General features: G+C 41.1%; 1 protein-coding gene and 1 long non-coding RNA gene across 3 annotated transcripts; one reads left to right on the top strand and one right to left on the bottom strand.

Annotated features, from left to right (window-relative positions):
- Positions 1-23,936: 23,936 nt before the first annotated feature.
- Positions 23,937-38,372, bottom strand: LOC124252052 (zinc finger protein 564-like). The gene is made up of 4 exons (XM_046685149.1): positions 38,266-38,372; positions 26,479-26,605; positions 26,213-26,273; positions 23,937-25,822 (listed from the first exon to the last, which is right to left on the bottom strand). The coding sequence occupies exons 1-4, from the start codon at positions 38,266-38,268 to the stop codon at positions 24,790-24,792; spliced, it is 1,224 nt and encodes a 407-aa protein (XP_046541105.1). The 5' UTR covers positions 38,269-38,372; the 3' UTR covers positions 23,937-24,789.
- Positions 38,373-55,772: 17,400 nt separating this feature from the next.
- Positions 55,773-60,901, top strand: LOC124252053 (uncharacterized). 2 transcript variants are annotated; one of them, XR_006891900.1, is made up of 4 exons: positions 55,773-55,888; positions 56,021-56,096; positions 58,099-58,166; positions 60,723-60,901. It is a non-coding gene; the product is annotated as an uncharacterized LOC124252053 (long non-coding RNA). The 2 variants fall into 2 exon arrangements; XR_006891901.1 differs by lacking the exon at positions 58,099-58,166.
- Positions 60,902-72,089: the final 11,188 nt, after the last annotated feature.

Here is a 72,089-nt window from a genome sequence, read left to right as displayed (position 1 = left end):
CCAGTGCCCTGTGGCCATCACACATACATGGTTCTCTATATGTGCACTTTCCCTTCCCTCAACTTCCAATGTGTTTGCCTCCTAGCTGGCCCCCAGGAGTCCTGTCTGTTCACACCATTCTCCTTTAGTCTCCCTGGGACTGCCCTGACAGATCACTGAGTAGGACCACTAATCTCTCTCTCTCTCTGCCCCCTCACATCAAAAGCATGCAGGGTTCATCCCCATTGTGTTGGGAGTAGGTCTGCTACTCTCTCTCACCCAGACTGGGCTAGGTGCAGCCGCACTGGGCTCACAACAGCACATTATGAAGGCAAACACCAGCCTGTCACCACCTGGCTGATCACATTGGGCCATTACACCAAAGCCGGGCCTTAATGCAAAACACAGGATTCTTTAGTGCAGATGGTTTCCATACCGTTTGGCTTTAGATTACTTATTGGCCAAGGAAGCAGGGGTATGTGCTGTAAAGGGCACCACCTGCTGCATGTGTGTTAATAATTCTGGACAAATTCAGATAAACTTACAAAAGATGACCCAACAAGTACAAAGATTCCATAATCTCCCCCAAGGTTTTAATCAAATGTCTACCTTAACTTTATCAAAGGGTTTTGATTTATTTATTGGCCAGACCCTAACAAGTAGGGGGAGGGTTGCTAACAGGATTTGAAACTATCATTCATCTTCTGATATTGTTCCATTTTTGCTTTGTTCAAATATTTCATGCACTGGGTGACCAAAACCCAGCCAGTGGCTTTTACTGTCTCCACCATCCAGACAGTGCCCTTGATTCTCCCTAAAGACTAATGCCTAGGCAACATGGGGTCAATTTTGATGAGAAAAACAACTATTTTGAGTTACTGCCTAGGAGTTTTACAGTATGATACTCTGCTCACACCGAAAGTCTGGATATTTAGACAAGGACCTGGGCTTGGGATTCCCGCCATGAGTCCTCAGTTTGCTTTCCTGGGGCACCTTTTAAAATAAGCACTTACAGTTGAGCCTGTGAAAAGTTAGTGACCTCCGCCCCAACCCCCTAATAAGTACCGGGTGCTTGCTCCCTGCTCTCTGTCTCCTGCTCGCTCATGACCTGGAACAGAAGACGGCCCTTCCCCCGGCTCACTGCACCCCCACCTTTCTGTGATCTATAAGTAAATTTTTTTAAAAATTTTTTTTCAAAGATTTTATTTTTCCTTTTTCTCCCCAAAGCCCCCCGGTACACAGTTGTGTATTTTTAGTTGTGGGCCCCTCTAGTTGTGGCATGTGGGACGCCACCCCAGCATGACCTGATGAGCGGTGCCATGTCCATGCTCAGGATCTAAATGGGTGAAACCCTGGGCCGCCGAATCAGAGCACGTGAACTTAACCCCTCGGCCACGGGAACGGCCCCTATAAGTAATAAATTTTGTGACTGTTTCCTTTGGGTGGGTGTACTGAAACTGCATCTTCAATCCAATGACTCATGGTTTTCACTTCTGAGGGAGCTCCCTACCGACCCCACCTGGGTGGCTTCTACCTCTCCATTCAGCAGGTCAGAATCCAGCGTCTCAATGCAACGTATTATACCGTGCATTCCTTTAAAGTGTACAATTCAGGGGTTCAGTACATTCACAGTTGTGTGCAATCATCCCCACAGTCAACTTTTGCACATTTTCATCACCTCAAAAAGTAACTCGTCTACCCTTTAGCTATCACTCCCAATATTCCCATCTTCCTCCTCCAATCCCCAGCCTTAGGGACCTCTGATCTACTTTCTGTCTCTCCAGATTTCCCTATTTGGGCTCTCAAATGAATGGAATCATATATGATCTGTGTGATGATTTCATTCACTCAGCATAATTTTCTCAAGAAACCACCACGCTGTAGCATGTATCAATGCTCCATCCATTTTTATGGCCAAATAATATTTCACTGTATGGATGAAATACACTGTGTTTATCTATTCATCCATTCATGGGCATTTGGTTTATTTCCACCTATGGCTACAATGAATGACATTGCTATAAAATTCACGTACAAATTTTTGTTGGAATATAGGTTTTCATTATTCTTGGACATACACATAGCGGAGGAATGGATGGGTCATATGGTAATTCTAGGTTTAATAATTGAGGAACTGCCAGACTGTTTTCCAAAGTAGCTGCACCACTAGCATAAGAGGGCTCAAATTTCTCGATATATCCTAGAAAAATTTATCTCACTTTTTCATTCTAGCCATCCTAGTGGTTGCAAAGAGGTATCACACTGAAGTTTTCATTTGCGTGTTCTTAATAAGTAGTGATAAGCACCATCTTCTCTTGTGGTTTTGGCCATTTGCACTTCTTCCTGGGAAAAATGTATCTTGATATCCTTTGCCATTTTTAAATTGAGTTATTTAACTTTTTTATAATTAAGTTATAAGAGGTCTTTACATATTTTCGATAAACTTTCTTATCAGATATATGATTTGCATAATTCTCTTTCATCTGTGAGTTGTGTTTCTAAACTATTCTTTACAATTTTTACCTTTTAAATTTTTTTATTTGAGCTCATAATAGTTTACATCATTGTGAGATTTCAGTTGTACATATTTCTTGTCTGTCACCACATAAGTGCTCCCCTTCACCCCCTGTGCCACCCCACACCCCCTTTCCCCTGGTAACCAGTGAACTGCTTTCTTTGTCCATGTGTTTGTTTATATTCCACATATGAGTGAAATCATCTGGTGTTTGTCTTTCTCACTCTGGTTTACTTCGCTCAGCATAATTCCCTCCAGGTCTTTCCATGTTACTGCAAACGGGATGAATTTGTCCTTTTTTATGGCTGAGTAGTATTCCATTGTGTATATATACCACATCTTTATCCACTCATCGGTAGATGGGCACTTGGATTGTTTGCACGTCTTGGCTATTGTGAATCCTGCTGCAATGAACATGGGGGTATCTTTACAGTTATTAAGGATGAGAATTAAAATAGTCTTTTATATATAAAAAATGTTATGTTTACACTATCCGGTAGTCTTATTTAAGTCTGTGATAACATGTCTAAAAAAACAATGTACATTCCTTAATTAAAAAATACTTTATTGCTAAAAAAAGCTAACAGTCATCTGAACCTTCAGCGAGTCACAACCTTTTTGCTGGTGGAGGGTCTTGTAAAAAATGAAATGCCTGCAAAGTGCAGTAAGGCAAAGTGCAATAAGACAAGGCACGCCTGTGAAGGTGAGTCATGTCCCCTCAGAGGGGAAGGCCAAGTGCAGCTGAGAGGCTGTGGACACAGGACTGGACAGAACAGACTTAGCTGAGTCTGTGCGAGCAGAATGTTTACCAGTTGCTGACTGAATGGAGTCAGTGATTTCCATGATGTTGCAGACTGGGTACAGGGCTGTGTTTGGTGTGATTGCAGCCTCCAAGTTGCAGTAACCCACTGTGAGGTGTCGTTCATTCTTTCCAGACTGAAGAACAGGCCAAATTCAGCTGTTCAAGGTAGAAACCCTGGGGATAATCACTTCTCCCTAAGCAGGTTTCTTACAACAGTGTTCAGTCCTTGAAGGCTCAGTTTAATTTGTACCAGGCCATATTATCTAATTTAACAAAAGGGTAAGGACTAAGGAGTCCCATTTGGGGAAGCCAATTTGGAAGGATTGAATAAACTAAGTGAATTTTAATTTATGAATTATTGATTCAGAGCTTTCCTGCTCACTGTGGGATATTTTGGGACAATGGGTCCTGGCTGTGAGGCCTGGCAAAGAGTTCTGATGGTTAAGGCAAATATTATCAATTTGGTCTCTGCACTATACTCAGTAACTTCCCCAAGATCGTGGGTCCTTTGCTTAAATTTACTGAGATCCCAGCAAGGTGTAACTGTAACTTGAGACCCAGCTTTGAGAAATTGCATGAAGGGCCGTGAATTATTGCATCACAGGAGATGGGAACATGAACTCAAAAGCTATGTTTTAGAGGCTCAGAAGGCAAAGAGCACCCTTTTATCTTGGTTGCTGTGTAAATTCTTTTAGTATATTTTGGATTTCCAGTTGGGTCACATTGTGGACCTTCTTTCAGTAGCTTTTTCCTCTTGCTCCCTCTCTGCTGTCCTTCCCTGTCCTGTATTTCAGGTCACTGGATATGCTTTGGGGGATGGGGTGTCCTCTGTACCCTGGTATTTATACATTGTTCTTCCAGAGGGCCTCACGTCAGTGCCATCAGTTAGGAGCCTCCAGCATAACAACCAGTTGGCTCAGAGTTTAAGGACTCCAGTCTTAGATCTGGTTTGACTACTCCCTTGGCTGTGCCACACAGGTGCCGTGGCTGCTATCCCCTATAACCCTGAAGGCCAGGGCCTTTGTTGCAGTAGAGGCAGGGGCAGCAGAGGTACTGAAGGGTCCTGGTGAGCCCTCTGCTAGCAGGAGTGTGGACTCCACGCTCCATCTGGAAATGTCTTTATGAATTACTTACACTGGTGTTTTAGTTTCTCTATATTGACAGGAATTGCCACCTGGCATCACTTGCTTTCAGCTTGAAGAACTCCTTCACTCATTCTTGCATCGCAATTGGCTATCAATACAGTCTCAATTTTGTTTATCTGGAAATGTGTTTATTTCACCTTCCTTTTTTACAAGGTAGTTTTGCTGAATATAGGATTCTTGGTTAACAGGTTTGTTCTTTGGGCACTTTGAATATGCTATGCCTTTGCCTTCCGACCTCACTTTTTCTGCTGAGACACCAGCTGTTAATTTTACCGGGACTTCCTTGTAAGAGTTGGGTCATTTTTTCAACTGCTGTGTTTTCCCAGTGTCTGGTTCCCACTTTCCTGTATCTGTGCATTTCTTTTAATTTTGTTGCAAAGACATTGTAAGTAATATATGGTAGTAACTCTAGGTACTGGTCTCTCTGCTTCTAGGGGTTTTACTCTAATTGGATTATTTGTTCACTGACTAGCTGGATTTCAGTCTATGTCTCTCATACAGCGTGGAATCTCTGACACAGCTCCTAGAATGGGACATGGCTTTGAGAATGCTTGCTCTCTTGGAACAGTGATATTGGGAGGGCCCTCTTTCTCTTTCATGAACCACAGCCAGTGGGTAAACTCCACTAACTTCTGGCTGATTGCTCTATTGTTTTCACCAACATCCTGGGGCATAATCTGCTCAATCAATACATTCAATAAAATTCTGGCTTCTTTATAGAAATTTTTTCTGAAGTCACTAGGTGGTATTTGTTCTGAGCCTTGGAAGCCTCCTTTCAGCAGTTTAATTCCCTGGGTTTTTTTTTAAGAGTTGGTCTAGACTCTAAACTGTATCTTCAGTAAATATACCAATCTGCTAATTGCCTTTCCTCACTTTCTTGATAGTGTCCTTTGCCTTGAACTTCTCATGATCTTAGGCCAACCACGTTAACTGTTTGGAAAGTGATTGAGAACATTGTGTTCTGTGGCTCAGCTCACCTCCGTGTTCAGGAAACAACTCTATGACAGGACCCTGGAGCTCTTTTGAGGACAATGGAAAGCCTCTCTCCGAGTGACAATCCCATTTTGGGAGCTGAGGGCTCAGTGCAGTAAAGAGACAGCAGCCAGAGGCGCTCTCAATTGTGTCGACTGGCCTCTCACAAATGACTTACGTTACATTCACCTCATGAGACGGAACAAGGGTGATTAGTGCCCAAATATTGTCAGCTCAACACTCCAAAGGCATCACCTCAGTTCCACGGTAGGGACTGAAACAATGGTGCCCAACTTTTCAAGCACACTCCCCCAGCACTTATTTACCCTCAGCAACAGGTAGCTGGGCACAAGGTTTGAAATGTTGATACCCTGTTTTCTCAGGAAGACAGCCCTGTGAGTGGGGGCTGAGTTGACAAGGTGCCATGTGTTCTAGATTACAGGAGTCTGGAGCAGAGTCTCCACCAATGTGAGCTGAGAGGAGATAGGAAGGCAGTGCTCTTTGTTCCAACACCACAGACTCTCATGTTTCTTTCAAAACTTCAGATTTTCCTGAATAAATGTTCATTTCATCTTTGCTTTTAGGACCATTTCCAGTGCCTTTAAATGTTTATTAATATAATTTTCACCAGTCTTACTGGGAAGTAGGTCAGCAGAGCTCCTCTCACGGCTATGCCACCCTAACACATTTAGAGTGAAGCCCCTTCCTCTCAATACTCACCAGTGTGAAATAGGACGGAGGAAGCTCTAATATCACTTGTCATTGTATATGGGAACAAAACAGAAAATTTATTTCTTATGGTTTGCAAAAAGGCATTGAACACTTCAAAAAACTATTGTTTAGAGAATTACACAAACAAAATGACTTCTCATTTTAAATGAATCATGCATTCAACTTACAAAATATTAAAAATAAAATATGGTCTTAGTGCTCACCAGGGAAACAGAACCAATATGATGTGTGTAGGTAAGTGTGTGTTTATACATATATATCATTTGTTCTTGTCTTTCCTTGTTTTAAAAAAGTGACTCATGTGAACATAAAGACTTGGTTAAATCAAAAATCTGTAGTCTAGATGAGTAAGCTGGGAACCCAGGAGAATTGTAGTTCCAGTACAAATGCAGTTTACTAACAGAATTCCTCCCTGTTCTGGGAAGGGCAGTCTGTGCTCTATTAGGAATTAGAATTGATTGGATGAGGCACATCCCCATGGGGGCTGATTTACTCAAACTCCACCCATTGAAATGTAATCTCTTGAAAGAAATCCCTGCAGAGAAACATCCAGTGGAATGTTTGAACCAGTATCTGGGCACTGTGGTGGAGACGGGTTGACACAGAGCTAGTGGCTTGTAGTTTTCCTATATTCTAGTGTCTGCCTGGCTTTGATATCAGGGAGATGCTGGCCTCTAAAATGAGTTTCGAAGTATCTTCCCCACTTCCAGTTTTGGAAGAGTTTAACAAGGATTGGTGCCAATTCTCTGAACATGGTGGTGTTTGGTAGTGGCATTGGGATTGGCAATGGTTAATTCTTTCTTGGTAGTTTACATGTTTCTAGGAATTTATCCATTACTTTTAGTTATCTGTTTCCATACAAACGTACATAATAGTCCTTTTTTATCCTTCTTATTCTTGAGGCGCCATTGTAATATGTCCTCCTTGATTTCTGATTTAATGTACTTGAATCTTCTCTCTTCATTGTTAGTCTACCTAAGGGTTTAATTTTATTTTTGTAAAAATTGAAACTGTTTGGGCTTTAACACTTCGTATTCCCTACCATTAGCTAACTTTGGGTTTACTTTGTTGTTCCTTTTCTAGTTCCCTAAGGCATAAATTTAGGTTGTTAACTTGCTATCTTTTTTCTTAATATAGGTATTTTTCACTACAAACTTCCCTTTTACTACTCCTTATGCCTCATCCTACAAGTTTTCTTAAGTTGTCTTTTCATATTTGTTTGTCTCAAGATATTTTTAAAATTTCCTTTATCTTGCTTCAACAGCACCTATAATAAACTCTCCTTTGATTTTGTCTTTGACTTAATGGTTTTTCCAAAAGTGTGTTATTTAATTTCCAGATGTTCTTGAATTTTCACAGTAAGGTTTGAGATAAATAGGCCCTTGGTGTGAGGCATTATGATTTCTTGAATAGGAGTCAGACTGTTTAGTGTTTGCTGCAGCTGGAGGGGTCAGGGGCTTCATGGTCTGCAGTGTCCTTGTACTTATCTCTGAATTTGGATTTCTTTTCTTCCATCTTATAAAAATTCCCTACTGAATACTTGTGCATCAGTCAACAAGTTTCCAGTGGGTTACCTTCTGTTGTATCATTGCCCTTTTGGGGACATGATTGACACCTTACCGAAAATGGGATTGGATTACAAGACTGATGTTGCCATGTGCAGCAAGTGAATAAAAATATATTTGTAACTCACAGGACTTTCTAACAAGAGTAGGGTAAGGATAAGCAGGTTGAGGTGGCTTGTGCAAAGGACAATGGGTAGGCACTTTAAGGAGTGTGGGGTAGAGGCTGCAGGTTTTAATGTCTGGCCCTCCTACCCACTGACATAAAGAAAAGGGGCGTGTGAACCTTCCTAACTTTTTCACCATTCTGGACCAGGCAGGGTGAGCAGGTATCTAAAGCTGACTAACAGGCAAATATCAAAGATGAAGTCAGTGTCTTCAGTCAAGTTCACTTCTGAGGTTTGTTGACTGAATAATGGCACAGCTCCTTTAAATGAATTTGATTTGAATATCAATTTAAAAGCCATGTGAAAAACACAAGGAATATAACTAAGATGACAAACACAGGTTCAGAGTGAAGGGAGGGAAGATGATACTCCAAGCTAATGGCAAACAAAAGAAAGCAGGTGTTGCCATAATTGTATCAAAGTAGACTTCAAGATAGAACAGGTAATGAGAGACAGTGACAGTATATAATGATAAAAGGGAACTCAACCAAGAAGACATAACACTTATAAATATCTATGAACCCAAAACAGGAACACCAAAGTGCATAAAGCAACTATTAACAAACCTAAAAGGATATATTAACAACAACTCAATAATAGTAGGGGACCTCAACACTTCACTCACATCAATGGATAGATCATCCAGACAAAAAGTCAATAAGGAAACAGAGGAATTTAATGATAAACTAGATCAGATGGACTTAATAGATATATTTAGAGAGAGAAACTCCATCCAAAACCAGCAGAATACACCTTCTCAAGTGTACATGGAACATTCTCAAGGGTAGAGCATATGTTGGGACACAAGGCAAGCCTCTATAAATTTAAGAAGATTGAAATAATAACAAGCAACCTTTCCAACCACAATACTATGAAACTAGAAACCAACTACAATAAAAAGCTGAGAAAGGGACAAAGATGTGGAGACTAAACAAAATGCTACTGAACAACCAATGGATCATTGAAAAAACCTAAGGAGAAATAAGAAAATATCTGGGGACAAATGAAAATGAAAACATACCATATCAACTCATATGGGATGCAGCAAAATATGGTTCTAAGAAGGAAATTCATAGCAATAGAGGCTCACCTTAACAAACAAGAAAAATCCCAAATAAGCCATCTCAAACTACACCTAACAGAATTAGAGAAAGAAGAATAAACAAAGCCCAAATTCAGCAGAAGGAAGGAAATAATAAAAATCAGAGCAGAAATAAATGCAATTGAAACAAAAATAACACTAGAAAGGATCAATGAAACAAAGGGCTGGTTCTTGGAGAAGATAAAATTGAGAAAAGCCTTAGCCAGACTCACAAAGGAAAAAAGAGAGAAAATAAATAAATAAAATTAGAAATGAAAGGGGAGAAATTACAACAATACCACAGAAATACAAAGGATTATATGAGAATACTATGAAAAATATATGCCAACAAATTGGACAATCGAGAAGAAATGGATAATTCTTAGTCTCTTACAACCTCACAAAGCTGAACCATGAATAAATAGATAAATTGAATAGAACAATCACAAGTAAAGAGATTGAAACAGTGATCAAAAACCTCACCACATTAAGAAAATGAGGGATAAAAACCAGATGATCATCCCAATAAATGCAGAGAAAGCATTTGACAAGATCAAACATCCATTTATGATAAAAACTCAACAAAATGGGGATATAAGGGAAGAACCTCACCATAATAAAGGCCGTATGTGACAAACCCACAGCCAACACCATACTCACTGGGGAAAAAGTGAAAGCCATCCCTTTGAGAACAGGAATAAGTCAAGGGTGCCCACTCTCATTGCTCTTATTCAACACAGTACTGGAGGTTTTGGCCAGAGAAATTAGGCAAGAAAAAGGAATAAACAGAATCCAAATAGGAAATGAAGAAGTAAAATTCTCGCTGTTTGCAAATGACATGATTTTATATATAGAAAACTCTAAAAGAATCCATCACACAACTATTTTAAATAATCAACAACTACAGCACAGTTGCAGGGTACAAAGTCAACTTACAAAAATCAGTTGCATTTCTGTACTCTAATAATGAACAGAAAGAGAACTCAAGAATTCAATCCCATTTACAATCACAACAAAAAGAATAAAATATCTAAGGATAAACTTAACCAAGGAAGTGAAAGACCTATACAATGAAAACTCTAAGACATTACTGAAAGAAATGGAAAGATATTCCATGCACATAGATCAGAAAAATAGACATAGTTAAAATGTTCATACCACCCAAAGCAATCTACAGATTCAGTGCAATCCCAATCAGAATCCCAATGACATTCTTCACAGAAATAGAACAAAGAATTCTAAAATTCATTTGGGGCAACAAAAGACCCAGAATAGCTAAAGCAATCCTGAGAAAAAAGAACAAAGCTGGAGGCATCATAACCCCTGACCTCAAAATGTACTAATATAGTAATCAAAACAGCATGGTACTAGTACAGAAACACGCACAGAGATCAATGGAACAGAATTGAGAGCCCAGAAATAAAAGACACATCTACAGACAGCTAATCCTTGACAAAGGTACTAAGAACATACAATGGAGAAAGGAAAGTCTCTTCAATAAATAGTGTTGGGAAAACTGGACAGTCACATGCAAAAGAATGCAAGTAGACCACTATCTTTCACCATACACAAAAGAAACTCAAAATGGATCAAAGATTTGAAGGTAAGACCTGAAATCATAAAATTTCTAGAAGAAAATGTAGGTAGTACACTCTTTAACATCAGTCTTAAAAGGATCTTTTTGAATAACATGTCTTCCTGGACAAGAGAAACAAAAGAAAAAATAAACAAGTGGGACTTCATCAGACTAAAGAGCTTCTGCAAGGCAAAGGAAAGCAGAAACAAAATGAAAAGACAACCCATCAAGTGGGCAAAAATATTTGCTAATTATATATCTGACAAGGGGTTAATCTCCATCATATATAAAGAACTCACACAAGTGCACTCCAAAAATAACCCAACCTGATCAAAAAATGGGCAGAGGATCTGACCAGACATTTCTCCTAAGAAGATATATAGATGGCCAACATGCACATGAAAAGATGCTCGACATCACTAATCATAAGGGAAATGCAAATCAAAACTACACTAAGATATCACCTTACACCTGTTAGAATGGCTGTAATCACCAAGACAAAAAATAACAAATGTTGGAGAGGGTGTGTAGAGAAGGGAACCCTCACACACTGCTGGTGGGAATGCAAACTGGTGCAGTCACTATGGAAAACAGTATGGAGATTCCTCAAAAAATTAAAAATAGAAATATCATACGACCCAGATATCCCACTACTGGGTATTTATCCAAAGAACTTGAAATAAACAATTCAAAGTGACTTATGCACCCCTATGTTCGTTGCAGCATTACTCACAATAGCCAAGATGAGGCAGTAACCCAAGAGTTCATCAACTGAGAACTGGATAAAGAAGATGTGGCATACATATACAACGGAATCCTACTCACCGTAAAAAAAAAGACAAACTGTCCCATTCGCAACAATATGGATGCACCTTGAGGATATTATGTTAAGCGAAATTAGCCAGGCAGAGAAACCATATGATTTCACTCATATGTGGAAGACAAACAGATGGACAAAGAGAACAGTTCAGTGGTTACCAGGGGTAAGGGGATTGGGTGGTGGGCACAAAAGGTGAAGGGGAACAAATATATGGTGACAGGCGAATAATAATGTACAAGTGAGTTTTCACAATGTTGTAAACTATTATGACCTCAGAAAAAAAATACCTATTGGGGCCGGCCCCGTGGCCAAGTGGTTAACTTCGTGTGCTCTGCTTCAGCAGCCCAGGATTTCGCTGGTTCGGATCCTACGCGCAGACATGGCACCGCTCCTCAGGCCACGTTGAGGCGGCGTCCCACATGCCACAACTGGAAGGACCCACAACTAAAATATACAACTATGTACTGGGGGGATTTGGGGAGAAAAAGCAGGGAAAAAAACCAGAAGATGGGCAACAGTTCTTAGCTCAAGTGCCAATAAAAAAAAAAAAACAATACCGAAAAACCATATTTTTCCAAAACAATAAAAAAATTTAGTGGGAAAAAATAGTCCAAACTCATGTAGTCATCAGCTACCATGGCTGCCATGGAGTTTTCCATTAGGGAAAATATCTCAAGCATTAGCTGTCTGCTATTACTATTTTGAGTGTTTTGGATATTTCCTGACTGGCATTAATAATGTGCTTGTTGAATAACATTATGTGTGCCAAGGTCAAGACGAATGACTCCTATGACAATGAGCACATGTATGCATATGGCAGGAAAGCAGTGCATTTGTGTTGACTGGGCTAGAAGAGTTTGGAAGGAGCATGACCAAAATGATATATTGACACACCCAGTACACAGACCAAAGGTGATGGAGGAGGAAGACCCAGGAGTGGGATGTAAGAGTGGTGGCCAGGATGCACAACTATAATAAACCAAAGACCTGCAGGAGTGCCCATTCTGACAGGAATGTCTGGTATAGAAAGGCTCTACTTAGAGGTGCCAGTGAGCCTGATGATCAGAACAAAGTACTAGGCCCCAAAGACTGGGCATGAATCTAACTGATGACTCAAACAGCAGGAAGGCCTATTAAGAGGAAAGCAAGGCTTGTCTCAGTGAGCCATTGGTCAGCCTATGAGGGGGTAGCCCAGGGTTGTAAGAGAGGTTACAAGGTCCACCAAAAACCTTTTTCAAGAGCCCAGTGTTTTGTATTTTGATTTATCAATAATTTCTAGAGTGTTTTCGCAAGTCCTTCCCTTTTGGTTTCAGGAGGTGATGTTTGATAGTATGACTAACATTTCTATATAAGTTTCTGCCATGGTCTGAGCATAGCAAGTGCCCCAGCAGAGGGGGTGAGGGGCCCTACAATGTCTACTTGCCATCAGATGTAGGGACCCCTTCCTTGGCTTTGAAGGTATGGCCTTCAATTATATTACCAGTGACTTGTTTTTTCACATTGGCTGCTTTGGTCTGTCACTAAGGTATCCACAGCAGGGGAGGGAATTCTCTTCAATTTTGCCTAAACCTCTAGGTTAGAGGCCTCCAAATGGTTTTGTATCATGTTGGATCAAACAGCCAAGGTTACTAACATCAGATCTGAGGTCTCAGAAATTTGGGTCATTTTATCACCCTGTGCAATGACATGAGCCTCTGCAGATTGATGTTTAATATATGCAGAGAAAGACTGAGCTGATCTGTACGTGGCTAATTGTGAGGCAAGATATTCCCAGAGTCCTTAGGGATTCCCTAGGGGCAACCTTTGATAAGGAGTTGTTAGTGATGGGATGAGACAGCTGGATCATAGGCAATGGCCAAAGGGTCTGTAAAAATGTGCAGGTGAGTTCAATTCTTGGCCATGGGATTTTCACTGCTAGCATGACTGTCTGGAGTTTGACTAATTGTTCTCGCACTTGGGTCCAATCTTTGATTAAAGATGGCCTATTTGATCTGGAAAAGAATGCAGCATCTCTGCACTGGACTCCATTAGGAGTGGTGGCAGCACACTGTCTATAAAGTATATGAACAACCTGGTTACATAAGTGCTGCCAAGTGACTCCCCAAGTAGCCATTGTGCCTGAAAAGGAAATGACCTCTTCCACATGGATTATATCAACCAGAGAAGAAGAGAACACACTTCCTACTGTAAAGTAGGATATGCCAGAAGTGCCATTTTGGGCTCTATCTTGTAAGTACCCATATTGTTTTAGTGAAAAGGCTTCTGATTAGCAAGCACGAGGGGCCTGCATTCATGACCCAAGGCAAAATGGGAAACTGCGTGTGGAAGACCATCAACTCAGGCCCTGAGAGGGCCTCCACTTACAAAAAGATTTTGTCGGTTACCAGGAGTGCTGTCTCTAATTGTGTGTACTTCCGCACAAGAGTAATTTCAGCACAAGAATGCCTGGGGCAACTTATGTTCACTGTGAGAGATTTAGAGACTCTTGGACGCATAATGGGAGGCTGCTAAAGCCTTTATGGTAAAGGGGTGTGTGAAGGGAGAAGCTAACGGAGGGACGGCTATTTCAAAAAATCCTAGAGCCACGTTTCCAATTCAAAGTCAGTCAATTCCTCAGTGCTGTATGAATAAGTAAGCCAGTAGATCTGATATATATGTGATGTGTGTGGTCACTGAGGCTGACAGAATGTGCCCACGACATGGGCTCTACCACTGCTTCTTTCAACCTCTCAGCTCACAGCCCCTGGGTGTTGCCTCAAAGAAATTTCAGACTGGGACACGTGTGGATTTCTAAAGTTGTTTCCAAGTAAGCAGGTGCAAAGTAGTCAAGATTTGGGACATGAAGAGCTGGAAGTTGTCTGTGGGTGGCAATGAAAAGAAATGGTGCTGATACACACGAATGAGGATGTCCCCAGGCAGATCCTGCTTGGGATGTATTTTTATGTTTTAAAACCACAATGTTTCTAAAGATCTGTCCAGAGAACCTGATTTTAACTCAAAGACAGATTCCAGGAGCCCTTTCACTTCACTCCTGTTATGAGTATGAGATGAGGTTCAACCCTAGAGAGTGTTTTTTCAATTAAGACAAGGTTGCGAGAAAGCCTTGTTTAGGACTGTGTCCTTCTTGCCCAGTCCTCCAGTTCTGTCGAGAAGGATCCCACAATGGTGGAAAGAAGAGTTAAACAAATAAAAATTAAGGTTCAACAAAGATTAACATTCTCCTAGCATAGGAAAGCAATTATATTATTCATTTCCTAATACAGAGAACACATACAAACATATATAAAATATTTCAAGTGCACTCATGAGTTTTCTCAAATGTACAGAAATACCACCATCAAAAGATGAAAAGCACACTATCACTCCAAAAGATCATTCCTATGGTGCCCATCTGAACGAAACCCCTCCAAAACATAAGTTAACATTAAAAAAACATGGAGGGGCCAGCCCCATGGCCGAGTGGTTAAGCTCACTCACTCTGCTTCGGTGGCCGAGGGTTTCGCCAGTTTGCATCCTGGGCACGGACATGGCACCACTCAACAAGCCACGCTGAGGCAGCATCCCACATGCCACAACTAGAAGGACCCACCACTAAAAACACACAACTATGTACCCAGGGGCCTTTGGGGAGAAAGAGGAAAAATAAAATCTTTTAGAAAAAAAAAAATGGAAAACCTTCCATTTTCTTTACTCTTTTGAATCTCAGAGCTGCTACTGCTGTTTCCCACGTTTTCACACCATGTGCTGGACATCTAAGCATATGGAAATGAAACGCATGAAGAGCTAAATGGGTGACGGGTCTTTACAGATCTTTGACAAAAGAGACTTCAGCCACTCCTGTGATGAAAAGACACCAAAAACTTCCCATTTGTCCTCATATACTCAATTAAGATATTACTCAAAACGATACCATCTCTCACAGCTCACCTCAATTATTCCTTGGCTGGTTGCCTCTAAACACTCAGAGCTCTTTGTGGTGTTTCCACGAGGAGATCACAGCGGACTCAGAGAGATGTCACTCTACTCAGAATACACTCAGGATGAGCTAGAACAGTGCAGATGAAGGCAACTGTCTCTCTAAGTGGCAGGAACTCCATGGTTTACCGGGGTGTATGTTGCACACTCCAGTCTGTAGAGCAGCAAAATGAAAATGCCAAATACGCTAACATGTTAAATATTTAATGGTAATATAAAAACCCTCTCAAATGACATTGAAAACAAAAGACAATACAAACATCTGTGGCTTAGATCAATAGGAAATCTCAAGTCCCAGATAATAACAATGGTATCCTCGCTCACTCCTACCCTCATAGAAAAGATACATACAAACCTCAGCCACCCTATTAGCTCACACTGCATTTTACTTTTCTTTAAAACTCTTATTTCCATCTTATAAAACAAAGCTTTACTCTTCATTAATCATCTCGCTTTTCCCACAAACATATAAGCACCAGGACTGCAAGAACTTGTTTGTTTCATGATGCTATAACCAAATCCTACCTGCCTTATTTCTGCTAAATCAGGTACATGGTCTCTACAGTGCATGACACATGAGAGATGCTGAAACATTATCATCAAGAGCACAGTCTCTGAGAAACAAAGGCTTGATTGGCACAGTGATCCTGTCTCTCTCCCTTGTTAGGTTTGTACTGTCTCACATTTTACCTAAATTTAAAGGCTTCAATTGAGTCATATAGGATATTAGAAATATTGCACAGTATACTAAGAAGTGAACTTACATCTTTTACTTAAGGTACTTCACGGTAAACAGTATCTGATACACTGTACTAAATATTTCAGTGTTTTGTTAATGAACAGGAAAGGCAAAAGCTGTTCCAGAGGACCAGGAGCTGGCCTGCATTCACTGCAAGGCCAAGTCTTCTCCTGCTGAAGAGAAAAATGTCACACACTTCCTTCATCAAAAGTGCACAGGTACCAAGACAAATCTAAGAGTATTATATAACCATACCAATAAAAATGGTAAAAGATAAAATCCCAAATCATAAAAATGGCTGTTTGCCTTCTTCTAACTAAAAATGACTTTCTGGAACTTCGTATAAATTCACTTTAGCTCCAATATGTTATTTTTGGTTTCTTCAACAAACACAGGCCAAAATCTTCTAAGCAGTCCTTTTGGGCACCCTGTGACTGCTGCACCTCACAGTCCTCCAGGGTCTGTGGTCGCTCTGATTAGAATCCATTATACCTCTCTCTCTCTGACTCCAGGCGCAGTCCTGCAGGTAGCTAACAAGAGGGCACTGAGAAAACCATGTTTTTAAGTTTTGGGTTAACAATGAATGAGAAATTAGTTTCATGACAAGAAATGTAACTATAAAATAATAAAAAGTACAGTTTCTTAGAGAAAAATACTTGCATTTCTATGTACATAATAAAATTGACTCATAATGCATACTAATTAAATGAAGAAAATTGCAATGTATATCTGAAAATCTGTAATTAATATGGATTTTAATATACTATCTGAGGAAGTGAAAAGAAAAATATTTATTAGCATATGATGGATTAGAACAGTTGATAAAATATGTCAATGAAACAGCTACAGGAGCATTCATTTCAGAAGGAAATGCACCATAGTTTTAATCACATGGAGGCTAACATTATTGAAAACATATTGAGGGAATATACTCAGCTACAAGTAACAGGAAACACACACAGTCTTCCCGACATGAGAAAGGTGATTGATCTCATGAGGAAGAACTGGGTCAAGGCAGCAAGTGCACAATGCAGCAGAGAAACAAACTCCCATGTCCTTCTTTTTATGCCCCATTGCAGACGTCATGGTGAAACAAGAAAACATGCTCATTAGCACTATTAACAGCATAAGGTGTATCCCATACATATTAAATATTATACAGATATCATCTAGAGAAGAGGAGAATCAGAGAATGATCCCAAGCACAAATGTCTGTATTAGTTTCCAGGTGGGCACAAGAGGCTTTACAGAAAAATCCTCGCTCTAATGGATCTTTGATGTGAAAACTGTGATAATATCAGTGGAAACCTAAATCTCTAAGAAAACGGAACTCAAACCATTGTAGGTGGTGTTCAAGATACTCTTGACTAGAAAGACAAAGAATCCAGAAAATAGGCCGAAAGATGGTGTCCTCATAGCTCCTAGGTAACTTTTTCTCTCCCTGTATAGTGGCTCCAAAAAGCCTTGTTTGCTTCCGCCTTCCTTCCAAATGTCATGCAAGTGAGGCTATTGGTGAATTTCAACATGGAACCATAAAGGGGATAGATTCTTCAAGATCTAGTTCTTAATATTACCCTCACAGACATAAGACAATACAGGGGTGAAATGTCCAGCTCTAGATTTTGCTGCCCTGCCAGAGGCCTCTAATTAATTCACAGTTTATTCACCAAACACCAGTCAGGAGGAAGGACAAAGATCAAAGGCCAAAATAAGAAAACATTAATTCATAAGAATATGCTTTTTGATAAACTTGCAATATATAAAAGTTTATTTCAACTGTTTAATAGTATGGAAAATAGAAACAGGCTCCTATACGCACCACCACCAAAAAAGAGCTTTCGCTAAGAAAGGTACAATATTTACAACGGATTAGGCATACACAGGAACTGTTAACACATGACCAGTAAGAAAATCACAACAGAAGAGAGGAGGGGGCGGAGCAAAATGGTGGGGTGAGTTGACCCGGGATTCTCTCCCCTCCAAAATACAACCAAACATTGGAAGAACTGAATTTCAGAGAATAAACATAATGCCAGCTCGTTAGAGACCTACAATACCAAGAAGCCGGAGATCATAAACCTTGCTTATACCCTTGGAGGCGCTGGAACGGTAGGAGAGAACATCACTCCCTCCCCTAGAGTCTGCAATTGCTGCGGCGCGGGTTGGGAAGGAGCAGGGGAGGGGCCGCGTGACCGGGGGATCATCCAGGACTCCTGCCGCTGATTCAGTGGAGACCCGCTGACAGGGGGAAAGCTTCCGTCCACGGGGACCCCATAAATCAAGGGCCTTGGGAGACCAGAGAACAGAACTGATCTGAACACAGACCGGCACATGTGAGTAACAGCCCCTCCCCCGCCCCGGCAAAGCCACTAGGTGCAGCCAACTTGCCCCAAGGCGGAGAGCTCATAACACGCGGCTCTTGACCCCCGTCTAGTGGCGACAGGCTGTAACTGCAACTGAATTCTACCACCAGCAAAAAAACCGCTCCTCTACCATCCAGCAATTTATAAAAGCCCCAGACCAGAAGAAAAACAATAAAAACATAGAATTAAGTCATGAGGACTTGGAATTAGGTAAACTAAGTGATAATGAGTTCAGAGCAGCTATAATCAAAAAACTCAATGAGGTAGAGAGAAAGAGAAACAAGCCAAGTTCTGGAATTACTTCACAAAAGAGATTGAAATCATAAAGAAGAATCAAACAATTACTTGAGATGAAAAATAAAGATAAATATTTTTCATATTTATCAGATAAAACAGAATACAGATTCCCTGAATGCCCGTGTAGACAACATAGAGGAGGAAATTAGCATAATCGAAGATAGACAGGCTGAATGGCGCCAGAGGAAGAAAGAGAACTAAGAATTTAAAAAAATGAGGATAATCTCCGAGAGATAATGGATTCAATGAGGAGTAAGAACATAAGGATCATAGGAATTCCCGAGAATATGGAAAAGGAAAATGGAGCAGAAAGTATGCTTAACGAAATTATTGAAGAGAACTTCCCAAATCTAGGGATCGGCGGAGAAATGTGTGTAGAGGAGGGTTTTAGATCTCCTAGATTTGTCAATGTAAAAAGAGCCACCCCACAGCACATAGTAGTAAAGTTGGCAAAAAGGAAAGATAAGGAAAGAATACTCAGGGAAGTAAGAAAAAAAAAGAGAATAACCTATAAAGGAGTCCCTATCAGACTGTCAGCGGATTTCTCTACAGAAACCCTACAAGCTAGGAAAGAATGGAATGACATATTCAAAGCTTTAAAGGATAAAAATCTTCAGCCAAGAATACTCTATCCAGCAAGAATTTCCTTCAGATATGAGGGAGAAATTAAATCTTTTCCAGACAAACAAAAGTTAAGGGAATTTGTAACTAAAAGCCCTCCACTACAAGAAATCCTCAAGAAGGCTCTCCTACCTGAAAAAAGAAAAAAGGGAGAAAGGGGACACAATCCACAGACTACGGACACCGATGGATAGAACCAGAACAGGATAGCAAATATTCAATTATAGCATTAGGGTAAAGTTAAGGAAACTACCAAAACAAGGACGATCTTAGCACTCTAACTACAAATTCATAACACGAGTTGGAATAAGAAATGAAAATAATTATTTAGGAGGGGAAGAGCAAAGGGTCTAAATCAGTATTGGTCAAGTAGGTAAGAGACCACCAGAGAATAGACTATATTATACACGAGATTCTAAATACAAACTTCAGGGTAGACACTAAAATAAAGTACAGAACAGAGTCACAAGTCATAAATAAGGAAAAATCTAAGAAACTCAGCATAAGAAATTGCAGTATTAAATGGGTAGTGTAAGGCAAACAGGAAAAGAAACACAGGAAAACAACATAATGAGAGACAGATTAACAGCACTAAGTCCACATGCATCAATAATCACTCTCAATGTGAACAGACTGAACTCTCCAATAAAAAGACACAGAGTGGCAAAATGGATTCAAGAACAAGATCCAACAATTTGTTGCCTGCAGGAAACACACCTCAGCCCCAAGGACAAACACAGACTCAGGGTGAAGGGGTGGAGGACAATACTTCAAGCAAATAGCAAGGAAAAAAAGGCAGGTGTTGCAATTCTCATATCAGACCAAGTGGATTTCAAAGTAAGACAGGTAAAGAGAGACACAGAGGGACAATATATAATGATCAAAGGGACACTTCATCAAGAAAAAATAACGCTTATAAATATCTATGCACCCAACACAGGAGCACCAAGATTCATGAAGCAACTATTAACAGACCTGAAGGAAGATGTTAAAAACAACACAATAATAGTAGGGGACCTCAACACCCAACTCACATCAATGGACAGATCATCCAGACAGAAAATCAACAAGGAAATAGTGCAGCTAAATGAAACACTAAAACAATTGGACTTAATAGACATATATAGATCACTTCACCCTGAAAGAGCTGAATACACATTCTTCTCAAGTGCACATGGAACATTCTCTAGTATCAACCATATGTTGGGAAACAAGGCAAGCCTCTATAAATTTAAAAAAATTGAAATAATAAGAAGCATCTTCTCAGATCATAACTCTATAAGGCTAGATATTAATTACAAGAAAAAAGCTGAGAAAGGCACAAAGATGTGGAGACTAAACAACACACTACTGAACAAGCAATGGATCATTGAAGAAATTAAAGAAGAAATAAAAAAACACCTGGAAACAAATGAAAACGATAGCATGCCATACTAACTCATATGGGATACAGCAAAAGCTGTATTAAGAGGAAAATTCATTGCAATACAGGCACATCTTAACAAACAAGAAAAATCCCAAATAAGCAACCTTAAAGCACACCTAACTGAACTAGAGAAAAAAGAACAAATGAAGCCCAAAGTCAGCAGAAGGAGAGAAATAATAAAAATCAGAGCAGAAATAAATACTATTGAAACGAGAAAGGCAGTAGAAAGGATCAATGAGACAAAGAGCTGGTTTTTTGAGAAGATAAATAAAATTGACAAACCACTAGCCAGACTTACAAAGAAAAAAAGGGAGAAAGCTCAAATAAACAAAATCAGAAATGAGCGAGGAGAAATAACAACAGACTATGCAGAAATACAACGGATTATAAGAGAATACTACAAAAAACTATATGCCAACAGAATGGATAACCTAGAGGAAATGGATAAATTCTTGGACTCCTACAATCTCCCAAAGCTCACTCAAGAAGAGGCAGACAATTTGAACAGACCAACCACAAGGAAAGAGATTGAAACAGCAATCAAAAACATCCCAAAGAATAAAACCCCAGGACCAGATGGCTTTCCTGGGGAATTCTACCAAACTTTCACAGAGGAGTTAATACCTATCCTTTTCAAGCTATTCCAAAAAATTAGGGAAGATGGAACACTTCCTAACACATTCTATGAGGCCAACATCACGCTGATACCAAAACCTGACAAGGACACCACGAAAAAAGAGAACTACAGGCCAATATCACTCATGAACATAGATGCAAAACTTCTAAACAAAATTTTGGCAACCAGAATTCAGCAATTCATCAAAAGGATCATACATCATGATCAGGTGGGATTCATACCAGGGACACAGGGATGCTTCAACATCCGCAAATCAATCGTGATACACCACATCAACAAACTGAGGAATAAAAACCACATGATCATCTCAATAGATGCAGAGAAAGCATTTGACAAGATCCAACAGCCATTTATGATGAAAACTCTGAACAAAATGGGCATAGAAGGAAACTACCTCAACATAATAAAGGCCATATACGACAAACCCATAGCCAACATCATACTCAATGGGCAAACACTGAACGCCATCCCCCTGAAAACAGGAACGAGACAAGGATGCCCTCTATCACCACTCTTATTTAACATAGTACTGGAGGTCCTGGCCAGAGCAATCAGGCAAGAAAAAGGAATAAAAGGAATCCAAATAGGGAGGGAAAAAGTGAAACTCTTGCTGGTTGCAGACATGATCTTATATACAGAAAACCCCAAAGAAGCCATTGGAAAACTGTTAGAAGTAATTAACAACTACAGCAAAGTTGCAGGGTATAAAATCAATTTGCATAAATCGGTAGCATTTCTATACTCCAGTAATGAACCAACAGAAAAAGAACTCAAGAATACAATACCATTCACAATCGCAACAAAAAGAATAATATACCTTGGGGTAAATTTAACTAAGGAAGTGAAGGACCTACATATTGAAAATTACAAGGCCTTTCTGAGAGAATTGGATGACAACACAAGGCAATGGAAAGACATTCCATGTACATGGATTGGAAGAATAAACATAGTTAACATGTCCGTTCTACCTAAAGCAAGCTACAGATTCAATGCCATCCCAATCAGAATCCCAATGACATTCTTTACAGAATTAGAACAAAGAATCCTAAAATTCATATGGGGCAACAAAAGACCCCGAATTGTTAAAGCAATCCTGAGAAAAAAGAACAAAACGGGAGGCATCACAATCCCTGACTTTAAAACATACTACAAAGCTACAGTGATCAAAACAGCATGGTACTAGTACAAAAACAGGTGCACAGATCAATGGAACAGAATTGAAAGGCCAGGAATAAAACCACACGTCTATGGACAGCTTATCTTTGACAAAGGAGCTGAGGGCATACAATGGAGAAAAGAAAGTCTTTTCAACAAATGGTGCTGGGAAAACTGGAAAGCCACATGTAGAAGAATGAAAATTGACCATTCTTTTTCACCATTCACCAAAATAAGCTAAGAATGGATCAAAGACCTAAAGGTGAGACCTGAAACCATAAGGCTTCTGGAAGAAAACGTAGGCAGTACACTTTTTGACATCAGTATTAAAAGGATCTTTTCGGACACCATGCCTTCTCAGAGAAGGGAAACAATAGAAAGAATAAACAAATGGGACTTCATCAGATTAAATAGCTTCTTCAAGGCAAATGAAAACAGGATTGAAACAAAAAAACAACCCACTAACTGGGAAAAAATATTTGCAAGGCATATATCTGACAAAGGCTTAATATCCATAATATATAAAGAACTCTCACAACTCAACCACAAAACATCAAAGAACCCAATCAAAAAATGGGCTGAAGACATGAACAGACATTTCTCCAAAGAAGATATACTGATGGCCAATAGGCACATGAAAAGATGCTCATCATCACTGATCATCAGGGAAATGCAAATCAAAACTACACTAAGATATCACCTTACACCCGTTAGAATGACAAAAATATCTAAAACTAATAGCAACAAACGTTGGAGAGGTTGCGGAGAAAAAGGAACCCTCATACACTGCTGGTGGGAATGCAAACTGGTGCAGCCACTATGGAAAGTATGGCGATTCCTCAAAAAACTAAAAATAGAACTACCATACGATCCAGCCATCCCACTACTGGGTATTTATCCAAAGAGCTTGAAGTTAGCAATCCCAAAAGTCCTATGCACCCCAATGTTTATTGCAGCACTGTTTACAATAGCCAAGACATGGAAGAAACCTAAGTGTCCAGCAACAGACGAATGGATAAAAAAGATGTGGTACATACATACAATGGAGTACTACTCAGCTGCAAAACAGAACAAAATCATTCCATTTGCAATAACATGGATGGACCTTGAGAGAATTATTTAAGTGAAATAAGCCAGCGAGAGGAGGATAATCTGTGTATGACTCCACTCATATCAGGAATTTAAAATTATGGACTAAGAACAGTTTAGTGGATACCAGGGGAAAGGTGGGGTGGGGGGGTGGGCAAAAAGGGTGAAGTGGTGCACCTACAACATGACTGACAAACATTAATGTACAACTGAAATTTCACAAGATTGTAACCTATCAATAACTCAATTAAAAAAAAATACTGTTAAGAGAATTAAAGGATGAGCCAAAAATTAAGAGGAAATATATTTACAAAACACACATATAATAAAGGAATTGTATTCATAAAAAAAAAAATCACAACAAATACAACGTCATTTTTCAATGGCCCCTTAACTCAGGACAATTAAAACATTATTAAAAAATTAAAAAGAAAATATTTTAAATGATGTGAGGGAAAAGCACTGCCTCTTATTCTTACGTAGTACTGATGAAGGATGACTTACAGAATGACCTCACCTCAATATTCAGTTTTGAAAGTAATTAATAGAAATCCACAATCCAATGTTGAACTTTAAGACCCATGATAAATGCAGTACAGTTAAAATTTTTATAACTCTTTCATATTGAAATTTTTCTAGAGCATTATATAAAATTTAATTTCCATCAAGCTTTCTCATATTACTTATATTTATATTTCTTATTGGTGGAGTTTCACATAGAAGGATATGGGCCAATTGAAGTCCTTCCCATGCTGTTTACATTCAAGAGGTTTTTATTAAGTGAGTCCTTTCACGCCTTCAGGAAGAACTGGAATGACAAAAGGCTTTCCCACATTCGTTATATTTACACACTTTTTCCTCTAGTGTGCATTCTTATGTATCCTTTAAAATTTTCATCAGGAATAAAGGATTTCCCACCTTCCTTGCATTCATACAGTTTCTCTCCAGTGTGACATTTTCCATGTTTTCGTAGTGATCTGAGATAAGCGAATGCTTTCTCACATTCCTTACATTCATAGGGTTTCTCTCCAGTATGAATTCTTTCATATATTCGAAGAGAACTGGAAGAAGTAAATGCTTTAGTGCATTTTTTTACATTCATAAGGTTTCTCTCCAGTGTGACTTCTTTCATGTACTCAAAGAGAACTGGAAGAAGTGAATGCTTTACCACATTTTTTACATTCGTAGAGTTTCTCTCCAGTATGACTTCTTCCATGTCTTTGAAGAGAAGTGGAAAAAGTAATTGCTTTAGTGCATTTTTTACATTCATAGGGTTTCTCTCCAGTATGAGTTCTTTCATGTTCATGAACATGACTGGAAAACCTGAAGGCCTTACCACATATTTTACATTCATACGGTCTCTCTCCAGTATGAATTCTTTCATGTCCTCGAAGAGAACTAACAGAAATGAATGCTTTTCTGCATTTTTCACATTGATAAGGTTTCTCTCTACTATGAGTTCTTTCATGTTTTTGAAGAAAACTGGGAAAAGTGAAGGCTTTCCCACATTCCTCACATTTATAAGGTCCATCCCCAGTGTGAAAGATCATGTGTGATCGAAGGCTTGAGAGATTCATATATGCTTTCCCACAATCCTTACATTCATAGGGTTTCTCTCCAGTGTGAATCCTTTCATGTATTTGAAATGAACTGGGAGAAATGAATACTTTCTCACATTCCTTACACTTATAAGGTCCATCTCCAGTGTGAAAGATCATGAGTGACCGAAGTCTTGAGGGACTTACAAAGGCTTTCCCACATTCCTTGCATTCGTACGGTTTCTCTCCAGTATGATTTCTTTCATGGACTTGAAGAGACCTGGAAGAAATGAATGTTTTACTGCATTTTTTACATTCACAGGGTTTCTCTCCAGTATGAGTTCTTTCATGTATTTGAAGAAAACTGGGAAAAGTAAAGGCTTTCCCACATTCTTTATGTTTATATGGCTTCTCTTCATATTTTTGATAGTCATATGGTTTGTGCTCAGTGTGACATCTAACATGCCTAGTAAGGGATGAATGATGCATGAAGATTCTTCCACATGCACTGCGTTCCCATGGTTTAGCTCCTGTAGGTTTCTTGTTCAGACTGAGATTTGGAATAAGGCTGAAGTTTTCTCCACATTGACTACCCTCTTCACTTTCACAGAGTCTCATTATCATAAGATTTCTGTAAAAAAAAGAGAAGCAAATTATTAATGATTTCTTTATTGATGATTTTATTTGTTATATCTTAAGACTTACAGGAAAAGTTTAGGTTTTCTGCCTTTTCTGAATTCTTGGAAATTGAATACACTGAATCTTCTGCAAGAGGACTTCACCCTTGCTATTACTGAAACAGTGATATTCATATATAGGGTTTATTAATACTGTTCCCAAGTGAACTATTTTGCAGAAGTGCAACCTCTATACCACATTTCAGAAAGTATATTTGATGAAAATTTTCTAAGAATAGCTGAATTTGAAGCAAGGGTTATTTGTTTTAGTTGCTTCCTCTTAAATTTCATAAGATGCCAGGATTCTCATGTGAAGATGATGCTTTCTATTGTGTGTCACTCACGTTTGCTTTCTCCCCTGCTTTTTGTACTGATTTTCAATATCATGATCTTCCCATGTTTTTCCTGAAATGCAGACCCAGAAAGTTGATTCTAAAGTATCATCAGTTACAGAAAAATTTTTAGATTCAAACTCCATGATGAGGTATGACCATTTCTAGTTTATTTAGCAACATCTGCCTTTTTCACATTGTATATTTTAGAACCATGTTGACGGGCAAGAAACACATGTTCTCTTATTGATGCAGTGAAAGAATGTCCTCACTCTTACCTATGGAGGCCAGGATCCTGAAGGTTTCCCACATCACATCTCTGTAGAGTTTCTTCTGTGTAGAATCCAGTAAAGCCCACTCCTCCAGGGTGAAGTTCACAGCCACGTCATCAATGGCCACTGAGTCCTAAAACACCACAAATATTTGTAGAGTAGGATACATGAGCCTGACAGCACTGGGGATCTATACTCCAATTGTAGGAAGTTTATGTATGATTCTCTCATCTCCAAACGTTTATTCTATGCCATGATCATCAAAAACTCACTGTTTTTCTGTAGACTTCCTCATCAAGTTAACAGCAGTATGAACATGGAAATTACTTACACAGTTTTACTGTGATCACATTACATCATATTTTACTCTACTGGCAGGGTCTAAAGCATCTTGAGAAATGACAGAAATGCTATACAAATCAAACAATATTATCATTTTAAGACTGATGATTCATTACGGGAAAAATTCTTTCATCTTCTTCCTTATTAGCCACCATTTACAGCACTTCATGAGACAGAGTCAAATCTGCATGAGGTTTCAATGAATAAAAACACAGTACAGTATTGGAAGCCTTTTTGTCTAGTCCCATCATCACACAGAGAGTCCAGGAGGCCTGCAGAAATCAAAATTATAATAAAGCCCATCTGGCCACACTGTCCTAAAGTACTTCAGGCTATTACAAGTAAGCAGATGCAGCTAGCTGAATGTAAATATTCTTGTGGGGAACCATTGCTTTAATTTGTGTAATATTTATCATAGACTCAGTTCTTCTTTTCTCTCTCTGTATGATTTGACAGGCTCAAAAATTCTTTGGAACTTAGAGCTCAGACACAAGGAAGAAGGCATGAGAACTTAGACCACAAAATCCCTATTCTCATGTGCATCAAGGCTACTTCCTACCAATTTTTAGAACACATAGCAAGAGAATTATGTGTCATAAGAGCAGTTTCTGGTTAAATGCTAATGTGTGCCTGAGTCTTGCTGGCCTTGAGGAGCAGGTTAAGAACTGCAGATTGCAAGGGAGCTCACTGAAATTCAAAATGGTTCGATGGCAAATTTGCCCATGATTATAAATTAGGTGAAGGACTTAACAGTGGTTTCCTCCAAAATAACATAAAATCTCCATTCTCCAACATCAAGAAGAAGTGTTTCCCAACCAACCACTCCAGATGAGGCATTGCCACCTTCTGATCCTGCACTTAAGGAACTTGGAAGCTGTTATTTTTGATCTCACAACAAGAAAATGAACAAACTTGAAAGGAACGACTCTTTTGAGATCCTTGAGAGCCTTTAAGTCATAAGGCAAAGTGGTGTATCCAAAATTGGGAAAGAGGAAGAAAGGATAGCTTTTTAACATATGCTAGATATTCTCTTCTTACGAAGGCCTGTACTAAACAAAAAATCTATTTCACCAGAGTCTAATGCAAGAACAAAAATAACAAAAAAGACAGAACACAATACCCATGAAGCCGAGGAAAACCCTCTTTAACAGAGCTTTTTATTTTAAAGATTGGCACCTGAGCTAACAACTGTTGTCAATCTTCTTTTTTATTTTCCCCTTCTTCTTCCCTCCCAAAGCCCCCCAGTACATAGTTGTATATTCTAGTTCTGAGTGCCTCTGGTTGTGCTATGTGGGACGTCGTCTCAGGATGGCCTGATGAGCGGTGCCATGTCTGCACCCAGGATTGGAACTGGTGAAACCCTGGGCTGCCAAAGTGGAGTGCATGAACTTAACCACTCGGCCACGGGGCTGCCCCCTAACAGAAGCTTTTAATTATACATAATAGGGATATCTGAAGGAAAACAAAGAAACAGAAGAAACAAGTGAAGTAATAATCACTAAAATATCCTAAAATTAATGATAGCCAGAAAACTCTATATCCAGGAAGCTCAGAGAACACTAAACGATAAGTTACAAAAGTGCACACCAAGGGGTATCATGTTCAAACTGGAGAAAAATCAAAGACACAGAATGTACTGAGAAATGCCAGAGAAGAAACACACTGTAGGTACAAAGGAAAAAGATGTGAATTAAATTGGACTTCTTTTCAAAAATCTTTTAAGCCAGAATAGAGTGAAATATTTAATGTTCTGAAAATTAAAAAAACACTACTAGAACTCTCTGTCAAGCAAAATTGTCCTTTAACAATAAAGGATAAATAAGAACTTTCTGAGAAAGTTGAAAAATTGAGGAAATTTGTCATGAGTATACCTACCTTGAAAAAAATGTTTACAAATTTATCAGAAAGAATGTAAAAGATAAGGGTAGAGGATTAGAAAAAGAAAAAATGAAGGTAAAAGATATTTATATTTCTTATAATTAATATAACAGGTGATGCTTTGTTTAAAATAATATTAGCAACAATGTATGGGGCTGGCCTGGTCACATAGTAGTTAAGTTCACATGCTCCACTTTGGCAGCCCAGGGTTCGCAGGTTCAGATCCCGGGTGCAGACCTACACACTCCCCGTCAAGCCATGCTGTGGTGGCATCCCACAAAAAAAATAGAGGAAGATTGGCACACATGTTAGCTCAGGGACAATCTTCCTCACCAAAAATAAATAAATAAATAGATAAATAAAATACAATAATATTAGCAACAATATATTTGGTAATGAGAGGCTTATGGACAAGAGAAATAAATGACAGCAATGCGACATGTGACAGGGAAGGGGAAATTGGGAACAGTGTGCTAACAGGTACCTGCACACCAGGGAAGTGGTACAGAGTTATCTGCAGAGGAGGTGGGTTAGTTGTAAACATATGCTGAAAATTCAAGGGCAACCACTAAAGAATGGTTTTTCAAGACTGTGTAGCTGTTATGATGAGAGGAGAAAAAATGCATCAGAGTAAATGCTCAACTTCAGCCAGAGAAGGCAGAAAAATGGGGAAAGACAAAAAGAAATAAGCAGCAAGGGTAAAAAATGGAAAACTGTAAAACTTTTTAAATTAATCCAGCTGTATCAATAACCACTTTAATCGTCAATGCTCTCAATACAACTGAAAGGCACAGTAACATCAGATTTCAAAGAACACAATTATATGTTGTCTACAAGAAACCCATTTTAAGTTTAAAGACTGACAGATGAAGTGCAAAGGGATGGAGAATAAAAGAGCATGCCAACAGTAATCAAAAGAAAGCTGCCATGAATTATAGACAATGCAGATTTCAAACCAAGGAAAGCTGAGAGATAGAGAGGAGCATTAGATACTGTAAAAGGGTCTGTTCTTCAAGAAGGCACACCAATGCTTCTTGTGGACCTGTATAACAACAGAGGGACAAAATACATGAGGCAAGAACTGATAGAATGCAAGGAGGAAGAGATGAATCCAGTGTTATAGCTGCAAAATTCAACACTTTATATCACAAATTATACATTTCAGTAGGCAGGAAACGAGCAAGGACAGAGGTGAACTGAACAGCACTGTGCAACAGCTGGATTTCATTGTAATCTGTGGAATACTTCATACACAACAGCAGAATATACATTCTTCTCAAGTTCACGTGGAACATTCACCAAGGCAAACCACATTCTGGGACATAAAGCACACCTTAACAAATTTGAAACAACAGAAATCACACAAAACATGCTCTCACACCACACAGCCATTCCTCTAGAAGTCAAGAGCAATAAGATAGTTAGAAAAGGCCCCAATACATAAAGACTCAATACTTTACATCTAAATAAGCCATAGGATCAATGAAGAAGCCCTAAGAGAAATAAAAAACTATTTTGAACTAAATAAAATAAAAATATAACATATGAAAGGTTCTTGGATACAACAAAAGCAGTGCCTAGAGGGAAATTTATACACTGGAAAAACCAGAGATCTCTAATCAATAATGTAAGCTTCTATCTTAGGAAACAAGAAAAGGAAGAGCAAATTAAATCCATTCTATACACAGTAAAAGAAATAATAAAAATTAGAAAAGAAATCAATTCACTGTGGGAAATCAGAGAAAATTAAAACAAAAAAAGCTGGTTCTATGATAAGACTAATAAATTAATAAACATCTAGTGAAGGTAACAAAAGAGCGAAGACAGAAATTACTAGTATCAAAAAGGTAAGGAGAGGGAAATGAAAATAAAAAAAGATTTGATGAAATACAACATCCATTTATGAGAAGAAACTAGTAATAGATGGGAACTTCTGCTTCTCGAGAAAGAACATCTTCACAAAACTGTAGCTAAATATACATTTGTTCCATATGAAATGACTGTCTTTGTGAAACCTCTGAAAGAATTCACAGCAACAGAAATAACTCCTGAATTTATAAGAGAGTATAGCAAGGTTGAAGAATACAGGACTCAAGTGCTTTCCTTATATAACCAAACAATGTCAACTGATCTTTGAGAAAGAAGGGAAGGGAAATGGAAAAGAAAGTCTTTTAAACATCCACTAGTGGAAATAATGGAAACACACATGTAAACAGACACAGAAAAAAGGAATGTAGGCACAGCCCTTACACCTTTCACAAAAAATAATTCAAAACACGTCACAGATCTAAATGTAAAATGCCAAAGGAATAAACTAAAAGATAACAAAGGAGAAAATCTAGATGACTTTGGGTTTGGAGATGAATTTTTAGCAGAAAACCAAAAAGCAAGGTCTACAAAAAAAAAATTTACTTCATTAAAATGAAAATCTACTGCTCTGAGAAAGACAGTGTTAAGAGAATAACAGCATAATTCACAGAATAAGAAAAAATCTTTGTAACAGACTTATTGGATAAATGACTGGTATGTGAAATACCCAAAGAATTCTTAAAACAGTCAGAAGTCAACCCCAATTAAACAGTGAACAGAAATTCTGAATAGGCTTCTCACTGAAGAAGATGTATAGATGGGATATAAGCAATATGAAAACATGCTTACATCAGATGTCATTAAGAAATTGCAAATAAAACAATGATGTGTCACTAAACACTTGTTAAATAAGTAAAATTCAAAACACTCAGAACACCAAATACTGGTGAAGATGCAAAGCTACAGGTAAGCCTCATTCATTGCTGGTGGAAATGGAATTAGGTCCACCTACAGTGAAGGACAGGAACTTTCTCTCAAATCAAAATATACTGCTACCACATAGAGTGAGATCCAGCAATCACACTCGTTGGTATATTTTGAAATGAGCTGAAAACACACAAAACCTACACATGAATGTTTGTTGGCACTTTATTCATATTTGGCAAGAGTTAGCATTTAAAGTAAGATTTCCTTCAAGAGTCGAATAGAAAAAACAAACGGGTGCATCCACACAATGAAATACTGCTCAGTGGTAAAAAGAAACGAGGTATCAAGCCATGAAAACACATGGAGGAAGCTTAAAAGCATACTGCTAAGGGAAAGAAGGCAATGTGACAAGGCTATGTAGTGTGTGATTCCAAGTACAAGACATTCTGGAAAAGACAAACCATGACCAGTAGAAAGATCTTTGGCTGTGAAGGATTTGGGGGTTGGAGGGAGGCATGAGTCAATAGGTGGAGCACAGACGAGTTTTAGGGAAGTGAAACTACACTCTATGATACAGAAATGATGGACACATGTCATTAGACATTTGCCAAAACCTACACAGTGTGTAACACACAGAGTCAATGCTAATGTACACTGTGCACTATAATGCATCAACATGGGCTTGGAAATTGTAACAAATGTGCCACAGTGATACAAAATGTGAAAAAGAGTGCAAACTATGTGGATACAGAGAGAAGGGTTATGTGGAACCTTTGTAAATTTTGATCAATTTTTCTGTAAACTTAAAACTGCTCTAAAAAAACTTGAAATCTTTCCAAAAAACATGAAGACAGAGTCCTTATAATTCACCCTTGATGACTGAAACAAGACATCTCTCATTCAATGAATTTCAACATATTTCAATAAGCCAGAATGGTGCTCTATGAGCCTGAGACCCAGAGGGGAGGGGAAACTTCCATCAAACACCTTGTTGGAGAGCACAGCACTGTATCCTCTGAGAAGCGCCATGGTCACTATCAGTAGTGTCAGAACTCCAAGGTGGATGGAGTGTCCTGGTGGGTTCTTGTGTTGTACAGACAAGGGTTACCTTCATTCCTATTTTGAGTATCTCTGAGTCAAGAGATTCCTAGAGTTCTTTTAGCACAAAGGGGAATCTCTTAGACAATCATCCAAGAGTTTGTAAGCATATGCAGATGAGACTAATTTTTGGCCAGTAGAAAAATGACTGCCTGAAGTTTGGTTAGCCCTGGTGACCCTTGGGTTTGATGTTTCATCAGAGACATCCCAGTTAAGGGATGAAGAGCAGCAACTCTCCACTGAGCTCCATCATGTATGAAGGTCTATTATTGTCCTTAAAGACTATGCACTCCCCAGTGCTTTGCGTTCAGTTAATTCCAAGGAACCACCAAGGGAACCAAGGTGTCTTGGAAAAGGGTGACCTCCTCCATCACCTGAACATCTTTCAAGGAACTGAAGAAGGAAATGCCATTCTCCCCCTGCAGGTGGCATAAGCTGCAGGGCCAAGGTTAGGCTCCATCATATCACAGGTAGGTGCCAGTCACTGGACTGAGCTGGCAGGGTGCTGTCTCCTGGACCAAAGGCATAACAGGCTCCCGGGTAGAGGGTCACATGCTCAGTGCTTGTGAGAACCTCTATTTGCAAGAGGTCTCAGTTCCTGGAGATAACAGCAGCTCTAACGGCATGTAGTATGGGACATGGGGCAGTTTCTTGCATCAGAAGCCTGTGGACAACTTAAGGCCCTCCTCCAGAGAGCCTCACATCACTGCCATCAGGGTCAGAGGCCTCCTCCATGACCACTGGTTGCTTTATACAAATTGAGGAACGCAGGCTTAGGTCAGGTTTAAACTAATCCCTTTGCCATGCCAAACTCAGACTGTGGGTGTGGTCCACTATAAGCCAGAGGGTCAGGATCTTTGTTGCAACAGATGCAGGGGTGGCAGCAGTTGTAGAGTTACTTAGGGATCCTCATGAAGCCTCTGTGATCTTGCTACCTACTGGCTGCATTTTCCTGTCTCTTTTTCTCTGAAATAATTGCTCTTTAACCAGTAACCGTCAGGGGGGCTCAGCTCATTCACAGGTATGATCATCCATTTAACCCCAGGTCTCAGCTAATGTCAAGGAAACAAAAGCCTCAGTCTCACCTTCACTCTAAACACACAGATTCCACTAAAGACACTGACAGAGGCCACATTCCCACATTGCCAAGGATAAGGAAAAAACTGCCAAAAATTCCCAAACTGCCTACTTGGAGTCCTCTGTATATAGAACAGAGGCTTGCTGGGGTCAACAGTGCAACACAGGGCAGCACAGCGCCCGGGAGAAGCTGCCCAGCAAGCAGCAGCCCACAGTGCAGGAGCCTCCAGGCTTTCTCATCAGCCTGTCCAGGTAGGAAGGCCCAGGGGAAAGGGAGGGTGAGGCTTAAGTGTTCAGAAGTCAAAGAGCAAATATGTGGATCTTGGCAACTGGATACAAGAACAAGCATGGGTAAGAAAAATACACATTCACACTGGCTTGTTTTTATATAAAGAAGCACTAACAGGATGGTGAAGCAGTGATCAAAACTGGTCATGTAGGGAGGCTGGAGTCAGAGCAGAGGAGTGGGGCAGGACGTGCAGGCAGGGAGTCTCCTTAAGTGAGTTTCCTATCTTGGGAAATTTTTAAACCTTCCTATGCATTATTTATTTAAAACCAGGAGAGAAATTTATATACACCATATTTCCTATGCTTGATCATTATTTTAAAATAACTTTTACTTAAAAATTAATTTTGGAGGCCGGCCTGGTGGCCCAGCGGTTAAGTGTGCACGTTCGGTTTCCGCAGCCTGGGGTTCGCCAGTTCGGATCCTGGGTACGGACATGGCACTGCTTGGCAAGCCATGCTGTGGTAGGCGTCCCACATATAAAGTAGAGGAAGATGGGCACGAGTGTTAGCTCAGGGCCAGTCTTTCTCAGCAAAAAGAGGAGGATTGGCAGCAGTTAGCTCAGGGCTAATCTTCCTCTAAAAAAAAAAAAAATTACTTTCATTTTAATGTTTCTAAATAGGAAACCACTCCAAGGTTTAATCCATTAAACGCTCATGGCGATAAAGCTGCAAACCATAAAAAATTTACAAATCCCTTTCCAAAAAAAAGGACAAAGGGCCTCACAGTTTGTCCCTCCAGTATATTTACACTGTGGATATTATCAGCATGGAGTAGCATATTGTAATCCATTAGGGGTTTGCAATTAAGCCCAGAAATAAACTAGGAATTCCAAAGATTTTCATAAACTTTGACCTGTTTCCTCAAATGAAAAACAGGAACTCAAGGGGTTTTTCCTCACATCCATTAAAACAGGAATTCACCCGCCTTAGTAATAGTACAGCCTTTTAAATGTCAAAGTCCTCTAGGGACATGGCCACACAGAAACTGACCTAAAAATAAAATACAGACTTGGAGCTTAAATACACACATCTCACATCTTGAGGTTCTCTTGCCTAAATGGAACACAAATTCTATTTGGTTCCACAATTTTCTTCCCTTACTCACATAATAACTCTCCATCAACTTAGATTTTAAAACTCCAAGAGCAAACAAATCTAGAATAAGAGGGCTGCAGCCTTCAATTGATAAACGGATCCAAGGAGACACAAATATGCAGATCAGCTCATAGAAGCTTCCTGCTTGCCTACAGTTCAAAAGGAAAACCCACACTCAGAAAGTTAACCATATTCCCCAACTTGCAGTTTAGACTCTCTTGGCTGAGATGTAACCCCTGGAGGGGGTCGGTCCCTGGTGAAGGAGGGTGGGGACCTGAGCAGCCACAGGAATGAACTCCGGGAGCTCCCAGAGGACAAGTAGGTTTAATAGGACAAATTGGGCTGTTAAAAGCACTGGAATAATCAACACTTCACTAACTAGGCTTCCTCTACAGTTTCCAATCCTACAAGGCCCTGGGTGAATTATATTGGGCCATGTTAACTACTTTATCTGGGGGTAAGGTCCCTGGGGTCCCAATTTGTCAAGCCAATTTGTAAGTGACAAAGACTTCATTTAATTTTAACTCTTGCTCATTGGATCAGAGCTTCGCAGCTCACTATGGGATATTTTAGGACAAAGGGTGTTATGACCATGGAGAATTTAGGCAAGACCACAGTTCTGATGGCTAAAGATGAAACACTTGTCCTATTTGTCCTCCGTATTATATTCATTAACACCACTAAGATCATCAGGGGCACGTTCCTTAAATTTAGTGGGATCCCAGGTGTAACTGTAAAATGACACCTAGTGCCACCAGAGTTGGGAGCCTCCCCTATAACAGCTGGTTGCTTTATAAGGTTTAAACCCTGGGCTTAAGTCAGGTTTGAACTAATCCCTTGTGTCACAGGGGTGCCATGGGTGTGTCCCCTGCAACCCAGAAGGTCAGGATCCTTGTGGCAGTAGAGGAAGGGGCAGCAGCAGAGGTACTGAAGGGGCCTGGGGAGCCCTCTGGTGTTAGGAGTGTGGACTCAGCCTGTCACCTGCTGCCTGCCTTTCCCTATCTTTTCTCTTTTTCTTTTAAATGACAGCTCTTTCAAGAGTGACCAACCATCTGACTGACCCACCTCTGGCAAAGGGTATAGTCCCTGTCTACCCCCCCATCCCTGGGGTATGTCAGGCCAACACAGCTTCTGTCACAGCTTCACTCTAATACATGGAAAAATCCCACCAAATCACTGACCCAGGACTCATTTAAGGAGGCCCCAATCTCATATTCCTGTTTCCAAATGCCTATGAATTCTTTAAACTGCCAACACTGGTCAGCTGAACCTAGAACTGAGGTTGGTGGGTCAACAATGCAACACAGGGCAGCACAGCTCACAGCCCAGCTCCCCAGCAAGCAGCAGCCCACAGTGCATGTCACCATCAGGCGGCAGAGCAGCAGAGCAAGTCAGAGCAAGACAAGACAGATCCAGGGGTGGGGTCATGTCTGGACATGCTGCTCAGGGGGCCAAGTGTTATGGTCACCTGCAGAGGGGTGGTTCCCTTATTGAGACTGACGCCAGGGGCCAGGGTGGCACACACACACCGTAGGAAAAGGCTTAGGACTCACATAAGGTCTGAGGGGAGGGCAGGGCCAGCCTCTCAAGCAGCTCTGACAGGGCTCAGAAAGCAAGGAATGGAGCCCGGCCTGGGGCTTCACTGGGCCTGGGGGTGGGGCCGGGGCAAGAGCTCTGCACACAGGCCAGGGGCTGGGGTGGTGGGAATCTCCTGCCTGCTCTAGAGGAGAGAATACCCAGGCTTCCTCCTCAGCTTGTCCAGGTGGGGGCACAAGGGGAAGAGGGTGGGTGAGGCTTAAGCTGTGAGCAGTCACCTAAAAATGTGGAGTCTGACTGCTCACTACAAGGACAAAGTGGGTAAGAAAAATATGCATTCCCATTGATTTATATAAAGAAACACTAACAGGAGTCTCAAAAAATGATCAAAACTGTATTGGGGGTGGCTGGAGTAACAGTGCTGGAGGGGACCAGGATATGGCAGTGAGTCTTCTAGAGTTCCACTTCGCTGTCTTACAGATTTATTTCAAATAAACAAAGAAATTTATGTGTGCTATATTTTACTATTTAACAGTCTTTAATTTTAACTTTTGCACATAGGAAACCATTCTAAGATTTAAATCCTTTAAACACTATTGGTTACAAAAAATGAAACCATTCAAAATGAAAATTTTCAAATCTCTTTTTTTCCCCTGCTTTTTCTCCACAGATCCCCCCAGTACACAGTTCCATATGCCAGTTGTGGGTCCTTCTAGTTGTGCTACATGGGACGCGGCCTCAGCGTTGGCCTGACCAGCGGTGCCATGTCCAGGCCCAGGATCCGAAAAGGTGAAACCCCGGGCCACTGAAGCGGAGCGCACGAACTTAACCACTCGGCCACAGGGCCGGCCCCTGATTAAATAACTTTTTAATCATTGAAAAACTGAGACTAAACGAAACTGAACCTATCTTTTAAAGCTGACAAACCCAGGGAGGGGCAGTGCTGACTGGACAGATCACTTGGAAAAGTTTGCCCAGAGGAACCTCCAACCAAAGGACATAGGATTGAAGGTCTGTGCCCAGGACACAGCCTGGGAGGAGAGGCCGAAGGAGTTCACACAACGCGCTTCCAGGCGGGGATTCGCTACTTTCCTGTCATGTAAAACATCCACAACAGGGAACAAACCCTTTTAAAATGGCCGCCCACTGACTGTGGGAAAATTATAAACAATTAAAATATCGCGTCTGTTTGTAGTTGATGACGATGCTGTGAATCGTAGACGGGAAGTTGGGGTCCGGGAATGCGAGGAGCGATCTAGAAATTTGGGGATTTATTGGTTCTAGAACGAGCTGTGGGGACAGGGTCGTGGATTTGAGACCCTGGTCGCCAAACATTTAAAAAACTTGGGAGGAAACGAGTCCCCTCCGAGGAGAAAGGAGGCCCTGGGGACCCACAGACCGCAGGCCCTCCGCGCACGGACCCCGCAGACCGAGGCCCGACTGTCCTGCGGGCCCTCCCGCGGGCCCCGCACCGTCTGGGACACGCGGGGCTGCGGGCGCACAGCGGCCCAGAGACGCTCCGGCCCAAGTCGCCGCGCGCAGGGACCACAGGACGCCCGGGGCCCGGCTGCCGGCCCCGCCACCACGCTGCGGCCGGAGGGGCCTGAGGGCCGAGCGGAGCCACGGCGGACTCGGGGCCGCAGACCCCGGAGGGGACCGCGGGAGGCCGGGCCCGCCCCGCCGCTTCCCACCAGCCCCTCGTGCCCAAAACCGTGTCTCCGAACCCCCGGCCAGAACCCTCACCATCGTTGAGTTTCCTGGGCCCCCTGAGTCCTTCCTATGATTCAGGTCTGGTCACGGCGCGACAGACTCTGCCACACAGCAACGTGGAGCCTTTAAGAGCAGGCAACCTGTGACCGGAAGGACTGTGGAGCGACAGGAAGTCGGAAGTGGTTGCGGACCGTCACCCCGCCCACCTGCCCCGAAGCCGACCCTGATTGGACAGTTCAAAAGGCTTCAGTCCTGAATGACAGCGGGATGGAGATGACGTGTCTGAGCCAACCCAGAGTTGGAAATTGTCCTCTCTCCGGGATATTTCCAATGAAATGCAATGCTACGAGGCCCCTCGGGGGAACTGTGACCTTTCGCTGCAAACACACTTAAAATCACCTCCCTGTATATAATAATTAGTCTGTCTGTACTCTGATCTTTGATCTTCCACCCAATGCTTCCCCACCTTCTCACAAATCATACTTTAAAAAATCCTATGACAACATGCTACTGAACAACCAATGGATCTGTTACCAAAAGTTCGGTCTTTGATCCCAATGTCAATCCAAATAACGAGAACCGAGTCTTGGGAGAAAAAGGGAAGCTTTACTTTGCCAGGCAGAGGGAGAAAAGCAAGGGCTAGTGCCCCAAAAGTTGCTTGCTCCTAGTTAAGAAATGGGTAGTAGTTTTTATTTAGGGTTTTAGGTGGGGAGGGGGGCGTGGACTTCTTGGTCAGCATTTTCCCATCAGCCTGTGTCTGGAGCTGCTCTCTGTGGAAGAGATAGAGGATTTCTCAGATGAGTCATTGGCTGTTAATCTCCATGGTGGAAGGTAGACTCTGACGTCAGGAAGCTGAGGAGTTGGGCCTGGGAAGCTTCAGTTTCTTGATATTCTTTGGACATTAGTTTCTCTGTAAAAGAACTTCAAGGTCCTGGGATTAGCTACAACATCAGTGGGAGCCCAGGTTGAGGCCATCTGGGCTTTAACAATTGGTAACTTCTATTTTGCTGTAAAGCTCAGGGAGTTAGAGGTTAAAGAAACAAACGTTTACATATAAGTGTAATGAAAGACCCTGGGAACTAGGAATGCAGGTTTTTAGTTTTAATCCCATACATGCCAGGTTCACTATAGGCGAACGAATACCAGGCCTGATATTAACTAAGAGCCAGTAACAGATCCTTGACGAAATAAAGGGAGAAATCAAAAAATATTTGGAGACAAACGAGAATGAAAACACACCATACCAACTCTTATGGGATGCAGCAAAACCTGTCCTGAGAGGGAAATTGATAGCAATACAGGTCCATGTTAACAAACAAGAAAAAGCTCAAATAAACAATCTTAAGCTACTCCTAAGAGAATTAGAAAAGGAAGAACAAACAAAGCTCAAACTCAGCAGGAGAGAAGTAATAAAAATTAGAGCAGAAATAAATGAAATTGAAACAAAAAAGACTGTAAAAAGGATCAATGAAACAAGAAGCTGCTTCTTTGACAGGATAAACAAAATTGACAAACCCTTAGCTAGACTCACTAAGAAAAAAAGAGAAGTCTCAAATAAATAAAATTAGAAATGAAAGAGTTGAAATTACAACAGACACCACAGAAATACAAAAGATTATAAGAGAATATTATGAAAAACTATATGCCAACAAACTGGACAATCTAGAAGAAATGGATAAATTCCTAGACTCTTACAATCTCCCAAAACTGAATTGAGAAGAAATAGAGAATCTGAATAGACCAATCACAAGGAAAGAGATTGAAACAGTAATCAAAAACCTCCCCAAAAATAAAAGCCCAGGACAAGACAGTTTCTTGGGAGAATTATACCAAATATTCAAAGACAATTTATTACCTATCCTTCTCAAACTATTCCAAAAAATTGAGGAAGATAGATGTGTTCCTAAGACATTCTAAGAGGCTAACATCACTGTGATCCCAAAACCAGATGAGAACAACACTATGAAGGAAAATTACAGGCCAATATCTCTGATGAACACATATGCAAAAATCCTCAACAAAATATTGGCAAACCGAATACAGCAATACATTAAAAAGATCATACAGGGGCGGGCCCGGTGGTTCACCGGTTCAGATCCTGGGTGTGGACATGGCACCACTTGGCACACCATGCTGTGGTAGGCGTCCCACGTATAAAGTAGAGGAAGATGGGCATGGATGTTAGCTCAGGGCCGGTCTTCCTCAGCAAAAAGAGGAGGATTGGCAGTCGCTGGTTCAGGGCTAATCTTCCTAAAAAAAAAAATCATACACCATGATCAAGTGAGATTCATATCAGGCACACAGGGGTGGTTCAACATCCACAAATCAGTCAATGTGGTACACCATATCAACAAAAAGAGGAACAAAAACCACATGATCTCCAAAGATGCAGAGAAAGCATTTGACAAGATCCAACATCCGTTCATGATAAAAACTCTTAATAAAATGGGGATAGAAGGAAAATACCTCAACATAACAAAGGTTACATATGAGAAACCCACTGCCAACATCATGCTCAATGGGGAAAAACTGAAAGCTATCCTGCTGAGAACAGGAACAAGACAAGGGTGCCCACTCCCACCAGTCTTATTCAACATAGTACTGGAGGTTTTGGCTAGAGAAATTAAGCAGGAAAAAGAAATAAAAGGAATCCAAATAGGCACTGAAGAAGTGAAGCTCTCACTCTTTACAGACAACAGGATTACATATATAGAAAACCCTAAAGAATCCATCAGAAAACTATTAGAAATAATCAACAACTACAGCAAAGTTGCAAGATACAAAGTCAATGTACAAAAATCAGTGGCATTTCTATACTCTAAAAATGAATCAACAGAGCAAGAACTCAAGCATACAACCCCATTTGCAATCGCAGCAAAAGAATAAAATATTTTAATAAATTTAACCAAGGAGGTGAAAGACCTATACAAGGAAAACTCTAAGACATTACTGAAAGAAATCGAGAATGACATAAAGAAATGGAAAGATATTCCATGTACATGGATTGGAAGAATAAACATAGCTAAAATAGCATACTACCTAAAGCAATCTACAGATTCAATGCAATCCCAATGACATTCTTCACAGCAATAGAACAAAGAATCTTAAAATTCGTATGGGACAACAAAGACCTTGAATAGCCAAAGCAATCCTGAGAAACAAGAACAAAGCTAGTGTCATCGGAATCCCTGACTTCAAAATATACTACAAAGCTACAGTAATCGAAACAGCATGGTACTGGTACAAAAACAGGCACACAGATCAAAAGAACAAAATTGAAAGCCCAGAAATAAAACCACACATATACGGACAACTAATCTTCAACAAAGGAGCGAAGAGCATATAATGGAGAAATGAAATCGTCTTCAGTAAGTGATACTGTGAAAACTGGACAGCCACATGCAAAAGAATGAAAGTAGATCACTCTCTTTCTCCATACACAAAAATAGACTGAAAATGGATCAAAGGTGACTCAAAGGTAAGACCGGAAACCATAAAACTTCTGGAAGAAAATATAGGCAGTACACTCTTTGACATCAGACTTAAAAGGATCTTTACAAATACGATGTCTACCAAGACAAGGGAAACGAAAGAAAAAATAAACAAGTGGGACTTCCTCAGACTAAAGAGCTTCTGGAAGGCAAAGGAAACCAAGATCAAAATGAAAAACCAACCCACCAAGTGGGAAGAAATATTTGCAGATCATATATCCAATAAGGAGTTAATCTCCATCATATATAAAGAACTCACCCAACTGAACTACAAAAATATAAACAACCCAATCAAAAAGTGGGCAGAGGATATGAACAGACATTTTTCCAAAGAAGATTACAAATGGCCAATAGGTACATGAAAAGATGCTCAAAATCACTAATCATCAGGGAAATGCAAATCAAAACTATACTTAGATATCATCTTACACCCATTAGAATGGCTGTAATCACCAAGACAAAAAGTAGTAAAAGTTGGAGAGGTTGTGGAGAAAGGGAACCCTCATACACTGCTGGTGGGAATGCAAACTGGTGCAGCCACTGTGGAAAACAGTACCGAGATTTCTCAAAAAACTAAAAATAGAAATATCATATGACCCAGCTATCCCACTACTGGGTATTTATCCAAAGAACTCGAAATCAACAATACAAAGAGACTTATGCACCCCTATGTCCACTGCAGCATTACTCACAATAGCCAAGTTGTGGAAGCAACCCAAGTGCCCAATGACTAGTGATTGGATAAAGAAGATGTGGTGTATATATAATGGAATACTACTCACCTGTAAAAAAGACATAATCTTCCCTTTTACAACCACAAGGATGGATCTTGAGGGCATCATGTTAGGTGAAATAAGCCAGACAGAGAAAGACAAACACCATATGATTTCACTCATATGTGGAATGCAAACAAACTTACAGACAAAGAGAACAATTTAGTGGTTACCAGGGGTCAGATGGGGGTGGGTTGGCACAAAGGGGTGCAGGGGCACATTTATATGGTGTTTGACAAACATTAATGCACAACTGAAATTTCACAATGTTATAAACTATTTAGACCACAATAAAAAATTTGTTTAAAGAAAAAATCCTGACTTCCCAAGCTGTTAGCTCCGCTGGGATATTGGAACCTGTAGCCCCAACTGGGCGCAAGGTCTCTTCTCAGTCTAACCACATGGTATGAGATGTGTTCATTCAATACTCAGGTGTACGTTTTACACTGGAGGGAAATTTATTTTAGATCATTTTTTGAATGTATCCTGAGAGAAATTTGAAATATAAAAGTCTATAATATGCCTAAAGTAATTCAATTCCTATTTGGACTGATAGAACAAAAAAAACAAGAAAAGGTCATGTAAATGTGGGATGTACTGGAAAGTATTCATATGCTTAAGAGATTGGAATGCAAAACTCTTCATGCATTATTTTTTTTTTTTAAGATTGGCACCTGAGCTAACATCTGTTGCCAATCTTTTTTTCTTCTTCTTCTTCTTCTTCTTCTTCTCCCCAAAGGCCCCCAGTACATAGCTGTATACTCTAGTTGTGAGTGTCTCTGGTTGTCTGGTTGTGCTATGTGGGGCACCACGTCAGCATGGCCTGATGAGCGGTGCCATGTCTGCGCCCAGGATCTGAAACAGCAAAACCCTGGGCCACCGAAGCGGAGCCTGCGAACTTAACCACTTGGCCACTGGCAGGCCCCCTCTTAATGCATTTATCCACTTATTTGAACAAGTTTTTTTTTCTTGAGAAAAAATATACATACAATAGAGCACTTTACTGTCTACAACTCACTGGTCTTCAGTATATTCACAGATACTGTGCAATCATCACCGCAGTCAATTTCAGGACATTTCCATCACCTAAAAAGAAACCCCTATACCCTGAACCTCTCACTGCCCTGTCTTCCCACCTAGCTCCTCCAAGTGCCAGCCCTAGACAGCCACTAATCTATTTTCTGTGTCTATAAATTTCTGTATTTTCTGAGTTTTGCATGAATGAAATTGTATAATATGTGGTCTTTGTGTTTGACTTCATTCACTTGGTATAATTTTTTCATGGAATTCCATGTTGTAGCATGTATCCATACTTCATTCGTTTTGTTAAAAATTGAGATACAATTGACAAGGAACATGATATTCATTTCAGGTGTACCACAATACGTCTAGTTAACATCCACCACCACAGAGTTATAATTTTTTTTACTTGTGTTGAGAACTTTTAAGATCTACTCTCTTAGCAACTTTTAAACATACAATTCAGTAGTATTAACTAGAGTCACTATGCAGCACATTATATCTCCATGACGTTTATTTTATAACACAGAGTGTGTACCTTTTGATTACCTTCTATATTGACTCCGTAACAGTTACATCTTATCCATGTTTAAGTGTATAGTTCATAGTGTGAAGTACACTGACATTGAAACCAATCTCCAGAACGCTTCATCCTGCAAAACTGCAACTCTCTGTGTATCAAACAACAATGCCCACTTGTCCCTGACCCCCAGGCCCTGACAACCACTGTCCTGATGTCTCTATGAAGTTGACTACTCTAGATACCTCCTATCAATGGAGTTGTACAGTTTTTGTCCTTTTTTGACTGCCTCGTTTCACTTAGCATCATGTCCACAAGGTTCACGCATGTTGTAACAAGTGTCAGAATTTCATGTCTTTTTAAAGCTGAATAATATTCAGTCGTATGTGTGTACCACACTTGGTTGATCCATTCGTCTCTTGATGAACACTTGGGTTGCTTCCACTTTTTGGCTACTGTGAATAATGCTCCTATGAACACAGGTGTGCATATATCTGTTTGACTTCATGTTTTGAATTCTTCTGGGTATCTACTCAAAAATGGAATTGCTAGATCATATTGTAACACTTGCTGTAATATTTGAAAAAATGCCATACTGTTTTTCACAGTGGCATCATGGTTTGCATTCCCACCAGGGGTTCCCATGGGTGTTTTCACTGTCCTAATGGTGTGCTTTGAAGCAAAAAAGTGATTAATTTTGATGGAGTTAAATTATCTATATGTTTTTATTTTTGGTGTTATAACTCGTAATTCTTTGCCAAATCCAAGGTCATATTTACGTCTTTGTTTTTTCTAAGAGTATTTTGTTTTACCTTTGGTTTTGGTCTTTGATCCATTTGGGTAAAATTATTGTGTGTGGGGTAACATAAGGTCCAACTTCATTCTTCTGCATGTCGCTATCTAGTTGTACAGCACCAATTTTGAGAAGAATATTCCTTCCTCATTCTTGGTACCTTTTTCAAAAATCAGTTGACCATAGGTGAATGGGTTTATATCTGGAATCTCAATGAAATCCATTGATCTGTGTCTGTCCTTGTGTCACTATCATATTACCTGGATTACCTTGCTGAGTAGTCAGATTTCAAATAAGGAAATGTTAGTCTTATTCCTTTGTCTTACTTTTGCAAGATTGATTTAGTGATTCTGATTTGCTTGTAATTCCGTATAATTTATGAAAAGCTTGCCAATTTCTGTAAAGAAGTCAACTGAGATTCTGACAGGGATTCTGTTGAAAATCTAGATCATTCTAGGAAGTACTGTCATCTCAACAGCGTTAAATCAAAGGATCCATGAACATGGGCTATTTTCCCGTTTATTTATTTATCTTTAGGGTTCACTTTTTTTTTTTTTTTTTGCTTCTATTGGTTAGGAAGTAATAAAGAACAAGAGAAAAGATGTCATCACTCCAAGATCTTTGCTCATTTTATTAAAGATCTGCAATGTCTGAATATCCAGTCCCCTCCCAACCTCACCCAATTCCTTTTAATTTCCAAAAATGCAAATCACATGTTTGGCAATAAAAATAGTTTAATGGTTATTATTACTAGAAATTAGTTTCAGGGAAAATATGACTAGAGGAGGATGTTTCTACACATACCCTCAGAGTGATTGCAGTTCTGTAACTGGTACCTCTTTGCATGTGTGTACATTCAGTAATGACTTTCCAATAGCAGTAGTGCATAGGTTGTAAATTTAAAATATATAAAAGTGTATAATCATTTATCTCACACTATGTGGTTATCAAATATGCATTTTTTGATACAGCTCCCTTTTTTTTCATTTTACCTGTGACCTTCTTCACCCATTTATGCCACCCTCCACCCCATGCCTCTGGCAACCACCACTCTCTTATCTGTATCCATGAGCTTGGTGTTTTTGTTTGTTTGTTTTAGATTCCACACATAAGAGAGATCATACAATTATTGTCTTTAACTATCTGACATATTTCACTTAGTGTAATGCCATCAAGATCCATCCACATTGTCACAAATGGAAAGATTTCACTCTTGTTTATGGCTGAATCATTTCCATTGTATATTTATGCCACAATTTCTTTACCCATTTATTTATTGGTGGACAGAGGTCATTTCCGTATCTTGGCTATTGTAGATAATGGTGCAATGAATATGGGGTGCATACGTCCTTTTTACTTAGCATTTTTCCTTTCTTTGGATAAATCCACAGAAGTTGGGGGGCCAGCCCCGTGGCTGAATGGTTAGGTTCACGCACTCCACTTCGGTGGCCCAGGGTTTTGCTGGTTTGGATCCTGGGTGCAGACCTAGCACTACTCATCAGGCCACGCTGAGATGGCGTCCCACATAACAAAACCAGAAGGACCTACAACTAGAATATACAACTATGTACTGGGGGGCTTTAAGGAGAAGAGGAAGGAAAAAAAAAAGAATATTGGCAATAGATGTTAGCTCAGGTGCCACTCTTTAGATAAAAAATCCACAGAAGTGGAATTGCTGAATCATATGGTAGGTCTATTTTAATTTTTTGAAGAACTTGCATACTGTTTCCATAGTCACTGCACCAATTTACAGTCCCATCAACAGTAGACAAGAGTTCCTTTTCTTCACATCCTTACCAACATTTGTTATTTCACACTTGTAGATCTTCACGAATTTTTTAATGGTGTTTTGCAGTTTTTGGAGTATTTTCTACACCTTTTATTAAATTTATTCCTATTTTATTCCTTTTGATGCTACTATAAGTAGATTTCTTTTGTTAATTTCATTGTCAGATTGTTCACTACAGTGTATAAAATATAATTTATTTTTATATACTTATCTTGCATCAGAAAAATTTGCTGTACTCGATAACCAGTTCTAATAGATTCTTTAGTGGATTCCTTAGAGTTTTCTAGGTACAAGATGAGTCACATGCAAGTGAAGATAGTTTTACATTTTCCTACCCAGGCTGGATGCTTTTTATTTCCGTTTCTTGCAAAACTATTCTGGCTAAAATATCCAGTACATTGTCAAATAAAAATAGCAAGAGCAGACATTCTTGTTTTGTTCCTCATTTTTGGAGAAAATATCTAGCCTTTCACCTTTAAATACAGTATAGGCTGTGGGTGTCCCTTACTTGCTCATTATCAGCTTCAGGAAATTTCCTTCAAATCCTGGTTTGCTGAGTGTTTCTATCAGGAAAGGATGTTGGATTTTGTCAGGTATTTCTTCTGTGTCTCTTGAGAAATTCAGGTCATTTTTGCTATTCACTCTATTAACATGATGTACTACATTAATGGATTTCGAGAGGTTAACCCAACCCTGCACCCCTGGAATTAATCCCACCTGGTCATGGTGTATAAATCTTTTAGGTTGTTGCTGGATTAGGTACTAATATTTTTTGAGGATTTTTTGGATCCATATCCACGAAAGAAATAGGTCTGCAGGGTTTTCTTGGTGATACTTTCGTCTGATTTTGGAGTCAGGATAACACTGGCTTCACAAATGAGTTTGAAGTGTGTTGATTCTGTTTTGGGGGAGATTTTGTGAAGAATCACTGTTAAACCTTAACTGTATGCTTTGGAGCATTCTGCTGTGAAATCCTCTGGGCCTGGGCTTTGCCTTATAGGTAGCTTTGGTTACTAATTCAACCACTTCACTACTTATAGTTCTAATCAGATTTTCTGTTTCTTCTTAAGTCACTTTTGGTAGTTTGTGTATTTCTAGGAATTTGTCTGTTTCATCTAAGTTATCTAATTTGTTTCCATGCAACTGTTCAATGAATTTCTTTATAATTCTTTTTATTTCTATAATCTCAGTAATAATATCCCCTCTCTCATTCTGATTCTCAGAATTTGAGTTGACTCTTTTTCTTTAGGTCAATCTAGCTAAATTGTCTGTTAGCTCTCTATTGTTAATCTCATTGATCTTTTCATAGAACCCACGTTTGGTTTCATTGATTTTCTTTATGGGTTTTCTATTCTCTCTTTTCTTAATTTATGCTCTAATTTTTATTATTTCCTTTTCTCCTTACTTTTGGTTTGGTTTCTCATCATTTTGAATGTGTTAGGTAAAAAGTAAAGTTATTTATTTGAGATCTTTCTTCTTTGCTAGATTATGCAGGTTGCTGTGTGTAGAGAGACCTGCATCTTTGACTTCAGGAGTCTTCCATGCAGCAAAGTTGATTATATATCCATGGAGGTGATGCCTCTGTCACCTCACCAGGAAACGCTCAGACTTGTCTGCTTATAGGTATTACATACGGCATTAGCCCTAAACCTCCAAATTTATTATATATCTTGCAGGACATGTGATTTTAATTGAATAATATATCTTATTATGTGTAATGTATGTATTTAAACAATAATCAGAGAATTGACCTCTTATCAATTGTAGTAATTTCCCAGCTATTTTATATTTAGCTTATCAAATAAACAATGCTCTCATCTCTAATAACAATATCGCTTCTTCCATCTTATTCATCAGATGGAACATTGTGTTTCCTGACATGAAGCTATAGATGAAAGCAACAACAAATACTTGAGGTGAAAAGAAGCATCTTTGATTGTTGTTTGAATTGGTTCTTCCTTTCAGTGGGATGCCTCTCACACAGCAGTCCCTCTCCATGCTCTGCTCTGAAACATCTTCTGTGAGTACTAGGCTGGCCTGGCAGTCACTGTGCCTGAAAGTGACCACAGCATTTTAGCACCGAAAAGTGACTCAGAATACTGTGGCAGCCTCTGCAGATTTCAACTAAAGGCAAGGGCAATCTATTCCATAGTGGGGATTTTAATAAGGCCTGTGGGGAAGAACAAAGTTGTATCTGATTCTAACAGAGTGTCCATCCTAGTTAATGAACCATTATTCCTAATTTCATAATAAGAGGTGAAGTGTGCTCAGTAGCAAAGCTTGGTCTGTGTCATGCAGCCTGGTGATGAATCTGAGCATCCTCCTGTGTAAAGTCACAGCCGTCACTCAGCTCCCCTAAGTCTCAGTTTCCTCTCTTATCAAATAGGATCATACTAGTGCTTCCCCGTTAGAAGTCTGCGCAGATGAAAAGGAATGAGCCAGCCCACCTATGGTGCTGCGTGCAGTGCCTCACACTTAGTAAGCCTCCCTAAAGTGCCTTTATTATTAGTGTCAGCGTTCCTGTTACTATTCTCACTGTCATTATCATCATCATCTTTATAACGACTTAGAAAGCAGAATTCTCTCAGTGGAATCTACATTTTACACTGCAGATGATGCAATGTTCCTTGACACATAAAGTTGCAACTGGCCTGTAAGATCACTGGGAACTACTGAATTTAATAAACTTATATGGTGACTATTTTGATTTCCTCTATGGGTGCTTATGTTCCCATACTTTGAAATCTTCACTAAATAAATGCTGTGATAATTAGTTTTTGCTAACTCATGCCTTCCCCACTAGATAGAATAATTTGGTTGATCCTTCCTCGCACCACTACCTAGAACACCATGTCATGCATAGTTCAGTCAGAACATGAAGAAAAAATAGTTTTAAAAGTATAAATATTTATCTTGATGTTGTGCCATTCAGAGGTACTTCATTCTTCCCAGCACAAGGAGAATCAATTGCTCTCTTATTTTCATTCAGAACCAAGAGCATGTTGGTTCACAACCTTGAGAGTTTGGGTGACATCTGAAACTGGCTCCTGTCCCTGGAGGGCAAGGAGAGACTGAAGAAAGAAGCAGATCACTCCAGATTGGGAGGTGGCAGTTTTAATAAGCGAAGGAACTAATATATGAGGCTTGTCTTGGGTGGTACAAGATGAGCAGATTTATTCACCCACCTGCTAGAATCTTAAAAGTTTATATAGATGCTTTAATGGGGTTCAGTAATGTGTACAGACCAGAGGGTCTCAACAACACATTATTCTCTCCAGGCTGCACCCTTGAAATTGCTCTTAGTTTGGGAACATTGGGTGAAAGGTATATTCCAAGGACAGGGGACTGGCTAAGGAGGCTCCAATTGTCCAAGGTAGGCTGGAGAGTCAACCAGTGGTCACATCCTCTCTGTGACCTCCTCCAACAAAGCAGCTTCTTGAATCTTCGGTAACTCATTCCATTAGGGCCATTTTTCGAAGTCATGGAAAAAAATCTCTCTCTCCATACCTACAAGTAACTCCCTGTACTTCTTAAATGGAGCTCTTCTTTGGCTTAGAAGACCACTTTGTGGGATATTCTTGAGTTCTCATGGGCTTCCCTCAGTGCAGCTGGATACACCAGCACTCTGAGTATATTCTGGCCCACATGTTTCCTATGATTGAGATAAACAGGAACCATATACTCTTACTAAACAGAACCTTAAGATATCATGTCTACAAGAAAAAAGCAGAGAAAGGTGCAAAAATGTGGAGACTAAACAACACGCTTCTCAACAAACAATGGATCATTGAAGAAATTAAAGAAGAAATCAAATATTATCTGGAGACAAATGAAAATGAGAACACGACATACCAAATCATTTGGGATGCAGCAAAAGCAGTCCTAAGAGGGAAATTCATCGCAATACAGGCTCACCTCACTAAACAAGAAAAAGCTCACGTAAGCAACCTCAAACGACACCTAACGGAACTAGAAAAAGAAGAACAAACAAAGCCCAGAGTCAGTAGAAGGAGGGAAATAATAAAAATAAGAGCAGAAATAAACGATATTGAAACAAAAAAGACAATAGAAAGGATCAATGAAACAAAGAGTTGGTTCTTCGAAAGAATTAACAAAATTGACAAACCCCTAGCCAGACTCACCAAGAAAAGAAGAGAGAAAGCGCAAATTAATAAAATCAGGAATGACAGAGGAGAAATCACAACAGATACCAATGAAATACAAGAGATCATAAGAGAATACTATGAAAAACTATATGCCAACAAATTGAACAACTTGGAAGAAATGGACAAATTCCTAGACTCCTACAATCCCCCCAAACTGAATCAGGAAGAAATGGAGAATCTGAATAGACCAATCACAAGTAAGGAAATAGAAACGGTAATCAAAAACCTCCCCAAAAACAAGAGTCCAGGACCAGACGGCTTCTCTGGAGAATTCTACCAAACATTCAAAGAAGACTTAATACCTATTCTCCTCAAACTGTTCCAGAAAATTGAGAAAGATGGAGAACTCCCTAACACATTCTATGAAGCCAACATCACTCTGATCCCCAAACCTGACAAGGACAACACAAAGAAGGAGAACTACAGGCCGATATCACTGATGAACATAGATGCAAAAATCCTCAACAAAATTTTGGCAAACCGATTACAGCAATACATCAAAAAGATTATACACCATGATCAAGTGGGATTTATACCAGGGACACAGGGATGGTTCAACATCCGCAAGTCAATCAACGTGATACACTACATCAACAAAATGAAAAACAAAACCACATGATCATCTCAATAGACGCAGAGAAAGCATTCGACAAGATCCAACACCCATTTATGATAAAAACCCTCAGTAAAATGGGTATAGAAGGAAAGTACCTCAACATAATAAAGGCCATATATGATAGACCCACAGCCAACATCATACTCAATGGACAAAAGCTGAAAGCCATCCCTCTGAGGACAGGAACAAGACAAGGGTGCCCACTTTCACCACTCCTATTCAACATAGTACTGGAGGTGCTGGCCAGAGCAATTCGGCAGGAAAAAAAAATAAAAGGAATCCAAATAGGTAACGAAGAAGTAAAACTCGCGTTGTTTGCAGACGACATGATCTTATACATAGAAAACCCCAAAGAAGCCACAGAAAAACTATTAGAAATAATCAACAACTACAGCAAAGTAGCAGGGTATAAAATTAACGTGCATAAATCAGTAGCATTTCTATACACTAACAATAAACTAACAGAAAAAGAACTCAAGAACTCTATCCCATTCACAATCGCAACGAAAAGAATAAAATACCTTGGGATAAACTTAACCAAGGAAGTGAAGGATCTATACAATGAAAACTACAAGACTTTCTTGAAAGAAATAGGCGATGACATAAAGAGATGGAAAAACATTCCTTGCACATGGATTGGAAGAATAAACATAGTTAAAATGTCCATACTACCTAAAGCAATCTACAGATTCAATGCTATCCCAATCAGAATCCCAAGAACATTCTTCACAGAAATTGAACAAACAATCCTAAAATTCATATGGGGGAACAAAAGACCACGAATTGCTAAAGCAATCTTGAGCAAGAAAAACAAAGCTGGCGGAATCACAATCCCCGATTTCAAAACATACTACAAAGCTACAGTGATCAAAACAGCATGGTACTGGTACAAAAACAGGTCCACAGATCAATGGAACAGAATTGAAAGCCCAGAGATAAAACCACACATCTATGGACAGCTAATCTTCGACAAAGGAGCAGAGGGCCTACAATGGAGAAAAGAAAGTCTCTTCAACAAATGGTGCTGGGAAAACTGGACAGCCACATGCAAAAGATTGAAAATCGACCATTCTTTTTCACCACACACCAAAATAAACTCAAAATGGATCAAAGACCTAAAGATTAGGCCTGAGTCAATAAGTCTTTTGGAAGAGAATATAGGCAGTACACTCTTTGACATCAGTTTCAAAAGAATCTTTTCGGACACTGTAACTCCTCAGTTGAGGGAAACAATAGAAAGAATAAACAAATGGGACTTCATCAGACTAAAGAGCTTCTTCAAGGCAAGGGAAAACAGAATTGAAACAAAAAAACAGCTCACTAATTGGGAAAAAATATTTACAAGCCACTTATCCGACAAAGGGTTAATCTCCATAAGATACAAAGAACTCACACTGCTTAACAACAAAAAAACAAACAACCCGATCAAAAAATGGGCAGAGGACATGAACAGACATTTCTCAAAAGAAGATATGAATATGGCCAATAGACACATGAAAAGATGTTCATCATCGCTAATCATCAGGGAAATGCAAATCAAAACTACACTAAGATATCACCTTACCCCCGTTAGATTGGCAAAAACATCCAAAACCAAGAACGACAAATGTTGGAGAGGTTGTGGAGAAAGAGGAACCCTCATACACTGTTGGTGGGAATGCAAACTGGTACAGCCACTATGGAAAACAGTATGGAGATTTCTCAAAAAGTTAAAAATAGAAATACCCTATGACCCAGCCATCCCATTACTGGGTATCTATCCTAAGAACCTGATATCAGATATCTCAAGAGTCCGTTGCACCCCTATGTTCATCGCAGCATTATTTACAATAGCCAAGACGTGGAACCAGCCTACATGCCCAGAAACTGATGATTGGATAAAGAAGATGTGGTATATATACACAATGGAATACTACTCAGCCATAAAAAAAGACGAAATTGGCCCATTCACAACAATGTGGATGGACCTCGAGGGCATTATGTTAAGCGAAATAAGTCAGTCAGAGAAAGACGAACTCTATATGACTCCACTCATAGGTGGAAATTAGTATATTGAGAAGGAGATCTGATCGGTGGTTACCAGGGAAAAGGGGGGGTGGGGGGAGGGTACGGAGGGGGAAGTGGTGTACCCACAACATGACTAACAAAAATGTACAACTGAAATTTCACAAGCTTGTAATCCATCATAACATTAATAAAAAAAAAAAAAAAAAAGATATCATGTCTATGGTGCTGACCACAGAGCGCCATGATGTGACCTCAAGACAGAGACAGACTGTCCCTAATGTTACCCATGAGAAGCAGAACAATTTATCAATTCGTCAGTGCAGGAAGCACATCCCCAGTTTCTGTCCAGATGAGGCCACTACTGGAACTGTACAATGCCCACAGGTGCAAATGAAAGTAGGGTTGGGAAGGGCATTGACGAAATGTAATTTTCTCAGCACCATGTTTCTGAGAGTGTGTGAGAGCGGAGCCGGACTTATGCATCTTCCCAAGGTGAGTGCATATCATTAGTATGGCGTGTCCTTTATTTGCAGTATATGAGGAGTTAGGATATAAAATTAAAAAAACAGAGGCATTCCTGACTTAGCAAATCAGAGTGATTTCCAAGAAAACTGCTTCTAGACTGTTATTTTCCAGATAGGTCTTAATGGGAAGACGAAAAACAGATAACAAAATGGAAATATCGTCTCCATCTCTCAATGCTTGATGCTGAATACCCACAGAACTTTTCTTCCTACATTGGATGGTGACTGGATGATGCTACTGCCCAGCAGTGTTCCCCCTTGTATAATGAGCACTGGCTGCAAACTGGGCCCTTCTTTTCTGTTTTCATTGAGATCTCTTATGGTTCTTTGGCTCTGCCCCTCGGTGTCCATCTGTCAGATAGCCTCCAGGGATCCTTCTGTCTCTGGGCATGGTGGAGATATTGCTGAAGTTCAGGTGGACTTGGGTGGGGCATTTTGACTCAAATGATATCAAAGATGAGTATTTCCTTAGGAATTGGGAGAGGAAGTTGTCAGAAGTGGTATCTTGGCAGACCTCTATGGAGAGGATGCCTGTCACGGAGTGATTCCAACACTGTCAGAATGAATGTTATTCTCTAGTATCACAGACTCACCAATCAGTGAGATGATTATTTAGATGAAATCAGTTTTCTGATAAGTCTCATTATAGTTGGATTAAATAGTGTAACAACAAGTAAGGGTCATCTGTGTGGGTCATGACCACAGACAGTGATTTCACCACCAGTGAGAGAGAATCCGTGCTTGTATTTTCCATGGGATACACATATTTTCACGTCAAAAACATTTTCTAAAATTAAGCAGTCTGAATACTCAGAAGTCACTTTTCTTCTGAAATGATGGCTTGTTTTTGTTCCCAATACTCTTGTGCTGAATCTGATTGAACTGTTGGAAGATTGCCCACCTAAAGCATCCCTGATGTGGTAACTGAACTCAATAGGTTTACGTCGGTGATTGTGGAGCCAAAAAGCACAACCAAGGCAGAATAGGTGAAGAAAGGTTTATCAGCTGCACAAGCAATGGAGACCACCAGGGATATCTTCCAAAGCAATGTCTCCTCAAACAAGGGTTTGGGGGGTGTGTGTGGGCAGAAGTCCTTTAATTGTTAGATCATAGTACAATTCATGAATATGCAGTTAAGGAACAAGTGGGAGATAATGGTTTATTGCCTGCCAGTCATGTTCCTTTAAGGCTCACGGGTAGCATGTACACATGCTACTACATACATCACATGATCTAGAATTGACTGCTTGGTCCCTCCCAGAAGAGGAGAATTTAAAATATTAATGAGATTTTAAGAGGCACCATTCACTTTAGTTCACTTAATGGTTTGAGGCAGATAGAACTGGCTTCAAGCCAGGCTGCTTGCAGGAACCTTCCGTGGTTAGGCTATTCTGGTAACTTTACCTCTGCAAAACACTCAACAGATAGTGTTAGTTTTTATCAGATCCTCAGTATCTCCTTCTTTGACTCTTTCCCTAGTCAGAGTATCTGTGCCTGTGTACCCATCTGGCAAAACTATCTCAGACTCACGTTGTCAACAAAGATCCAAATGGATAGAGACTAATTATTGCATATGGTGAGGTGAGTTTCAGTTTGCGTGTGTAAAGAAGGATCACAGTTCCGGAAGTCTCCTCCCAGCACTACCTTTCAATGTACACATCCCTGCTGAGGAGGAGTTCTGACTGGCATTCTGCTCAGACACCTAAACTCCGGGGCTGTCAGTCAGGCGAAGGGGGCGTTTCCTGCGAACTGTCCAATCAGAGGCGGCTCCTGGGCAGGTGGGTGGGGCGAAGCGCCCCAACCCCCGGAAGTTGCTGCTGCTCCAGCCGCGCTGGGGCGGCGTTTGCCAGCCGTTACAGGCTTCACGTGGCTCTGCCGCTTGTTCTGTGAGCTGTCACCTGTACCGAGCTCGGGAGTCACAGGAACGTCGCCAGCGGACCCAAGAAATCTAGAAATGGTGAGATTTGGGGCCCGGAGTCAGGATTTGGGGGAAGAGTGTCTGGCCCAACGTGGCCTCCCCTTCTCGCTCCTGCCCTGCTCGGGGTCGGTTGCCACTTGCTCCTAACGTTCCCTGGTGGCTCTGCCACAGCCCCTGTCACCCTGTGACCTGCAATGGCCGTGGGAGTCGTAGGAAGGACTCAGGGGACCCAGGAGCCCTGGAAATGGTGAGTGTGCGGCCCTGGGTGAGGACGCGGGAGGAGGGGCTGGTGGGAAGCGGCGGGGCGGGCCCGGCCTCCAGCGGTCCCCTCCGGGGTCTGCGGCCCCGAGTCCGGGTTGGCGCCGCTCGGCCCTCAGGCCCCTCCGGCCGCAGCGTGGGGGCGAGGCCGGCAGCCGGGACCCGGGCGACCTGTGGTCCCTGCACGCGGCGACTTGGGCTGGAGCGTCTCTGGGCAGCTGTGTGCCCGCAGCCCCGCGTGTCCCAGACGGTGCGGGGCCCGCGGGAGGGCCCGCAGGACAGTCGGGCCTCGGTCTGCGGGGTCCGTGCGCGGAGGGGCTGCGGTCTGTGGGGTTGCCAGTGCTTCCTGTCTCTCTGGAGGGCACCCATTTGCCTCTGAATTTTCCGTACATTGGTGGAGCAGGTTCTCAAATCTACAACCCTGTCCCCGAGTCTAGGTCTTTCTAGGGCTGGCAACAAATGCCTAAATGTCCAGTCTCTCCTTCATTCACAAATGCCGACTTCGTGCGTCCGATTCACAGCATTATTATCAACTGTTTGTTCTTGGTGAATTTGAAGCAGATCCAATATTTTAATTGTTTATCATTTTCTCACAGTAAAAGAATGGCTGTTTTTAAGAGATTTATTTTGTGTGTGTGGACAATTTGCAGGGGTAAATTATAACCTCCTGGGACTACGTTCTATGAAATCCTCGTGCCTCTCCTCCAGGGTCTTTCCTTGGCAGAGACACCCCATGGAATGTGCTTTGGGCGGATGTTTCCAGGATGGTCTGTCCTGTCAGCACTGTCCTTACCTGAATTGTCACCTATAAAAGATTTGTTCACTTTATTTTAGTCTCAGTTTTTCAATGAATAAAAATTTATTTATTCAATATGACTTGAAATACAATATAAAATATTTCCAGAGACAAGAAAGAGGTGAATTTCAAAAAAAAAAAAAAAGTATTCCAGTTTTACATCGCATGGATGAAATTCTTTCCCTTTTTTTCTCTCCCATTGTGTGTACTCATATTCTGAGGTCTGTTCTTTCATTTTGGGTGAGTTTAAATGAATTTCTGGACCTGAAGTCCTCAAGTATGATTAACAGTTTATAAAAAAATTACTTGTCATGGAAATAGGTTATATTAACATATTTTCCTTTCCAGAATGCCATACATTCATGTGGGGTTTCTAGTTGAACTGGCAAAGTTCCATGCAATTTTTTTCCCTCGTTTCCACATAAAGACTAGCTTGAGTGTTTTAGCTGGATTGTTCATACACTGGGTTTGTGTCATTTAAAACATCATTGCTGGTCCAAAAAAACTCCAGTGGGGCTGGAGTACTGAGGGCAGAGAGTCTAAGCTGAGGCCCCCTTGGGCCTGCAGAGGGAATGACTTGAGAGCCCAGTTGTTCTTCCTGGGGAGCCTCCCCCTGTAGGTGTCCTACTGCTCACACCCCCATGGAAGGAGCCTTTGTCCTGAGAGGAGCTGCAGAGCCCTGGAAAGCTGGGGGTGCACGTGCTCATGGGTTGGGGAGTGACGCCCTTTCTGAGGTTGTAGCTGTGGATTCCTTGGCCCTCTTTCTAGGTGTAAGTTGGAGTTTTGCATCCACAGTGAAGGTGCACTCAGGGTGTAACTTGTTCACAGTGTAACTCAACTTTGAAAGTCATAGTTCTGTGTCCTGGGTTAGGGCCCATTAACCTGGGGGTCCATTTGGGTCAGAACCTTAAACTGAATCCGGCTGAGAGTTTCCTCACTGTGAGAAGGGAGCCTGAGAGAGGGAGCATGTGCACTGTTCCCTGGGGAGAGGAGGGTGTGTGGGACTCCCAGAGCTCCTTCCTGTGGCTGCTCAGGTGCCCTCCCCTCCTTCTCCAGGGACTGACCCCCTCCAGGGCTCTCTCTCCATCAGGAGAGTCAGGAACATGGGACCTTCTGACTGTGGCTTTCCTTCTGTTCTGTGGGAAACAGGCTGCTCATCCAAGCTGATTCCAGTGTTTGTGTTTCTTCCCTTTAGATTCCTTCATCAATGGACTAGTGCAGCCCTTTGGCTCTAGTTTCCCTTAGCACTTGGGCCCTGAGACTGTAAGTTGATAGAGAGATAGGATGTGAGGAAAGCAGGAAAATTTTTTCATTTTTTGGTTGGTTTTCTTTGGTGCATATCTCTAGAGAACATATTAATTTAAAAGGCTAAAGCAATTAAATTCTATTTCAATCATTGTGAGGAAAACTTCTGAAAGCTTCTGTATGTTTTTGAAAATCCAATACAGTTAAGGATTTAAACTCAAACCCTGAGTGCATTGTAATAAATAATATGCCACTTATTCCTGAAAATACCCCACTGTGAGCTATAGGGGAAGGATAAACTGGGATGCCACGTGTCCTTTTAGTTAGAAAGAGATTTGACAAATTTTATTTTGTATGGTTTACACTCCCGTAACTGTTAGTGTTTCAAAGAGTTAAATCTCAGAATAGTTTCCTATGTACAAGAGTTAAAATTACAGAATATAAATGTCTCTGTCTTAAAAATCAATCTGTAAGGCAGCAAAGTCTAACTTGAGAAGGCTCACTGCCAACATATCCTGGTCCCCTCCTGCACTGGTAATCAGTAACATCCAGATACACAGTTTTGATCATTTTTGAGCCCCTGTTAGTGTTTCTTTATATAAATCAGTTGAGAATGCATATTTTTCTTGCCCACTTTGTCCCTGTAGTGAGCAGTCAGACTCCACATTTTGGGTGACGGCTCACAGCTTAAGCCCCACCCACCCTCTTCCCCTTGTGTCCCAACCTGGACAAGCTGAGGAGGAAGCCTGGGTGCTCTCTCCTCTCGAGCAGGCAGGAGATTCCCACACCAGCCCCTGCCTGTGTGCAGAGCTCTTGCCCCGGCCCCACCCCCAGGCCCAGTGAAGCCCTAGGCCAGGCTCCATTCCTTGCTTTCTGAGCCCTGTCAGAGCTGCTTGAGAGGCCGGCCCTGCCCTCCCCTCAGACCTCTATTGTGTGAGTCCTACCCTATGTGTGTTTGTGCCACCCTAGCATCAGTCTCAACTAAGTAATCACCCTTCTACAGTTGACCATAACAGTTGGCTCCCTGAGCAGGATGTCCAGACGTGACCCCTACCTGTGGGTCTGTCTTCTCTTGCTCTGACTTGCTCCCCTGCTCTGCTGCCTGGTGGCGGCATGCACTGTGGGCTGCTGCTTGCTGTGAAGCCCATGCTGTGAGCTGTGCTGCCCCCTGTTGCGTTGTTGACCCACCAAGCCTCAGTTCTAGGGGCCTCTGACCAGCACTAGCAATTTGAAGATTTGTAGGCATTTGGGAGCAGGACTGTGGGATTGGGACCTCCTTAAATGAGTCTTGGGTCAGTGTTTCTGGTGGGATTTATCTGTGTGTTAGAGTGAAGCTGTGACAGAAGCCGTGTTGGCCTGACATACTCCAGGGATGAGGGTGGTAGGCAGGGATGATACGTTTGCAAGAGGTGGGTCCGTCAAAGGGCCACTGCTGAAAGAGCATTCATTTAAAAAGAAAGATAAGACAACATGTAGGTGGTGGGCTGGGTCCACACTCCTAATAGCAGAGGGCTTTGCATGACCCTTCAGTACTTCTGCTGCCCCCGGCTGTACTGCCATGAAGATCCTGACCTTCAGGATTGTAGGGGACAATACCCATGGCACCCCTGTGGCACAGTGTATAAATTCAAACCTGACTTAAGCCCCGGGTTGAAACCCTATAAAGTGAACAGTGTCATGGGTAGGCTCCTAGCCCTGAAGGCACTGTTTTAAGGAAAAAAGTTTATAAATACCAGGGTAGAGAGGAATCCTCTTCCCTGAAGTGTATCCCATGAGGAAGAAAATGATACAGGAAAGATCAGAAGGAAGGAAACAATACTGAAACAAAGGTCCATAACTTGTCTCAACTGAACGTCTGGAATGTATTGAATAAATTTACATAACAAAACAGATAAAGGTAAACTGCTTGACTTTTGGGCCTCTACAACACAGGGTCTGAATTACTTTTGCTCTCTGATGTAATGCACGAATTCAGAAAACTTCAAGTAGTTAATCAACACTAGGTGTCAAATTAGAGTTATACCTGGGGATCCCTCTAAGTTTAAGGAAGGTGCCCCTGATAATCTTAGCGGTGTTAATGAATATAATAGAGAGGACAGAACAAATGTTTCATTTTTAGCCATCAGAACGATGGTTTTGACTAAATTCTCTATGGTTATAACACCAGTTGTCCTAAAATATCCCAAAGTGAGCTGGGAAGCTCTGAGCCAATGAGCAGGAATTAAAATTAAGTGAAGCTTTTGTCACTTAGAAATTGGCTTAACAGATTGGGACCCCAACGATATTCCCTCCCAAATCAAGCAGTTAATATGGCCCAATGTAAATTGTACAGGGTCTTGAAGGATTGAAAATTGTATAGAAAACCTACTTAATGAAGGGGTGATTATTCTCAGTGCTTCTTTTAACAGCCAAATTTGTCCTGTTTTTAAACCTGGAGAGAATGGATGACACCTCAGAGTGGTTTACCAACTTGAGGCAGTGGTTGTACCACACAGACCTCTGTACCCAGTCCCCACAGTATGGAAATTACTGACCACAGCCAACCAGCAATTGATCAATACCCTGCTCTCACAGGTTTGGCTGAGTCTGTTCTGTCCAGTCCTGTGTCCACAGCCTCTCAGCTGCACTTGGCCTTCCCCTCTGAAGGGACATGATGCCCCTTTACTGGGTTGTCCTCATGGATCTTCCACAGCTGTGCTCTCCCACAGCCACTGCAGGTGGGGTCTGAACTGCATCCTGGTTTCTCCAAGAACACAGGTATGACGTTACATTAATGACATCTCCTCTGAAGACATTCAGAACATACAAATGTGAAAAAAAGGAGATTGCAAAAAGTGGATGGGACATTGCCACTCATATGATGTGAGGCCCTGACAACTTTGTTAAATTTCTGGAAATTATTTGATATCTGAGCCCTGCTTCTTCTCTGAGACCATGAAGAAATAGCTGTTATTTCCCTTAGCATCCACAACATCTACTAGGTTCTTTTGTTGTTCCAGAGGTAACGTATTTCCTGTATACAAATTTTATTTGAGCGTATCTGTCCTGTTCCTTGCAAATTTGCCACCTAGAATGGCACCCCCTACCACAAAAGTCTGGAGACTGTCTTCAAATTGTCATACAACCAACACTCCTGTTAGTGCCCTCAGAGACTCCTTCACTACAGAGGCCTCTGACCTTCTGTCATGCCTTCTGGGATACCCATCATGGCCGTAAGTTGCCCATAGCTTCTGATGCAAGAACTAGGCCTAGACCCCACAATATATGCCATTAGAGCTACAGTGACATAAGGCTATCCTGCCAGTAGATGGCCCTGAGCATGGAACCATCTATCCAGCAGTCCATTTTGACTTGTGACCTGGAAACAGCATTCAGAGAGCTCAGCATGGCTACTGAGACCCCCTGGAGACATGATGGAGGCAAACGTGGGCCCTCTGGGATATCCTGCCTGCAGGAGGGGGTGGTCTTCCCTGTCCTCAGTCTCCTACCAGGTACCATGGTATTGAAGGTGGTCGCCTTTCCCAGAGTCCGAAGCTCCCTGGTGACCTCCTTAGAATTCACTGAGTGGAAAGCAACAGGATGGCATAAACTTTTGGCCCAATAGCACCACATTTGTCCATGATGGAGCTCAGGCAGAGTTGTTGCTTTTCATGTCTTAATTGTGACATCCCTGATGAAGGACTGCACCAAGGGTCATCACACTGACCTTACATCAAGCAGTCGTCTTAGCTCAACCAATCATTGGCTCTACCTGCAGACATTGCAGACTATGAGTGATTCCCTGAGAGTTGCCCCTTTTTGGTAAAAAGAAACTCTGGGAATCTTGGCTCACAGTTACCTACAATAGAAATCAAAGTAACACTTGTCTCTATGCGTACAAAGCCCACATGCAAAGCCCCACGAGGACACTTTATCCGCATGGGAGTTCCAGACAGTACTGATAGTAATGAAGGCACTCATTTCACTTCTCAGAACATACAGTGCTGGGCTCTTACCAATGTGAAAAATAGACCTTTCTCCTCTCTTTTAAGTCTCAGGGCACATGCCTCAGAGCAACTTAATGGCTTGTTGAAATAAGTTCACATTAATGGCATGAAAGATGGTCTGTTTCTGTCATCAGTCGTGAATATTAATGTGCCTGTCTTTACCTGTTTTCCTAGTAGACTTTCCTTTTTTTTAGCATCAGTTGTAGGTTTACCTAAAAGTTGACTGTAAAGTACAGAGATTTCCCACATAACCACTCTGACTCCACACAGTTTGCCCTGTATTTTATATCTTGTCTCACTGTCGTCCATTTGAAGGGCCAGTTTGATGCACGAAAGCTCATAGTTTACATTAGTGTTGACTGTGTTATACAATCCCTGGGCTTTGGCTAATGTCAAATGGCATGTCTCCATCATTTCTGTATCATATGGAATATGTGTACTGTCCTAAAAATCTCCTGTGCTCCCCTGTTCACTCCTCCCACCCCTGAATCCCTGGCAACCAGTCACCTTTCAATGTCTTATCTTTGATTTTTTCTCAAGTGTCACATGCTTGGAATCCTACAGTGTGTAGCCTTGTCATATTGGCTTCTTTCACTTAGAATATTATTTTGAAGTTTTTCCATTTTTGGCTTGATAAGGTGGTTTCTATTCCTTACTGAAGAATGTTTTACCCTATGGATGTCCCTGTGATTGTTTATCCTTTCACCTATTGAAATTATTCTTGGTTACATCTAGGTCTTGACAATAATGCGTAAAGCTCCTGTCAACATTCATGTGCAGGGTTTTTTGTGAACATCTGTTTTCAGCTCATTTGGGTAAGTTCAAAGAACGTGATGGCTGTATCGTATGGTAAGAGTAGGCTTCGTTATCAGAAACTGCCTTTTTTCCAGAGTAGGCATAACGTTTTCCATTCCCACCAGCGGTGAGTGAGGGTTCCTAGTGCTCTCCATCTTCACCACCTTTCACTGTTCTCAGTGTTTTTAATTCCAGCCATTATCATAAGTGTCTGGTGATATCTCATTCTTCTTTTATTTGTAATTTGCTAGTGATGCATGACTTTGAGCATTTTCATGTGCTTATTTACCATCTGTATATCATTGCTGAGGTGTGTGTTCAGATCTTTTGCCCATTTTTAACTGGGTTGATTGTCTTCTTTTTGTTGAGTTTTAGGAGTTCTTTGGATTGTTTTGGTTACCAGTTCTTTATCAGATAAGTGATTTCCAAAGACTATCTGCCAGTCTATGACTTGTTTTCATCTCGTAACATTGTGTGTCACTGAGCAGAGGTTTTTCGTTTTAATGAAATCAATCTTATTTTTTTCTATCTTGGATTTTGCTTTTGGTGTTGTATCTAAGAATTAACAACAAAACAAAGACCGCATAGGTTTTCAACTATGTTATATTTTAGGTCTATTCTGGTTTTACATTAATACTAAGGTCTATAATTAAATTCTAATTAATTTTGGTGAAATTTATCTAGTTGTGTCTTGATTCTTTTTTATTTTTTGGCCAGTGGATGGCCAGATTTTCTGGCAGTATTTGTTGAAAAGATGTTTTCCCATTGATTTGTTTTAGGTCCTCTGTTAAAGATGAGTTCACTATATCTGTAGGTCTATAGAAAACAATTGACTTGTATATTAGCATTTTATCTTTCATCCTTCCTCTACACTCTTCTTAGTTCAAGGCATTTCTCTGTTATTGGGGATTCTTTGAGATTTTCTCCATAGACAACCTTGTGCCACAAGGATAGTTTGATTTCCTGCCTCCCAATTTATATACCTTTTATTTACTTTTCATGTTTAATTGCATTAGCCTTAGCTAATTTTATAGCGATTCTAATAATTCTAGTACAAGGTTGACTAGGAGTGGTGGGAGGGGACGTCCTTGCCTTCCTCCTGATGTTACTGGAAAGCATCTAGTTCCTTCAGTGTAGTCCACTAACATTAAACAAGAGCCCCGTTGATGTAGAGGGAGGTGTGGGCAGAGGGGAAGCATTCTCCAGTCCGGTGATTGGGTCTCAATGTTTTAGTGAGCTTGTGTATCTGGGCTTGAACTTCTGTGGTACAATAAGAAAGGTATTGGATCTTTGTCTGTTGTTCCTAGAAAAACCTCTTGAAGCCCTTGGAATTACTTGAGCGATAAGGGTGATAGATTTTTTGTTTTAATGAGGCAACTCTTGAACAGCTATTAGATGGCTTCAGGATGGGGGTTGGACACTGGAAACACCAAGCCTTGATTAGAGGCTTGGAATTTCAGCCCCAGCTCCCAGCCCCTGTGGAGAGGAGAGGGGCTGGAGACTGAGTTAATACCAATGGCCAATGATTTAATAAGTTGTGCTCATGTAATGAAACCTCCATCGGAACCCTTACAGACAGAATTCAGAGGGTTTCTGGGTTGGTGAACACACGCAGGTGCTGGGAGGGTGGAGTGTCAGAGAGGATGTGGAATCTCTGCAGCCCCCTCCACCCCCCTCACCCATACCACTGCCCTACTTTGCCCTATACATGTCTGTCTTTTGTCTGTTCCTGAGTTGTATCCTTTATAGTAAACCAATAATAGTAATTAAAGCAGTTTGCTGAGATCTCAGAATCATTTCAGTAAATTACCAAATGTAATAAAGTGTGGAGGGAATCTACAAATTTGTTGACAGCTGAGTAGAAATGCTGGCAGCCTGGGCACCCCATTTGTGGTTGGCATCTAAAGAAGGGCAGTCTGTGGGACTGACCTCTTATCCTGTGGAGCCTGATGTGAACTCTGGGTGGTTAGTGTTAGGATTGAATTGACCTGTTGGACACCTCTTTGGTGATGTAGAGCTGGAGAAGTGGCATTGGGACAGGTGCCAAATATTTTGTGTCAGGAGGGGAAAAAAATACTATCATCCTCACATGTACCCCACCTTTGAGAGCAGAGAAGACTAGAAGAGACTCAAGTTGGCTCTTTCCCTCCCCCCAGGTCAGGTAGGCTCTGGAAAATCCCAGTCAGTTATGCTCTTGTGAAATAGATTACTTGTAGGTCATGCCTTGTTAAGAACAGAATATTTGGGGTTTATTTTTAAATGCCTACATTTTCTCTTAATTGTGGAGACAATGGTGTACCCTGTGACCTCAATTCTCTGATGGAAGAGTAGGTTTCTTGGCTTTTTCCTTCTGAGGACTGGAATCCAGCTTCTGAGCTCCTTGTATGACAGACCAGGACCAGAAGTCTCTGACTCCTTTTTTACCCCAGTTTTATTGAGGAAAAAATTGACGTACACGACTGTGTAAATTTAAGGTGTCCAACATGATGGTTTGATTTACACATATGGTGAAATGCTTACCACAGTAGATCAGCTAACGTCCATCTTCTCATATAGACAGAATAAAAAGAGAGGAAAGAAGAAAAGAATAATCTCTTTGTGATGAAAACTCATGGGATTTACTGTCTTAACAGCTTTCCTATATATCACACAGCAGTGTTAGCTATAATCATGTCGTACATTACCTCCATAGTAGTTATTTATCTTATAACTGGAAGTTTGTACCTTTTGATCACCTTCCTCCAATTGCCTCCCCACTCCCACCTCTGGTAATCAACAGACTAATCTCTTTTGTATGAGTTTGATTTGTTTGTGTTTTATTTCAATTCCACACGTAAGTGAGATCATAAAGTATTTGTCTTTCTCTAACTTATTTTACTTAGCATAATGCCTTCAGGTTTCATCTGTGTTTTCAGAAATGGTAGGAATTCGTTTTTTATGGCTGAATAATACTCCATTGTTGGTATATTTATATATACCAATTTTGTGTCCATTCATCCACTGATGGGTGCATAACTTCTCCATGGTAGGCAGGCGCCTCAGCAACTGAGGATGTCAACATTGATCATTGTTTTCCCACCTTATAATATATTTTAAACACTGAGAAACTGCTCAGGTGTGGATGTAAACAATGGGCAGCAATACCAAAATTCCTACCTTCTTGGGGCTAACTGCAATGGTTCCCCATAAAGATAAGGCAGAGACAGAGTTCATCTTCATTTTAGCCATGGTTAAATGTTTTACTGCATGGGCTATTTGAGCACGATCCAGATACACGATTATCCGGAACTTGAGACTTCCATTGCTTTGGGCCATGGGTGTTTGTGGTATCTCTGTTTCAGTTTAACTTCAGTTGAAAGGATTTGAAATTGCCTTCTGATTCAGCATATCATTTTGCTGCTCTTCAGACTGAATGACACAATTTGTACCCCATGAAATCCTCAATTTTCTCCCAGTTTGAGGAAGGGTTCAGGTCATCTGCACAGTTGTAGCCCATCCTTTGTTTTCCTATGAGTAGAATGATATCTGTGCAAGTTCAATGTGATTTCCTGGTTAAAACATTAAAAAGAGCTATGAATCTTTAGAGGGTAATAATCCAAGGAATGATTAAGGTGAGCTGTAGACAGAGGCACACTATCATTTTGAGTAATATCCTATGTGGTGGCAAAGGAGGTAAAATGGACATCCTCAAACTGGGACATTTTCTATGCCTTTTTGTAAGAGGAGTAGCTAGGAGATTTTTGCTTCAGTAATTCACAAAGCCACCAAAGCCCATTTTTACTGTTTTCAGGGATCATTCCCATATGTTTACATTTCCAGGAGGTGTTATGGAAGACGGGGTAAAACTTGAAACAGCTTTTGTTTCATTAAACAACGTGGAAATCCAAGCTTGTTCCCTTTTTTCGGTGCTAACTTGTCTTTTCTTAGCAGTGTAGAAATTATGTGATTCTGTTATTATTAGTGTATCATTTGCTCCCTTGTCCCCATCCTTCCTCCCATAATACAAGTAAAGAAAGTTAAGCACAGGGTTTTACCCATTTCACAGAGCTCATAACAGTGGAATCTCTTAGTGTTGAAGACATAGTGGGCAATGTCAAAAATTTTAAACTCACAAGAATGTTGCAAGGTTTGTATAATCATGCACTCTTACAAATGTTCTATCAAAGTTCCCAAAAGAACTCATAAGACAACATGGTGTTCCATTTATATCACACTCTGGAAAAGGCAAAGGTACAGGAACCTAAACACATCAGTTCTTAAGGGTGGGAGGGTTCAGTACTAATGGGCACCATGGGACAGTTCCTTTAGGGTGATGGAGTGTTCTCCATCCTGATGGTGGTGTAACTACACATTTATGAAAACTTATAACACCTCTTAAAATAGTATGGGTATATACAAAAAACAATTGAGAGAAAACAATAAAAATGTTTTCACATGCTAGGAGAATGTGGAATTCTCCTGAACTTTGATTGCTACGTGTGCAACACTTCCTTCCACCACCTTGGGTTCCTTATTAGGATAAAGAAGAAGGAGAAGGAAGGACATAGGCCATGATAGACTTTTCCTGGTACCCAGTCTGAATTAGAAAACGTCCTCTAGGGCTACACCTACCCTCGTGTTATTCACATAACTGGTGAGAAAGTGACAGGGCTCTCGGCCTCCATCCTTGACACCAGGTTTCCTGGGTCATGTCCTGGGAATGCCATGGTCTGAAACATAACAAGGCATCTAAGACATCTCTGCAGTGGGATCTGCCTGGGCACATCCTAATCTAATCCTTGGGCACCAACATCATGTCTTCCCAGAGCAGGTCTTGTGGCTGTTTCCAGTCCTTAAGTTTCCCATTTCAAGCCTACTCTGCCTCCTTGCTGGGAAAAATATTTGGATGCAACACCTGTCCCACTCTGTGCAGATTTTCTGTTGTGTTGAACTTAAAATCAAAAGAGCCACTTATATTACCAGTAAAATGGGTTTATTCAGGAATAGCAGAGGAAGTATGATTCAGGATATGCAAACTGTGGTGAATCATCGGCGGGTAGGGAGAACAGAACAGATGGGCTTGTTTTTATAGAGGACAGGAGGTTGCTGGGAGGGGCTGTTTGGAACAGAAGTCCATGGAAGGAGATTGAGAGTTCAACATGGTGCAGTGGCTGAGTGTGGTGGTTTCTCATTGGCTGGGCTGTTGCTGGGCAAGGAGAAATTCTTGCCCTCCTGGGGTCTGTAAAGTAAGCATCTTCCTGTTGGGGAATGGGAGGTACACTTTTTCCTTTTTGGGATCTGTAAGGTATGGTCAGTAGTAGTGTGTAAGAGTTCCCCCTTCAGGTCTTCCTGGCCCCATTTTAAGTGAGATTCCTGTATTTTCACATTTGCAGCCCCAGGTGACTGTGAGGTGAGGCAATGGCAGAACCCAGAATTCATGTCATGAGGCACAGGCCCCTGTAACACAGTACTCCCCACTGTCACATTAACATCACCTCTGCACCAACAAGCACAGTTTCACAATAGTCTCAAAATCACCAATAATGTCAAAAAGACAAGGTCTGCCTTGTCCTAGCTCTGGGAGTCCCTCAGGTGCCTGACTGTACCTAAATCACTCTCCCTGAGATCTCTGGCACATTCCACCCTGTGGTTTCAGTGGCTCCTGTGCAGACCATGCCCAGTTCCCTCACCTTAGAACCCGCCTCCAGAATGAGTTTGGAGCCCACCCACCAAGGCCTGTGCTTACTTTTTCTGGAACAGGACTCACCCTGCAGAGTTCCAGTCCCAACACCTGTGGGAAATGGTGGTCTCAGCCAGACCCTCTGCAGTCCTGGGGCCCCCTCCCTTCACATGGCTCCCAGAATGCAATGGGCACCACACAAAAGGAAGTGGCAGAAATGGCAGGGGTTTCCACCTTTCCTGGAGTGCACAGCACTCTTTGTTGGAGGTGAACCCACTGTTTCTGACAGGAAGAGGCAGAATGAGCCAAGCCACGTCCCAAATGTCCTTGCAACAACTTCCAGTGCTTTCCTGGGTCCCCAAGGTGATGTCTCTGTGGTTGGAGACCTGGGGGCAGAGGTCCAAGGCCTCTATCCCCATCAGCTAGTGTTGCAGGGTGGGCCAGTGATCAAGGTCCTGGTGAGGATGGCCTGTGGGGCTGACCCACTCGAGGTCTGTGCACAGGTGAGAGCTCAGGGGTGATGGATCCCAGACCACAGAGACTGCAGTCGACAACTCGGTGGCTGGGCGAGGATGCACAGAGCTTTGTTGTCCGCACTGAGCTTCCAATGGGAAAGCAAAGTGAGGAAGGGACATGTGTGGGGGCCACATTTCTGGAAGTGATCATAGCAGCGTGAGGGGCTGGAACACAATGATCACTGCAGCCATCGTGGGCCCTGACTCTCCCTCTTCAGGGCCTGAGCTGTGTGTCTCTGGGCCATTATCTCTGAGCCTGTGTGACTTTGGGTGTCTGTGTGTGGGTGTGTAAACGTGTGTCCAGTGATAAAGCCTGTGTGATTTTATCTGTCTGGGGACTGTGTGTGTATGTCCTTAAAATCTGGAATGCTGTTATGTCATTTGGTGCCTGACTGCCCTGGTAGCATCTCCCTCACCATGTTGAATTGAACTGATGTGAGCAGACAAATCTTTGTCTTCTTTCTGATTGTATTATCATGTGCTTTATTTTGTGTCTTTTAAGATGTTTTGACATCTTGGGGGTCCTCTCAGACATAGGGAGACCCTGCCCCTCCCAGGGGCACCTCATTCCACGTTGGCGGTGGACAGCTTGTCTGGAGCAGGCCTCTCATGTGCATCCCGCCCGATCCAGTGCCCTGTCCCTACAGACCTCCTTATCTGCCTCCCACACGCCAGACAGTATTCCCTGCCCTAAACCCACCCAGCGCCAGGAACCAGATGACTGAGGACCGTCCCTAGGCCCCAAAGGCTGCTGGAACTGTTCAAAGCAGCCAGTCCTGAGCTGCTCACTCTGCCCTGACTCACATTTCCTGTGGGACCCAAATGAAGGCTGTGGCCTAGGTTTGTGTCCCCCTCCTGATTCTGCCTCCTGAGCAGCCCTGATGCAGCCCCTGTGAGCCTACCTTGCATGGTGTGCCCCCTTATCTTGGGAAATGTAAGTAATAAAAATCTTTCGGGGGCTCGCCCAGTGGCACAGTGGTTAAGTTCGCACGTCCCCTTTCGGTGGCCCGGGGTTCGCCGTTTTGGATCCCAGGCGCAGATATGGCACCGCTTGGCAGGCCATGCTGTGGTGGGCGTCCCACATATAAAGTAGAGGAAGATGGGCACGAGTGTTAGCTCAGGGCCAGTCTACCTCAGCGACAAGAGGAGGATTGGCAGTAGATGTTAGCTCAGGGCAGATCTTCCTCACCAAAAAAAGCATACCTTAAAAAAAAAAAAAGGCAGTAGCTGTCTTTGGGAGAGAAAGGATCAAAAACCAATTGGTTTGGGTTTTGAAAGGAGGGGACTGTGTTAAAATTTTTTTTCCTCTCTCTTGACTGGGCCCTACAGACAGTGATCTAGGAAATCAGGGTCTGGTAAGAATTCTCACCCCAAACTGGCTTTTGCCAATGCTCCCAGGATTCCATCTGCAGGCTCTAAGTGGAGTTTAGACGGCATAGCTCCTATTTACCAGAATTTGCCAAAGTTTTTCAATAATTTTAATTATAGTTTCTATTGGCTGTTTAACGGAATAGTGTAGTAATTTACTAGAAAATCCCTCAGAGTCCCCTCACCATTTGGAAGGGCCTATGTGGAGGCCTTCCTTTGAATGTAGATATGGGGGTGTCTGTCAGAACTTTTGTTTATTGTCATGTAGCCTTGTTTTAGGTATATCTTATATCTTTAATTTTTCATTAAGTTTTTGCAATGAAACTTTCAATAATCGATGTTTGTAACTTTGAAGTTTTTATTTTTAGGTGCATTTCTTAAATGATCTTCTCTAATTGGAACATTCCTTGTAATAACCATTGTTATTTCCCTGAGAGCTGACAGCAGTTTGGTGGGACCCTTAGCTGTAAATGGAGCATCACCCACGTTTCTGTCCAGCCTGATCTAGCTGCACATGGGGTGCAACTCACACTTCTATCCAGCCTTGTGTTGGGGCCGCAACCTGAAGATTACCAAGCCAAGCTCTCATGACACAAAAAATCTTAGTAAGATGTTGCCTTTTTTTTTTTGAAGATTTTATTTTTCCTTTTTCTCCCCAAAGCCCCCTGGTACATAGTTGTGCATTTTTAGTTGTGGGTCCTTCTAGTTGTGGCATGTGGGACACCACCTCAGCATGGTTTGATGAGCAGTGCCATGTCCACGCCCAGGATCCAAACCGGCAAAACCCTGGGCCACTACAGTGGAGCACACGAACTTAACCACTCAGCCACGGGTCTGGCCCTGCCTTTTTTTTTATTTCCTGGAGGCAGCAAATTGTTGGATTTTGTTCTTTAATCCATCTCGCCACTCCCTGTCTTTTTATTGGAGAATTCAATCCCTTTACATTAAAGGTGATTATTGATGTATGAGGGCTTCATGCTGTCATTATATCACTTGTTTTCCAGTTTTCCTGCATTTCCTTTGTTTCTCGTCCTGTTTTGTTGTACCCATTGAATTATGTAGTTTTGTATGACGTGTTTCTTTGTTTTCTCTTTCTTTATTTTTTGTGTCTCTGTTCTGCTTTTTAGTTTAGTGGCCACCTTGAAGTTTGTATTCAGAATCTCGTGTATATCATAGTCCATTTTCTGATGGCCTCTTATTTCCTTAGTCTAAACTGATTCAGTCCCTTTCCTTTTCCCCTCCTAAGTTATTTTTCTCATATCTTATTCCAACTTGTGTTGTGAGTTTGTGGTTAAAGTGACAAGATTGTCTTTGTTTTTGGTGTTTTCCTTCCCTTAAGCCTAATGCTATAGTTGAATATTTGCTATCCTATTCTGATTGTAACTATCTCCTTACTCTGTGTTTTGTGGCCCCTTTCTCCCTTTTTTTATTTTTTCAAGTACGAGGGCCTTCTTCAGGATTTCTTGGGGTGGGGAGGGGAGGTCTCGTGGCTACAAAGTCCCTTAGCTTTTGTTTGGGCAAGATTTAATTTCTCCCCCATATCTGAAGGATATTTTTGCTGGATAGAGTATTCTGGCTGAAGATTTTTATCTTTTAAAGTTTTGAATATGTCATTCCA

The sequence above is a fragment of the Equus quagga genome, chromosome 14 (genome assembly GCF_021613505.1).
Source record: "Equus quagga isolate Etosha38 chromosome 14, UCLA_HA_Equagga_1.0, whole genome shotgun sequence".
Taxonomy (NCBI): domain Eukaryota; kingdom Metazoa; phylum Chordata; class Mammalia; order Perissodactyla; family Equidae; genus Equus; species Equus quagga.
Note: the sequence above shows the minus strand (reverse complement) of the source record. Positions and strands in the feature narration are given on the sequence as shown.

Bases quoted from the DNA above. Each gene is read 5' to 3' on its own strand.
- LOC124252052 (XM_046685149.1), bottom strand. The intron at 26,274-26,478 runs GTAAGAGTGAGG...TCTGCATTTCAG, and splicing joins CAGGATCCTGGCCTCCATAG to GAAAAACATGGGAAGATCAT. The intron at 25,823-26,212 runs GTGAGTGACACA...TTTTTTTTACAG, and splicing joins AAGCAGGGGAGAAAGCAAAC to AAATCTTATGATAATGAGAC.